At 32.4% G+C, this 72,089-nt stretch overlaps 6 protein-coding genes and 1 long non-coding RNA gene across 8 annotated transcripts; 1 reads left to right on the top strand and 6 right to left on the bottom strand.

Moving 5' to 3' along the window:
• Nucleotides 1-35,209: 35,209 nt before the first annotated feature.
• Nucleotides 35,210-38,078, bottom strand: LOC139863000 (uncharacterized). Of its 2 annotated transcripts, none has more exons than XR_011764358.1 (4): nucleotides 37,912-38,078; nucleotides 37,321-37,417; nucleotides 37,047-37,148; nucleotides 35,210-35,405 (listed from the first exon to the last, which is right to left on the bottom strand). It is a non-coding gene; the product is annotated as an uncharacterized lncRNA (long non-coding RNA). The 2 variants fall into 2 exon arrangements; XR_011764359.1 differs by having other exon boundaries at nucleotides 37,047-37,108.
• Nucleotides 38,079-43,354: 5,276 nt separating this feature from the next.
• Nucleotides 43,355-44,572, bottom strand: LOC139862028 (F-box/LRR-repeat protein At3g48880-like). The gene is made up of 2 exons (XM_071850575.1): nucleotides 44,217-44,572; nucleotides 43,355-43,919 (listed from the first exon to the last, which is right to left on the bottom strand). The coding sequence occupies exons 1-2, from the start codon at nucleotides 44,570-44,572 to the stop codon at nucleotides 43,355-43,357; spliced, it is 921 nt and encodes a 306-aa protein (XP_071706676.1).
• A 2,946-nt stretch (nucleotides 44,573-47,518) lies between these two features.
• On the top strand, nucleotides 47,519-48,856 carry LOC139862711 (large ribosomal subunit protein eL29z-like). Its single transcript, XM_071851335.1, has 3 exons — nucleotides 47,519-47,534; nucleotides 47,685-47,794; nucleotides 48,613-48,856. The coding sequence occupies exons 2-3, from the start codon at nucleotides 47,693-47,695 to the stop codon at nucleotides 48,691-48,693; spliced, it is 183 nt and encodes a 60-aa protein (XP_071707436.1). The 5' UTR covers nucleotides 47,519-47,534; nucleotides 47,685-47,692; the 3' UTR covers nucleotides 48,694-48,856.
• Nucleotides 48,857-53,310: 4,454 nt separating this feature from the next.
• On the bottom strand, nucleotides 53,311-55,215 carry LOC139862507 (large ribosomal subunit protein eL29z-like). The gene is made up of 3 exons (XM_071851120.1): nucleotides 55,121-55,215; nucleotides 54,858-54,967; nucleotides 53,311-53,581 (listed from the first exon to the last, which is right to left on the bottom strand). Exons 2-3 carry the CDS (start codon nucleotides 54,957-54,959, stop codon nucleotides 53,501-53,503), a joined length of 183 nt encoding a protein of 60 aa, XP_071707221.1. The 5' UTR covers nucleotides 54,960-54,967; nucleotides 55,121-55,215; the 3' UTR covers nucleotides 53,311-53,500.
• An 849-nt stretch (nucleotides 55,216-56,064) lies between these two features.
• LOC139862617 (remorin-like) lies at nucleotides 56,065-57,254 on the bottom strand. Its single transcript, XM_071851231.1, has 5 exons — nucleotides 57,035-57,254; nucleotides 56,854-56,904; nucleotides 56,662-56,749; nucleotides 56,451-56,532; nucleotides 56,065-56,315 (listed from the first exon to the last, which is right to left on the bottom strand). Exons 1-5 carry the CDS (start codon nucleotides 57,198-57,200, stop codon nucleotides 56,121-56,123), a joined length of 582 nt encoding a protein of 193 aa, XP_071707332.1. The 5' UTR covers nucleotides 57,201-57,254; the 3' UTR covers nucleotides 56,065-56,120.
• A 3,407-nt stretch (nucleotides 57,255-60,661) lies between these two features.
• On the bottom strand, nucleotides 60,662-62,741 carry LOC139861976 (transmembrane ascorbate ferrireductase 1). Its single transcript, XM_071850510.1, has 4 exons — nucleotides 62,528-62,741; nucleotides 61,612-61,660; nucleotides 61,335-61,534; nucleotides 60,662-61,257 (listed from the first exon to the last, which is right to left on the bottom strand). The coding sequence occupies exons 1-4, from the start codon at nucleotides 62,669-62,671 to the stop codon at nucleotides 60,955-60,957; spliced, it is 696 nt and encodes a 231-aa protein (XP_071706611.1). The 5' UTR covers nucleotides 62,672-62,741; the 3' UTR covers nucleotides 60,662-60,954.
• An 8,189-nt stretch (nucleotides 62,742-70,930) lies between these two features.
• LOC139864946 (actin-depolymerizing factor 7-like) lies at nucleotides 70,931-71,542 on the bottom strand. The gene is made up of 2 exons (XM_071853505.1): nucleotides 71,280-71,542; nucleotides 70,931-71,201 (listed from the first exon to the last, which is right to left on the bottom strand). The coding sequence occupies exons 1-2, from the start codon at nucleotides 71,519-71,521 to the stop codon at nucleotides 71,051-71,053; spliced, it is 393 nt and encodes a 130-aa protein (XP_071709606.1). The 5' UTR covers nucleotides 71,522-71,542; the 3' UTR covers nucleotides 70,931-71,050.
• Nucleotides 71,543-72,089: the final 547 nt, after the last annotated feature.

Genomic DNA, 72,089 nt, shown 5'->3' with positions numbered 1-72,089 from the left:
GTTTGCTGAATGATAAATGGTGCACATCATTTGTTCATTCCGTCTTGTTGTTATTTCACATATATTTTGCATCTTGTCGTCAAAATTACTTGCTTTTGCTGAACTTAATGCCAGTCTTTGAAAATGCGTTGTTTTACCCTGTTGTGTACATAAGATAAACTGCAAACATATATACATATTTTTGAAGTTTGGTATATTACCCCACATTCAAAAAATTATTAAAATCTAAGAATAAAAGTTAGATAATTATAAAAATGATTACAATATTAACAAAAATATTAAATGTATCAATAATTACAAATTACAAAATAAAAAAAAAATAAGTAAACTAAGGATGATATTAGTACCAATAGGGGTTCCAGGCATAACCATAAGTGCTATAGAATGCTTCGGCAGGGTCATACGTAGGATATGGTAGCTGCATCTCTATAGACCAAGGAGGGAAGATGGGTTTCGGTGTAGGAATATAGTTTCTACCTATATGTTGGCAATGAGCTATGATTTGGTTCTGATGAACTTGCCAATCTTCAAATGCTCTCTGTCTAGCATTTTCGTATTCCTGAGAAGCTATAAACCTATGCATTTCTTGCATCTCATTCCCCCCTCCTACATTACCTTGTTGCTGGTTTCTCTCCACCTGTGGATGTCTACCATGGTATCGTACTGCGGCGTTATTTCGCCTCTTCAAAACTTTCGCACCATGGTATACATTTAAACCTATAGTATCGCGGGGTTCCGGCTCTTCTAGTAATAATCCCCCCCGACTTATATCCACACCGAGATATTCACCAATCAAAGTAATAAAAATACCACCTCCTATTATGCTATGTGGTCGCATCCCCCGAACCATAGCTGATAAATAATAACCCACACAATATGGTATACTTACAGCGCTTTGTGGGTCTCGAATACACATATGGTAAAACAAATCCTGTTCATTTACTTTTTCCTTGTTTTTACCCCTTTGTGTAATCGAATTAGCTAAAAACCTATGTATCACTCTTAATTCGGCTCTATCTATATCCAAATAAGAGTAATTTCCCCCTTTGAAATGGTGATGGCTTGTCATTTGACTCCACACACCGTGTGTATCAAAATTCTCATCTATCTTTCTACCGTTTAGTATCAATCCTCTACAATCGGCAGACGCTAACTCCTCAGGCGTATATATACGTAAAGCCTGAGCCATGTCCAGTAAAGACATGTGGCGCATCGAACCGCCTAACAAAAATCTAATAAAAGAACGATCGGTTAAACTAGCTACCCGATCATTCAACTCTATACTACATAACAATTCTTCACACCATACTTTATATACAGGTCTACGTATGGTGAATAAACATATCCAGTCATTAAAAGAAGAATTACCATACCTCTGTACAAGTAATTCCCTAATTGGCCCGGCCAATTCTACAGCTTCTAAGGGTCCCTATTCTATGACCCTCGGTACCTCAACAACCTTAGAATGAAGAGTATGCAAACCCCGTTGATATTTTGGATAATCTATCCAAAGTCTGTCAAATCTCAGGTTCGGGTGCAACTCTTCCAAGTGCATATCAGAAAAGGTCATGATTGGATGAGGTATATCCTGCTTGTAGTAGTTATCCACCTCCTGTTGTTCCAAATTCTCAGCAGGAGCATTGCGGGCTTGGGATGAAGATTCACCCCTTTCATTCTGCAAAACACATCAAACACAATTTTTGTGCATCCAAATATGCATTAGTGTCAGCAAAATCATCAATCAAAATAATTACAATGACATTATCAATTTATATCAAACTTAAGCTTATTTTCACATTTTTATCAAATCTACACTTTTTCAAATAAGCATATACGAAAATGTTCGCCAAGTTCATAAGCATTCAACTCAAATAACATGTCAAAATAATCATTACCAGCAATTAAACTAGTCTCAAATGGCATTATCTTTCAAAAATCAAGTTCATGAATTTTAGACTTGAAAAAGTCCATTTTAATTTAGCAACAATTCATGACAAAAATCGGCCATAACCTGTTTATATCAAAAAGTCCCAAATTGTTCAAGAACACAAACCTTAGATTCCTAAAAATTTGAAGTTTAAGGCTTCTAATCATGTTAAACAGCATCAATCTAGGTTATACAAGCATAATACATAAACAATTTAAGCTTAATTACACTAAAAAGCATCAAAATCAAATTGGGGACAAAATTGCTCAAGAACATCAAATTTCGAATTAAATGGTGTTTAGGTGTAGAAATTTACCGTTTTTCTTGAGTAATTCTTAGATAGCATCCTTCTCAACATGATTTTAGCAAAAAAATTTGTGATTAACGGTTAAAAATTGTGATTTTGGGGGGTTTTTTCGTGTTTTTCGGGTGCAGTTTTTCGAGCTGTATTTTTGGGTTGAGGAGTATGAAACTGATCAGTTTGCAGCTCTTATTTTTTTTTCTGTAATCCGGCTCCTCCGCGAGTCGCGGGGATTAACCCTCCAAACTCCGCGAGTAACGGAGTTTGGTATTTTTTTTTTTTTTTTATTTTTATAATCATTAACTTATTAAAACAATTAAGTACTTAATTTTAAAATTTTGTTTCCCTTGTTATTTAGGACGAGGTCGTTTCGGATCGATGTCCTAGTCCGTCCTTCGACAAAATTTTAAAATTTGTCTTTTTGTAGCGATTGTTTTAAAAGCTAAGATTTTTGGGTTTTTTCAATGTTTTTTGCCATACTTTAATTCAATAAGATTAAAAATAATGATAATAAAAGTTCTCGTCCCTCCCTCGGGTAAAGCAATTTCGGTTCAAAGACCTAGTCTTCAACTTACGACGAATTTTAAAAATCATATTCTTAACTTAATGAGATAAAGTAAATTTTTGTTTTTAAATTCACACAACTTAAATATAAAATTCAAAATTAAAATTAAAAATTCACACCAAACTTAAAATTTAAAATGCATAAAATTAAGAATTCATATTTTAAAAATTAAAAATTCACACCAAACTTAATTTAAAAATTTATAAATTCATATCAAACTTATATTAATTTTTCAAATATTTACAATTTTAAATATATTGTTTTTACAAAGTTTACAATATTAATTTAAGATTTAAATATTAATTTTAAAAATATGGTAAAAATAAAATTAAAAATCTTTTTGTCTTTTTATCCCACTTTAATCAATCAAATATTATCAAAAATATGCGCCCCTCTTTTCGGTAAAGTAATTTCGGTTCCAAGACCTAATTTAACTCATGACGAATTTTTGAAATATTTTGGGTTGATTGTTTAAAGATATTTATACCTTAAGAATAAACGTTAAATTTCGCAGTGATGTAATAAATTTTTGAATGATATCAATAATTTCGGTCGCCAAACCTAATTTTATTCAATACCAATTTAATACTTTTTAGCGAACAAATTAGCGTTTATTATCAAAAGGTTAAAAATAAAAATAAAAATAAAAACTGTACAGACATACCTGTGAAATAGATTTCTTAGTTATATGATCTATCCCATTCATAAGATAGTCGGTTTAATTGGTTTTCCATGGCTACATAGGCGTAACCTCGAGCATTCAGTGTCTTTTCTTCTAAACATATGAACGGTCCGTCTCTGCATAAAGTAACAAATTCGGTATTTGAATATGTTTGATTATTTGAACATTTACCTCCATGTGACCATTTTCCGCATTTGTGACATCTTTCTAGGTGTCGTGCTCTTCTTTTTGCTGCGGATTTTGATTTTCCTTTACCAAATTGTAACTTATTATCTTCGCATCTGGATTCTTTTCTAACTCCGTCCATTCTTTCTCTGATTACTGATACTATTTCACTCGGTAGTATGTCATTATTTCTTTTAGTGATCAAAGCGTGTAGCATTAGACCATGGTTTAGTTCACAGGCAGTCTTCATTTCGTAAAAACCTAAAAAATATAAAAATTCAGAATGGGGGGAGAAGACTAGTTCTTTAGGGTCTGCTAGGGAAAGACCATTTGGGTTCCATTTTCGAGAACTACACGAAAACAGACAATCTAACTCTAACAGAAATACATATTATCCTTTAAAGACTTGATTCTCCCCACACTTAGTTAGTTGTGGTATCGAAATTGTGATTAACTTCGTTGTCGACTTCCATCGGACCATGTATGTAATGTTTAACTCTGTGACCATTAACTTTAAATTCAATCCCATTTGAATTTATTAATTCTATCGTTCCGTATGGAAAAACTCTTTTGACTATGAATGGTCCAGACCATCTTGATTTCAATTTTCCAGGAAATAGCTTGAATCGTGAATTGAAAAGAAGAACTCTGTCTCCTTCTTTAAATTCTTTTGAACTTCTGATTCTTTTATCATGCCATTTCTTCGTTCTTTCTTTATAGATTAACGAATTTTCGTATGCTTCATGTCTTAATTCTTCTAATTCATTTAGTTGACTTAATCGTAGACGTCCAGCTTCATGTAAATCAAGATTACATGTCTTCAAAGCCCAAAATGCTTTGTGTTCAATTTCTACTGGAAGATGACATGCTTTTCCATAAACAAGTCTAAAAGGTGTGGTTCCAATTGGAGTTTTGTAGGCTGTTCTAAAAGCCCAGAGTGCATCCTCCAATTTAATGGACCATTCCTTCGGATTTGATCCTACGGTTTTCTCTAGAATACGTTTTAAAGCTCGGTTGGTATTTTCAACTTGTCCACTTGTTTGTGGATGATATGCGGTGGAGATTTTATGAGTTACTCCATATCTTTTAAGAACTTTCTCAAGTTGATTATTACAGAAATGAGTACCCCGATCACTTATTAAAGCTTTCGGTGTTCCAAACCTTGCAAAAAGACGTTTTAAAAAGTTGACTACAACTCGTGCATCGTTAGTTGGGAGAGCTTGTGCTTCCGCCCATTTAGATACATAATCAATGGCTACGAGTATATATAGATTATTATGAGATTTTGGAAATGGACCCATAAAGTCAATACCCCAAATGTCAAATACTTCACATACTTGGATGACATTTTGTGGCATTTCATCACGTTGACTTATTTTTCCGGCCCTTTGACATGCATCACAGGATTTGCAAAGAAGGTGTGCGTCTTTGTAAATTGTAGGCCAATAGAATCCAGCTTCATAAACTTTTCTTGCTGTTAGTTGAGGCCCATAATGCCCTCCTGTTGGTCCTGTGTGACAATGGTTTAAAATTTTACTAGCTTCATCTCCAAATACACATCGGCGTATTATTCCATCGGGACAACTTTTAAACAGATGTGGATCTTCCCAGAAATAGTGTTTTATATCACTGAAGAATTTTTTTCGTCTTTGGTACGATAATCCTTTTTCAAGGAATCCACAAACTAAGTAGTTTGCATAGTCTGCAAACCATGGGATTTCTTTATAATCTATCTTCAATAGATATTCATCAGGAAAGTTGTCTTGTATGGCCGATTCATTTAGAACTTCTAACTCAGGATTTTCAAGACGAGAAAGATGATCAGCGGCGAGATTTTCTGCTCCTCTTTTATCTCGGATTTCAATATCAAACTCTTGTAAGAGTAAGATCCAACGGATTAATCTTGGTTTAGCATCTTGTTTTGAAAATAGGTATCTAAGAGCAGAATGGTCGGTATAGACCACCGTTTTTGCTAGAACGAGATATGATCGAAATTTGTCAAAAGCAAAGACAATAGCAAGGAGTTCTTTTTCAGTAGTTGTATAGTTTGTTTGTGCTCCTTGTAACGTCTTACTAGCATAATATATAGGTTGAAATCATTTTTCAATCCTTTGTCCTAAAACGGCTCCCATTGCAAAATCACTTGCATCGCACATTAGTTCAAATGGTAGATTCCAATTTGGTGTTATCATGATCGGTGCATTAGTGAGTTTTTCTTTAAGAATATTAAAAGATTTGATGCACTCATCTGAAAAGATGAATGGAGCATCCTTTTCTAGGAGTTTATTCATAGGAGTGGCAATTTTAGAAAAATCTTTTATGAAACGTCGGTAAAAACCGGCATGCCCTAGAAAACTCCTAACTCCTCTAATATTGGTGGGATGTGGAAGTTTAGCAATTACATCTACTTTAGCTCTATCCACTTCAATTCCTTCTTTTGAAATTTTATGTCCAAGAACGATGCCTTCTTTAACCATAAAATGGCATTTCTCCCAATTAAGTACTAGATTTGATTTTTCGCATCTAATTAGCATTCGTTCCAGATTAACTAGACATGATTTAAATGTATCACCGAAGACTGAAAAGTCATCCATGAATACTTCCATGCATTCTTCTATCATGTCGTGAAAAATCGCCATCATACACCTTTGAAAGGTTGCAGGGGCGTTACAAAGTCCAAATGGCATGCGTTTGTAAGCAAAAGTACCATAAGGGCACGTGAATGTGGTTTTCTCTTGGTCCTCGGGTGCTATTGGAATTTGAAAATATCCGGAAAATCCATCTAGAAAACAATAGTAACTATTTCCGGCTAATCTTTCCAACATTTGATCAATGAAAGGTAAGGGAAAGTGATCTTTTCTGGTGGCGTCATTCAATTTTCTGTAATCAATACACACACGCCATCCTGTTACAGTCCTAGTAGGAATAAGCTCATTTTTCTCATTTGTAATGACAGTCATGCCACCCTTCTTAGGTACGCATTAAACTGGGCTTACCCATGGACTATCAGAAATTGGATATATCAAACCTGCATCTAGCAGTTTAATAATCTCTTTCTTAACTACATCTTGCATATTAGGATTTAGTCTTCGTTGGCGTTGCACATACGTTTTATGACCTTCTTCCATAAGGATTTTATGTGTGCAATACGAAGGACTTATTCCTTTAATATCATGAATCTTCCATGCAATGGCTGGTTTATGAGCTTTCAACACAGAAATGAGTTGTGATTTCTCATTTTCAGTAAGAGAAGACGATATTATTACAGGTAATTCAGATTCACCATGTAAATAAGCGTATTCCAAATGGTTTGGAAGTGGCTTTAACTCTAATTTCGGAGGTTCTTTCTATCGATGATTTATATCGATATCTGTCTTCTTCTTTTAGCATTTGAATTTCTTCTGTTGTTGGTTCATATCCATTAGCTATAAGTGTAGCTAACATTTCAGCTTCATCAATTGGTTCATTACCTTCTCCTAAAGAACATTCTCCTGTTCCTTGTAATTCTGGAAATTCTTCTAATAATTCTGCATGTGCATCTATAGTTTGAATATAATAACATGTATCGTCTGCAGATTGTGGTTGTTGCATTGCTCTATCAACTGAAAAGGTAACACTCTCATCCTCTATACTTAGGGTCAGTTTCTTACCGAACACGTCTATCATTGCTTTAGCCGTGTTTAAGAATGGTCTTCCTAATATGAGAGGAACTTGAGAATCTTCTTCCATGTCCAGAACAACAAAATCTACTGGAAATACTAAAGTACCAACTTTAACTAGCATGTTCTCCATTATCCCTCTAGGATATTTTATTGATCTATCGGCTAGTTGTATGCTTATTCTGGTTGGTTTCAATTCTCCAAGGTCTAGTTTAGTGTATAGTGAATACGGCATTAGATTTATACTAGCACTTAAGTCTGCCAATGCTTCTTTTGAACTAAGACTACCCAGAAAACATGGAATTGTGAAACTTCCTGGATCAGATAATTTTTCTGGTATCTTATTCAACAGCACTGCTGAACAATTAGCATTCATAGTAACAGCCGAGAGTTCTTCCATTTTCTTTCTATTTGAGATTAGATCTTTCAGGAATTTAGCATATCTTGGCATTCCTGAAATCACATCAATGAAAGGAAGATTTACATTTATCTGTTTAAACATATCCAAAAATTTGGATTGCTCGGCTTCAAGTTTTTCTTTCTTCATTTTACTCGGGTAAGGAAGTGGTGGTTGGTATGGTTTAACATAAGGTTTATCCTTAACTGTGTTATCTTCATTAACCTTTTCAACTACCGGTTCTTTTTCCTTATCTTGATCAGGTTGTGGTTCTTGTGGAGTAGGAATAGCTTCATCAGAAGTTACAGGTATTTCAGGTGGTTTAAGTGTTGTACCACTTCTTGTGGTAATGGCTTTAGCTGTTTCATTCCTGGGGTTAGCATTTGTATCACTAGGTAGACTTCCCGGTTTTCTTTCACCTATTAACCTTGCTAGGTTACTTACTTCTTGTTCCAGATTTTGAATAGAAGCTTGTTGATTTCTAAATGCTTGAGCATTTTGTTCATTAGTTTGTTTTTGAGATGTGAAAAACTGCGTTTGAGTTTCAACTAGCTTCGTCATCATATCTTCTAAATTCGGCTTTTTATCATCGGTTTGTTGTGGTGGTTTGTTTTGAAAATTCGGTCTTTGCTGATTGTAAGTATTATTGGATACTGGTTGATTGCTAGGACCTTGTTGGTTGTTGTATGGAATATTTCGGTTATAATTCTGGTTTTGATTGTAAATCGGTCTTGGCGGTTGATAATTATTCTGATAATTATTTCCAGGCCTTTGGTTTATGTATGAAATATTCTCTCTTTGTTCCATTGTTAATTCAATACTGAGACAATCTTTTGTCAAATGTGGTCCTCCACACTGCTCACAACTAATTCGTATTGAGTGAATATCTTTAGTCATCTTTTCCATTCGTCTCTCCACAGCATCTATCTTTGCGGAAATGGAATCCAAGTCATGGCTAGAATCGGCTCTAGCTGCTTTAGATGATCTAATGATATCTTTTTCTTGGTGCCACTCATGTGAGTGGGAAGCAGTGTTATCAATAATTTTGTAAGCATCAGTTTCGGTTTTCTTCATAATAGAACCACCAGCTGCTATATCTATGTCTTTTCTTGTAGTGATGTCGCATCCTTGGTAGAATATTTGTACTATTTGACAGGTGTCTAAACCATGTTGCGGACATCCTCTTAACAACTTTCCATATCTTGTCCACGCCTCATATAGAGTTTCATTTGGTTTCTGTGTGAACGTAACAATTTCTGCTTGAAGTCTTACGGCTTTAGATGCAGGAAAGAATTGTTTAAGAAATTTGTCAACTAAAACGTCCCATGTATCAATCGCCCCTTCAGGTAACGATTCCAACCAATCTTTGGCTTCTCCCTTTAAAGTCCAGGGAAATAACATGAGATATATCTGTTCATCCTCCACTTCTCGTATTTTAAATAGTGTGCAGATCCTATTAAAGGTACGTAGATGTTCATTTGGATCTTCCTTCGGCGCACCACTAAATTGGCATTAATTAGTCACCATGTGTAAAATTTGTCCTTTGATTTCATAATCTGGTGCATTAATGTCTGGATGAGTAATTGCGTGACCTTGGCCAGTGCGTTTAGCTCTCATTCAGTCTTCCATACTTAAAGGTTCCAGATTCTCCATAATTGAATTTGTTGAATCGGTATCACTAGATGATTCTGATTTAATAGTTCGTTCCTCAACAATCTCTGTTTGAATGATTGGTGGTTCCGGAGGAAAGTTTAATGGTTCAGGATCTACGAACCGTTCCTGAATATTTTCCGGATTCTCAATTGTGAGGTTTGGTTCAAAAAATGGATTATCGGAAATTTGAACTGAAGTACTTGGTTGACTGGATGACGATTCTAAAGAAAAATCAACGGCGGTTATATTTGCTAAATGTCTTGATCTAGTTACAGGTGGTGAACGTACAAAAGGTGGTGAACGTCTTGCTCGGTGCATTCACTGAATATCCTATTAGTTTTAAAAAAAAAAAAAGAAAAATTATAATAAGTTATCCAATCAATAGACTTTTCTGATTTTGCCCACGTTTCGAATAGCCAAAAGATGCAACAGAGGGGCAGGATTCGTTTGGTCTCAATATAATTGAGGACTGTTTGGCTCCAATAACCCGGTCCACGTACAAATCCAACTATTACTACGAACCAGAAAATTTTGATGTCTATCAATTTAACCACTTAAAATAAATTTTCGTAATTTTAAGAAATTTAGATAAGAAGTAGAATAAAAATCTATGTCCTAAAACTAGAATAGCGAGAAATAAGAGAGAAAAAGAGTTCGTCGAAAAAGGTTGAAAAAGAAAAAAAATGGTTGAAAAATAAAAGGTGACGGAAAAATAAAAGAAACTTATAAAAACTTAAAAATAGTTGACTAACCTAACCTTATTACTACAACTAACTTAAAATTATAATCGTAAATTGAAATTACTAATTGGAATGATAATTGGTACATAGTAAAAGTCGTCTAAAAATATTAAAGCTTACAAGGAAAAACTAAATCCCAAATGGAAATAACTTAAAAAGAAACTAAAACTTAAAAAGGCGTCGCAAAATTCTAAAGCACCTAAATCTTAGTCTAAAGAAAAAGCACTTAAGGAATTCTACGGCAAAGCCTAAAAATCTAGGAGTAAAAATAACTATAGCAAAAACTAAGTTTAAAATTAAATATGAGAGAAAAATACAAATATTACGCTAAAACGATTAAAAAGGGACAAAATATAAAAATATACAAAAAGTTGTAAAAAGTACAATTTTTATAAAAATATTATTTTTATATTATTTATTTAATAAAACTACTAATTTTACAATTTAATAAAACTAATTAATACTAAATACATAAATTAAATAAAAAGTAAAAGTAAAAATAAAACTAATAATAATAATAATAATAATTAGGGTTAAATAATAATAATAATTAATTAAAACCCGTAATTAATGCTGAATTAGGGCTTCTGTCCGTGTGTCAGAAAGGCTCCGCGAGTCGCGGTATTTAATGCTTCAAACCCCGCGACTCGCGGGGTTCAGAAATTCAGTTGACAGATTTAATCTTCGACGCGTTTTTTCTTTATTTATTTATTTTTATTTTCTGTTTTCTATTTTTATTATTTATAAAAGATATTAAAATAAAACTTATATTTTTATAAACTAAACTAAAAATAAAGAAACTTATAAAACTTAAATATTTAAAAAAAAATACTAAAAAAAAATACTTATATTTTTGTTTTTCTTTTTATATTTTTGAATAATTAAAACGTATTTTTACAAAAACGAATTTTAATAAAAGTTAACTAAAAATTTTTTTTTTCTTTCTTTATATATTAGCGTTGCGCTTCCGGCGTTTAAGAGTGTCCCCGGCAGCGGCGCCAAAAATACTTGATGTCAAAGCAGAGGGGTATAAAATACTATTAATTTTAGCAGAAAACACTATTAAATACGATACAATTTTACACAAGATATTTATTTATTTATAGAATGGATATACTTAAACCTTGCTACAACACTTATAGGCAGTGTACCTAATCGTACAGTAGTGTAGTTTTTAGTAAGTCTGGTTCGTTCCACAGGGAAATCTTTAAACAAAGCTCAACGCTATATTAGTTTACTTTTATAAAAATACAAATATATATATAAGTAATATTATTATTATAAAGGGGGGTTTTTACCGTTTAATGACCGGTTTGTCGATTTTAAAACTTTAGTCGCAGTTAAAACCTAATGTAAAATATAAAATAAATACAAGACTTAAATTAAATCGTAAAGTAAATAACGATAATGAAATTGCGAATAATAAAAGTGCGATAAAATAAAATTGCGATAATTAAAAAGTACGATAATTAAAAGTGCGATTAAATAACAATAAATAAAAGTGCGATAATTAGAAGTGCAATTAAATATAAAATAAAGGAAATTAAATATGAAATAAAAGAATTATGCTTATTTAAACTTCCGTAATCATGATGTTTGACGTGTTGATTTTAGTTTTATGCCCATGGGTTAATTGTCCTTTGTCCTGGATTATTTAATATGTCCGTCTGGTTTTTGTCCATAACAGTCCATCAGTCATAAATATAAAGTGCGAGTGTCCTCGTCAAATTATCCTTATACTCGAAGTTAAATATTCCAACTAATTGGGGATTCGAATTGTAACAAGGTTTTAATACTTTGTTTAATGAATACACCAGGTTATCAACTGCGTGTAAACCAAGGTTTTACTATTTTGTTAGCAATTACACCAATTACCCTTGAATGTAATTTCACCCCTGTTTTAATTATTCTAGTGGCTATTAATCCATTCCCGTGTCCGGTTAAATGAACGATTATTCGTACATATAAATACCCCGCCCATCGTGTCCGATCGAGTGTATATGGTAATTTATAGGGACGCCCAATTATAAATCTTTATATTAACATTAACAAACTTTCATTTAGTTAAACAAATATAAAGCCCATTAATAGCTCATAGTCTAATTTCCACAAGTGTCGTTCTTTTGTCCAAACCCCAATTATGGTACAAAGCCCAATTACCCAATTTTAGTAATTAGCCCAACATCATGATTACTTCGTTTTAAATAAGCATAATAATAACTTAGCTACGAGACATTAATGTAAAAAGGTTGAACATAACTTACAATGATTTTAAAATAGCGTAGCGTTACACGGACAGAATTTCGACTTACACCCTTACAACATTCGCTAACATACCCTTATTATTAGAATTAAAATTAAAATTAAAATATAAATTATATATATATATATATAAATTTTACGTATGATAAGAGAAGAAAAAGATATTTAATTTTTGATCAGAATTCGGTTTGCTTTATAGGCAGAGTTGATTTTTGGGGCTCCGCGACTCGCGGCAAAATCCTCTTCAAACTCCGCGAGTCGCGGAGAATGTATTTACAGCTCACACCCTTGGAGTCTTTCTCTGCCGACGGTTTATAATATATATATATAATATATATATAATTAATATAATTAATTATATATTATATTATATTTATATACATAGTTAACTTGTAATTTTTAGTCCGTTGCGTCGAGCGTTAACAGTTGACTCTGGTCCCGGTTCCGAATTTTCGAACGTCCTTGCGTACAATTTAATATCTTGTACTTTACGTTTTGAATCTTGTACTCTTGTAATTTCGAGACGTTTCTTATCAATAATTGGAACCTTTTTGATTGTCTTTTGTACTTTTGAGCTTTTTGGTCGTTTACGTCTTCAATTCGTCGAATCTGTCTTTTGTCTTCACCTTTTATTATTTAAACGAATATCACTTGTAAATAGAACAATTGCAACTAAAAGCTTGTCTTTCTTGAGGAATAATGCTATGAAATATATGTTCGTTTTTAGCATTATCAATGTCATTGTTACTATAAAATATCATTATTATTATTATTTTAAATAGAATTATTATTTTAAAGATAATATTAAAAATTATCGTAAATATTAAAGTTATCATAATTAGAATTATCGTTTTATCATAATGTCATCTTAGTAATTATAAATATTGATATTTTTATAATAATAATTATTATTACAAAATAATACAACTTTTACTTACTATCATTATAGATATTATTTTATCAAATAAATATGTGATACAAACATATTTTACTACGTGTAATAACTTACTTTAATAATACCTATCATATTATCTTTATGATATTAAATGAACCCTATAAATTTTATTACTTAATATATATAAAAGTATATTTTATTATATAAATTTAATATAAAATTTTATTTATTAATAAATAAATTATATTATTTACTCTAATAAATCTTTTAAAAATATAAAACGATGATATTTAAACTATATATTAATCATATATAGATTTTTGGAAATTATTTTGAGTCAAATTTACTTTTGTTGACTTTTGCATATTAGTCTCGAGCATTAGGATTGTGGTACACTATGACTTGACCTAATTTGTTAGACAAATATTGACCAACACATAAATATATATAATTAATTTAGGTTCGTGAATCCGAGGCCAACCTTGCACTTGTTCAATGACGTTATATGTATTTTTACTACGAAATACAGTATGGTGAGTTTCATTTGCCTTTTTACCCTTTATATTTTTGGGACTGAGAATACATGCGCTTTTATAAATGTTTGACGAAATAGACACAAGTAATTGAAACTACATTCTATGGTTGAATTATCAAAATCGAATATGCCCCTTTTTATTAAAGTCTGGTAATCTAAGAATTAGGGAACATACACCCTAATTGACGCGAATCCTAAAGATAGATCTATTGGGCCTAACAAACCCCATCCAAAGTACCGGATGCTTTAGTACTTCGAAATTTATATCATATCCGAAGGAGGATCCCGGAATGATAGGGATATTCTTATATGTATCTAGTTAATGTCGGTTACCAGGTGTTCACCATATGAATGATTATTTTTGTCTCTATGCATGGGACGTATATTTATGAGAACTGGAAATGAAATTCTTGTGGTCTATTAAAATGATGGAAATAAATGATTATGATAAACTAATGAACTCACCAACCTTTTGGTTGACACTTTAAATCATGTTTATTCTCAGGTGTTAAAGAAATCTTCCGTTGTGCATTTGCTCATTTTAAAGATATTACTTGAAGTTTTTCATAGCATATTTTGAAGAACGTTGCATTCGAGTCATTGAGTTCATCAAAGATTATTATTAAATCAATTTATAGTTGGATAGTAGATATTATGAAATGGTATGCATGCCTGTCAATTTTCGATGTAAAGAAAGTTTGTCTTTTAAAAACGAATGCAATGTTTGTAAAATGTATCATATAGAGGTCAAATACCTCGCAATGTAATCAACTATTGTGAATCGTTTATAATGTATATGAACGGGTCCTTTCAGTTGGTATCAGAGCGGTGGTCTTAGCGAACCAGGTCCGTATTAGTGTGTCTAACTGATAAGTCGATATGATGCATTAGTGAGTCTGGACTTCGACTTTGTCTGCATGTCAAAAGTGTTGCTTATCATTTTGTGTCGAAAATTAACTACTTATCATCCTCAGGAAATTACCTGCTTATCATTTTTAGTCTAAGACACATCTTGGTGCATTGATTGCATGAATAGTGTATAGACAAAAATTCATATCTTAGCATATCTGCTAAATCATATCTTATCGTATCTGTTACTTTAAACTTTGCCTGACATATCCCGCAAAGTCCTCCGTAATCTACGAAATCTTTTGATCTATATATATATATATAATCTTTTGATCTATATATATATATATATATATATATATATATATATATATATATATATATATATATATATATATATTCTATGTAATTAGAATACCATCCGTTAGCCAAAATCATTTCATATCAAAAAAAATAGAAATCCTTTATCCAATCGTACGAAATGGAATTCGTCATCAGTTCAAGTCACTCAGATTCCGAAATGGAATCCCATTCAAGCTCCGAAAGTAGTGTGACCGGAATAGATCAACCAATCAGTCATCACCTATTCTGGATGAATTGGGGATGGGTTCGTAGCCTCCTCAATCATTGGAGATAAGAAGAAGGTGATACCTTCCATCCACCACATTGCCCTCTTGACGAACAACCTGAAGCACTTACCGGCGAACCTATCCGAAACACCATTTTCTCGCTCATTTCCAGAGTATCTCGTCATGATTATATATTACATCAAATTTTAGATTTTATTTATCCGCTCATCCGAACCGACAATCACCCCGGTGTAATAGAAGAAGTCAACGAGCTTCGTGCTCGGGTAGTGGCTTTGGAGAATATAGTGCAGAGATTACAAACACCAGCAGCAGCATCAGCAGCATAACCAGTACCACCATCATCAACGCCAACAGTACCATTACCACCTCCAACCACAACCGCGTCGTAAACCTCAACTTCACAATCTGTCCCACGAGAATCAACGTCATACGCACCATAGATACCAAGGAGTATCAACAACAATAACTGACGAAGTATTAATTCATAACTTTATTGGAGAAACATTCCGCGGTGATTATGTAATCTCTAAAGTCTTAGAGATTATCTAATCTATCCCTAACCATAAATCAGTTAAGCGAACCAAAATGATAGAAGGAAGAGTAGAAACCCTGACAAAAATGGTGTGTGATTAACAAGCTAAACTTGCTTTACCAACAGCATCAACAGTACCGTCAGCGTTACCAGCATCGTCAGTACAGTCAACATCCGAATCAACAACACCGATAACATCACAAACTCCGTCAGTTCAAGAATCACTGTGGACATCATTACGAATCAATAACGTGTATATTGTATCAACGAGTTATGAAAGATTAACTCATTCCCTCTAAAGAAATTATATGTATACTATATATATATATATTGAAATAAATCTTTCCGTGCTAAGCTATTGTGTGTGAATCTTAACTACTCGGTTAATTCATATTACAAATATGCAATAATGTACGTCCTTCGGCCGCAACTTAACCAGCATTAACTACAATCTCTGTCGCAATTCAACAAATTCCAATTCATAATAAATCAAGTATATATTTGATTTTACACTTTCATCATCGATGTACCCGAAACTTTTCAAATAACATCATTCGTACTTTGCGAAATTCACAAGAATTCCACGAACTGAACATCATACATCAACAAATAACGAAGTATTAATTCATAATTTCAATGTCATTAAAGAAATACTGCGTAAAAGTTATGTACTTTTTAAAACCTTTAGGGATTATTCAATTCTAGTTTCAACCGTAAATCAAATGAGTTTAATTTAACATTAACTCATTAAATCTATGTTACATCTGAAGAAAATATACATATATATATTTTCATAAAGACTGTAATAAAATTCTTTTGTACAAAATATTAATTGTGAATTTTTTTTAACGGGTAGGTAATACCCGAGAGATATATAAATTCACAATTAATATGTTACATTCTTCGAATCTGATTCAGCAAATCATCCATTATACTCCCTACTTTCACAACAATATACATTCTTTTATAGAAATCAAAACAACCATATTCATTCAAAATTTAATTACATATTCTGATTTTGAAATCTCAAAATTCAACTTGAGATATGCCCAAAATCATCACTCTTAGATCCTTACATCTTTCACAAGCTATATTTTGACTTCAAAACTGTGTTAGAACATCAAATGTATGTTAACGATTACAATCTATGTTCAAACCCTTTGAAAATTTCTGAAGACACTTCGAATGATGAGCAATCAAGATGATCTAACCACATGTTACCCACAGTTATGTACCCGAAAAACTCTTGAAACCAAAGTAAAAGTTTAAACAACGTATCCGCGTCAGATTCTTTGGCATTTATTAGTGAAAATAACTTTGCGACTCCTATTCAAAGTAGCCAGTTTTGTCACAGCTCCAGCAAGTCAACTTTGACTTTTCAGTCAGACTAACCTTATTATAACCTTGAGATATACATCATCGTTACCAGGGAACCTTTTACATTCCACCACATTATTAGCAGATGTACCAACAACTTCATTACCCTTTGACTTTAGCCTCTCCAAAAAGTCATTATAATTATTCATTGAAACCCCATCATTTACTCATTCGCATCTTGTAACGAGAATTGCCATACGAATCATTGGGAATTAGCAATCAGTATTTTGAAATCTCGCAGCATGTCTACGCCAACAGTTATATGTGTATATATAACGTCTATCTTCTGGACTTAATTTGAATGTGAAGTTTCTGAAAAACACTCCGAACTACGAATTGGTTTTCCGAAAATGGAAGAAAAAAAATGCTGATGAAGTAGCAAAAACTATAAACAACTTTAAACGGTAAAAGCTGGATGATAATGATGAAGTGTGCTGGCAAAGCACAGAAAAAGAGAAGTTTTGGAACTGGAAAACGGATTGAGCAAAGTAGGAAGGAGGATGTGGACAAATTACAAAGACTGAACCTGACTTCAAAGGATCCAAATGATTCAGTACCTGCTGAAGTCATTAACGAATACCTTGGTCCTGACTCTAAACCCCTGCGAACAATATTCTTCATCATCCTCTGATATTAGAAATTCTAAAATATCATCATATCTTTCATTATAAATATCCTCCGTATTTCTGAAGATATTTTCTTAATTTTTCTTATTTAAAATCATTTACCTCTTCGCGCTATCTGTATTACATCATAAAAGAAACTATTTTAGTTTCTAAATTCTGAAACATTCAAGTTTAAAATAGGAATATTTTGAAGTAGTGTTGGGAACTGAAGCATGAATTAGTATAATATAATGACACTTGATCAATGTGATTATATTACAGTAAGTCATGCTGAGTTTCTAAATGGAACATGATGATTCACAGATCATAACATCATCATGTGCCATGTTATACGACTCTTGTATTCTATTTAACCTCTAAAATATCAAGAAAATATTTCTTGATGATTCGGCCTTTTCCAAGGTATTCTAGTAATTTGACAAGTCAAGATCGTGCCATCACAATTTCCTTCCTAGAACATTAACAATGTTCATTCCGAAATTCATATCTGTGAATTCTGGACCATTACAATCGGTGCTTAATCGCAAGAAGAAGAAACGAAAGGACAAAACTCCGAAATAGAAAGTGGGGTATAAATTGCAGCAAATAAAAGAGAGCATTAACTGTGAATGATAATGATTATAGAAGACAGAAGCAGAGACTTTGAAATATAAGGGAACATATAAAGCCCAACGACAAACCAGAAATTATAAACCATATATATCGATGCATATAGCAATATAAAGACACGGGAGAACTAGAAACACTATAAACCCAAGAGTATATTAGAAGTAAATAGATTCTTCCGGCGGTAGATGAAAAAGAAGAATGACCGATATGAAAGTTAGAAGTATATCGAGAATCTGAACTGGATGGAGCATATTGATGAATACTTTAAAATATGAGTTGGGGGGAAAAGAATAGAAGGTGATGAAACATGACTAGGAACTTAGAAATCAACAGATTTAACTCACACAATGGCGGGACAAGTGAATCAAACCTTCTAGTGAATAGGTTAAGTTTTTTTGATTAATTTAGTCAAACCACAACTAAATCAAGTGTGATTATATCAACATCTAGAGCTATTATTCACCACCTGGGTGATTTGGACTGAGAGAGAATCGGAGGAGCTCACTAGATCTGAGTGTGTGTAACAAATGAGAGGCTTAACCTAAAATGAAGAACATAAGACTTTATATACCCCTGCTGTTGACTCACCCATACAATTCATTCATCACACGTACGAGTTGGCTTCATTAGCTGTACGGGTGATCACTCACTCGTGTCTTCTCATTTAGGTTGTAATTGTGACTTAGCTCAGCATCAACCGTGCGTATGAGCCTGTCAGCCGTACTAGTGAGGCTTCACTCGTACGTCTGACTAAGTCTAATATAGTCAAAAATCTAAATCTTGTTCCTGCAGTTCCTGTAACCACATACAAACACGGATAGGATAATAACGAGCAATCATGGTGGCCTGTAAACTGTTGTACCTGCAATGGATGTGGGTAGATGTCTAGGTACTTGCATAAAATGCATCAACAGAAGGTGTGAGTTGTAAGGAAACGAAGGAGGTGAATTTATAAGAAAATCTCCGACAGAACAATTAAAATGGATGATCGCATTTAAAGCGGATCCTAATTCCCTTGATTACCGGAGAGTCAAAACTTATTAAGAAGATTTTCTTCAAATCCCTTGAAATCTGGGAATCAATCATATCTAGGTCAAATGATAATATGAATCTACACTTACTCATTTCACTCTTCTATGTTAGCTTCATTCGTACTCTTATAAATGGATTGTTTATCCAAATTATTCGCTGATGATAAAACTCTAATTTTCAGCCCGTATGCATCATGAAAACATACTTATTATCATTCACTACCTTTCCACTCAAATTTTGGGACGAAATTTCTTTAACGGGTAGGTACTGTGACAACCCGAAAATTTCCAACCAAATTTAAACTTTAATCTTTATATGTTTCCGACACGACAAGCAATATTAGTTAAGTTAAATTTCAAGAATTTTAAACTATGTTCATACATTCATTCAACCTCGACCAAGTTCCAACGATTCACGAACCATTAAACAAATATGATTATATATGTATATGTGTATATATATTATAACTTGAAACGTAAACAAAATATTAGATTAAATACTTTATATGATTGTATCTGTTTCAAAATGTTTATCAATGGAATTAGAAGATAAGATCAAATGATTGAATTATCAAATATATTGAATTATGATTACAAGTCTCTGTTGAAAGGCCCACGTTGATTTGAGAAATCTTTCCATTTAACAATAATCGGAAAATGGTAAAGTGATTTATAAATAAGAACAAATTGTCAATCATTGAGAACTAGACAAAGGATAGTGGAAGATTGAATCTCATAAAGACTCGATTGATCTATTTAGTTTCAAACGTACAAAAACGTTTTCAGTTTAAAAAGAACTTTATTATTAAAACGTATATAACTTTTATAAATATCTAGAACCATTTTTGACAACTCATTACTTAACTAGTATGATAAAGATAACGATATTTATATTTTATTTTATTAAATATATATAACGATTTAAATTAATATTATATATATTTATACGCGTATTATACGTACATAGTTTTATACTTTTAATATACTTAAACTTTACCTTTACTTTATTTTTACTTTACTTTAACTTTAATAATTCACTTTAATAATTCATACTTTAATAATTCACTTTAATAATTCATACTTTAATAATTCACTTTAATAATTCATACTTTAATAATTCACTTTAATAATTCATACTTTAATAATTCAATTTAATAATTTACTTTAATAATTCAAAAATCTATTATAAATAGAATTCAATAGGTTTCATTATTTCATAGAAACTTGAAAATATTTTTCTCTAAACTCTCTCAATCGATTTACATATATATATTTACTCCGTATTATTTCAAGATATTATTAGTATACTGATGTGATAAAACCGACCTTTAAATTTTACAACAAAACTAACTAATAAATATTATCACACTACAGACAACTGGTCCCGATCGTGCAGTAATAGATACTGGTAAGTCAAGTTCGTTCTACAGGGAGAAACGTATTCAAGAATTTAATGACAATTAATTATATTAGAAAATGGGGTTTTAGTTGGTTTTTGGTTTTAGATGATTTAAATTAATAAAAGGTGAATTAATGTAGTATTTACTATTATAAATATTATGACTTGAAATAAATTAATATTAGTGTTAAAGTAATTAATTAAAAATTAAATTTAAATAAAACTGCTACAGTGCTCGTACTTATACTTATGCGTTCCGCGTAAATTAATACGCGTTCCGCGTATTGTTTTTAAAGTACGCGTTTCGTGTGATGTATACACGTTTCGCATAGGTTATAGTCCAGGTGACAAACAGTGCTAGTACAGATTTGAATATTTTGATAAATATTTATATTTTAGTGTGTAATAATAATAATAATACGTAAATAAAAATAATAATAATAATTTTACAATATGTATAAATGGGGGTGTTTACTTAAATGTGTCACCTCTAGATCCATGCATTGTTTTAAGTTTAAGCTCGTATTAAAATGTTTAGTATAAAACTTATATTTTACTTTCGAATAAATAATAAGTTTTGACTAACTAAATTAAATCTAATTTTCATTGGATTATATTTAGATAGTTACTAGTCCTTAAGTATTTAAATTGAGACCCAACCCAGTTTTGACCTTCGCCAAAACCCAAATCATAACGGTTTCCCTTTTTACAATTTCACTATTATATGACTAGTGATATTACCCAAACCACCGAACCTTACTTTTAATTTAGTGTTAGCAAATTAGTCATAAGTTCGTCTAGATCACTTTTAATGTTGAAGCTTAATTTATATAAATAAAAATAACTTTCGTTATTTTAATCTAACAAATTAAGTGACAGGGGTTAAATATACAAATACATAATAATGGTTCTTTTAATTAGGCTCAATGTTAAAAATACTAAAGTTACATTTTAATTTTTACAAATGATAACAATCCATTTCACTAGGGGCTCTACATCTAAGCAAACACTAGGGAAGTTTAGCTACTCATTATACTAGGGTAAACATAAAAATATAAATATACAAACATAATAATAATGATAAAAATTGATAACGATAATTTTAATGGAATCTACATCTAAGCGAACACTATTGGAATTTACTAACTAATCATGATAATGATACGGGAGTGAAAATAATAATACATAAACATAAACATAATAATAAGTAACAATTACAATAATAAAAATGAAAGTAACAAACTTACAAAAGGTCTTCAATTTAATGATTACAAATGGTAAAAAATGGAAATGAAAGCACCCTTGCACTCGCACAATAATACCCTTAATCACAAATAATACCACCCTTACAATATTTAAACTACCTAACTTGAACTTGAAAATTATTTTGGTATGGAACTAAAATGAAATAAATTGATACGGAGTAATATGGAAAAAAAATTGAGACAATAGGTTGTATAGTTTTATTGTGTATTGTTCTATCTAACTACTACTCCCTTTTTTTTCTGTAATGTACTCCGTATTCCTCTCTATATATTAGCCATGTAGTAGGCTTATGATCTGTTACTTTTAATTTAAAAATAGATAGCACATGTGTAAAGAGCCATGATCCAGCAAAAAAAAGTATGGTATATTATATTACAAAGAAGCCGTCCCATGTGCAGTTGAAATCTGAATCTGGTCTAAAACGTACGCGTTTCGCGTAGATATGTACGTGTTTCGCGTAAGGCTCCTTCTTGAAAGTTGTAGATTTTTGAGTTACGGTTGTATATTTTTGAGTTACGGACGTCTGGACACCTGATTCACCTTTTTTCGAGTCCGTATGATTTAGTTATGATTTTTTTCGTGCAGGCGCACAGATTTCGTGATTTCGATCATTTTAACTTGTAGTCTTGAGGCGCGATGTTGTACTCTTTTGTTGCTCATTATAAATCTTCATTTTATCTTCATTTTAATCTTTATATCATTGAAAATCCATAATAAAATTTCATTCGACGCTTTGGACATTTTAACTAATTACAAACCTGAAAACTACTCGAATACAATAAAATCATAACATTTGGGACTGATATTGCGATTAAAAATATGCATGAATTGAGCAATATCAAATTACCTCACACTTGAACGTTGCTTATCCTCAAGCAATAACAGTTTTTAATAGACTCGGGACACTACATATTTTTCCATATCAGTCATTCATCACACACACACCACACGAAATGAAAACACACGCTTTATGAAATAAATTGGAAACACTACACAATTTTTATTGAATCACACGCACACCACATGAAATGAAATTCTGACAACAGAAACAAACATGAAACTCGTGATTAAGGTTTAAAAATTTGGATCCTTAGGGAAAATTGGACCTTGTGAAAACGTTTTATGATTTTATAAAATGTCATCCTAGTTTTTACACTAGACACGTTTTCTGGTTTTAACCTCAAATTCCGGTTGAGGGTAACTGAAAACCGTAGTCTCAGTAGGCGGTTAGCAAGCTACTCGCCCCCATAATTGAAGTATCATGGAACTTGAAACCGAGTGTCCTAAAAATGGTTTTACACAATATAGTTCATAAAATAGCATAAGTTTTAGAAGAAACTTATATTGTGTCCAAATATCATCGGTGAACCATGAGTTTGTACACCTCAATCTATTAAGGCATATGTATGTTGACCGCTGTCAAACATAGATGCTTTTGATCTTTACGGAGATCATCCATCTGGGGATTAGATTCATTAGTCTTAAAAGCTAATTTGCATTGTGCCCCCCATTGTACGAGACAGATCCATCTCATGGTTAGGATAAGTCTGACCACCAAAAACCCTGTTTGATGCTGAGGTGAGGTGGATTTCCAGCCGATGATAGAGATGACTTTTAAAGATTTTTCGTCAACCTACAGCTGTTTTGGACTACATCTTCTAACATAAGTTAGCAAGTGTGTCATTTTGGAAGACTTCACTTCCTTAATGAGATATTCAGGTTTATACATTCCAAAGCAATGATATCTGCAATAAACTTCATAGAAACATGTGATTAATGGTTCTAAACATATGAGTTTATAAATTCCTTTATACTTGGTTTTCTTTTATATATTTTAATCAAATAAACTTATGTATTTTTATTGTATGGAGACAATAATTTCGGTTTTTGACACCTAATCTTTAATTGCTCGTAATTACCTTAAAATTTGATTAGTTATATTTGTTTAAAAATTGTAAAAATTTTTATAAAAACCACTAGATTATAAGTTCTCGAGAATTTATATACTATGTAATGCCCTCATTACATAAAATCAGATTAAATGTATAAATTTGAGAGGACAAAAAGTGTCAAGTGTTTAGAACTTCCTTTGTTAAGTAATTGGACAATGTAAAATGCTTATCGTATGAACATATCCAATCCTTTTTATCACAATAATACTTTCGTGTTTCGTTATGTCGATCTTATCATCGTAAGTACCTGTCAACAAAATATGTTAATCACACAAAAGATGGGGTTGTACTTTAATAGTACAAAAATTTTACCTCACACTTAAAACTTTTGTATATATATAAACAAACAAAAATATAATAAACTAAAAACACAATTATGAATAAAAGGCACACAAAAAATGATTTTTTCAACAAGTCATTTTCTCGACTCGACCCCACACTTTATTGCTTAGCGGGGTCAAATTTTTCTATATTTATCGGACGACATGTAAAATCAGTGGAGAAAGTTCCACGAATCAGAAGAGTGAGCCATTCATTTACATCTCGGGTAGTATATAACATATCAGATAAATCCTTTTTCAGTTGACTGAAAAAAATGACTCAACCCGAGAGTCAACGCACAACTCTTCTCTAAGTGCGGCTTGCAATAAAAATTTTATTCTCCTAGGTGGATCCTGCCCAAATGGATCATTTTTTAAGATATTCCAAATGTTAACCTCTTGAGGATATACGAATTCCACATGAGAAGGTGACTTCTCAAGTGGTTCTAATATATTAAACTTTTCATCCTCAATGTTTTCTAATGACTTCATCAATTCGACCTCCTCATTATCACAATTATACGCGAGTGGATTATTATAAACTGTAAAGATCTCGGGTGTAACACCCTCATTTTCCTCATCATTATACCAAAGCGGATTAGTATAACAGGAAAAGATCTCTGGCGTATGATTAAGTGGTTCTACCACTTCGACCTCGGAATCATAATGCTCATCATTTTTATTTCCATTTACCCCACGTTCATTTATGTTTTTCATAGAGATTTCATATTCTTTTAATTCAGGAGGGTTATGTGAATTAATTTTTACAATTTCAATTTGCACCTCATCCTCCTCATTAATTGTTTGGTCGTTTGAAACCTGTAAAATAGGGTTAGGATAATAAAATGGAGACTCAACTGATGAATCATCCGATTGTCTTTCCGAAAGAATAGTAAACAAACGATCCATTTCTCTTTTTAGATTTTGAATAGATGCTTGATTTTGTTGGCATTGTTGATTTAGTAATTCCCTAGTTTCGGTTTGACTTTCAATAAAACTCATCATAATATTTTGAAATTTATACGAGAAATTTTCTTCATTTTGAGTTTGTTGAAAATTTTGTGGTATTTGGTCAGAAGATTGGTATTGTTGATAATTTTGTGAAGAGTCGTAATAAGGTTGGTTTAGATAATAAAAATCTGGATTCGAGTTATTTTCTTGATATTCATTCCATATATAGTTCATGGGTTCATAACTCTCCATTTGATCCACGGAAATATGATAATCACATTCCCAAGTCAAATGGTAACCTCCACAATTTTCACAAATATATGTAGTTTCAACCCTATTAAACATAGATGAATCGCACCAATTATCATCAAAACTTGTTTGAGTGTATTGATTAAATTGTTGGGCATTAAAAAGATTTTCCATGGTCATATTCTCAAAATCATCCATATTACAGTATGACTGGAACCTAGTTGAAATTTAAAAAGAACAAAGAGAAAAATAAAACAAAACTTTCGTAGGAAAATAAATTCCGACGAAAGGATCAAATAACTAAAAGTAATTAAATTCCTGAATGAACAATTTTTCCCCGGCAGCGGCGCCAAAAAGTTGATGTGATAGAACCGACCTTTAAATTTTACAACAAAACTAACTAATAAATATTATCACACTACAGACAACTGGTCCCGATCGTGCAGTAATAGATACTGGTAAGTCAAGTTCGTTCCACAGGGAGAAACGTATTCAAGAATTTAATGACAATTAATTATACTAGAAAATGGGGTTTTAGTTGGCTTTTGGTTTTGGATGATTTAAATTAATAAAAGGTGAATTAATGTAGTATTTACTATTATAAATATTATGACTTGAAATAAATTAATATTAGTGTTAAAGTAATTAATTAAAAATTAAATTTAAATAAAACTTCTACAGTGCTCGTACTTATACTTACGCGTTCCGCGTAAATTAATACGCGTTCCGCGTATTGTTTTTAAAGTACGCGTTTCGTGTGATGTATACACGTTTCGCGTAGGTTATAGTTCAGGTGACAAACAGTGCTGGTACAGATTTGAATATTTTGATAAATATTTATATTTTAGTGTGTAATAATAATAATAATACGTAAATAAAAATAATAATAATAATTTTACAATATGTATAAATGGGGGTGTTTACTTAAATGTGTCACCTCTAGATCCATGCATTATTTTAAGTTTAAGCTCGTATTAAAATGTTTAGTATAAAACTTATATTTTCCTTTCGAATAAATAATAAGTTTTGACTAACTAAATTAAATCTAATTTTCATTGGATTATATTTAGATAGTTACTAGTCCTTAAGTATTTAAATTGAGACCCAACCCAGTTTTGACCTTCGCCAAAACCCAAATCATAATGGTTTCTCTTTTTACAATTTCACTATTATATGACTAGTGATATTACCCAAACCACCGAACCTTACTTTTAATTTAGTGTTAGTAAATTAGTCATAAGTTCGTCTAGATCACTTTTAATGTTGAAGCTTACTTTATATAAATAAAAATAACTTTCGTTATTTTAATCTAACAAATTAAGTGACAGGGGTTAAATATACAAATACATAATAATGGTTCTTTTAATTAGGCTCAATGTTAAAAATACTAAAGTTACATTTTAATTTTTACAAATGATAACAATCAATTTCACTAGGGGCTCTACATCTAAGCAAACACTAGGGAAGTTTAGCTACTCATTATACTAGGGTAAACATAAAAATATAAATATACAAACATAATAATAATGATAAAAATTGATAACGATAATTTTAATGGAATCTACATCTAAGCGAACACTATTCGAATTTACTAACTAATCATGATAATGATACGGGAGTGAAAATAATAATACATAAACATAAACATAATAATAAGTAACAATTACAATAATAAAAATGAAAGTAACAAACTTACAAAAGGTCTTCAATTTAATGATTACAAATGGTAAAAAATAGAAATGAAAGCACCCTTGCACTCGCACAATAATACCCTTAATCACAAATAATACCACCCTTATAATATTTAAACTACCTAACTTAAAGTTGAAAATTATTTTGGTATGGAACTAAAATGAAATAAATTGATACGGAGTAATATGGAAAAAAAATTGAGACAGTAGGTTGTATAGTTTTATTGTGTATTGTTCTATCTAACTACTACTCCCTCTCTTTTTTTCTGTAATGTACTCCGTATTCCTCTCTATATATTAGCCATGTAGTAGGCTTATGATCTGTTACTTTTAATTTAAAAATAGATAGCACATGTGTAAAGAGCCATGATCCAGCAAAAAAAAGTATGGTATATTATATTACAAAGAAGCCGTCCCATGTGCAGTTGAAATCTGAATCTGGTCTAAAACGTACGCGTTTCGCGTAGATATGTACGTGTTTCGCGTAAGGCTCCTTCTTGAAAGTTGTAGATTTTTGAGTTACGGTTGTATATTTTTGAGTTACGGACGTCTGGACACCTGATTCACCTTTTTTCGAGTCCGTATGATTTAGTTATGATTTTTTTCGTGCAGGCGCACAGATTTCGTGATTTCGATCATTTTAACTTGTAGTCTTGAGGCGCGATGTTGTACTATTTTGTTGCTCATTATAAATCTTCATTTTATCTTCATTTTAATCTTTATATCATTGAAAATCCATAATAAAATTTCATTCGACGCTTTGGACATTTTAACTAATTACAAACCTGAAAACTACTCGAATACAATAAAATCATAACATTTGGGACTGATATTGCGACTAAAAATATGCATGAATTGAGCAATATCATATACATAAAATATTACGACGGAGTGCTGTCCGAGTGATTTCGAAATTGTTTTTCGAGTAGGATAGGATTAAGGAAATTATGAGTTATAGCTATGGAGGTGATTGAGTATGGTTCATGGGTATGCTCGTGAGGTCAATATAGTGTTTATCATTTTCGTTGCGTCTACGTACCTTTCCTGCAATATTGAATCTCAATATTGATATGTGAGTACTCATAATTTAACTTTTACATACTAATAGTGTATCCCTGACTAGTGCTCGAGTATTTAGGATTATGCATGCTTGTACTTTTGATATTGCCCTTAGACAGGTTAGGTTGAATCTTGAATTAGTTACACTTGCGGTTGAGATAAGGTATAAGATATGCATGTCCTTGGAAAGCTAGCAAAAAATTAAGAACTTTTCCTTTAGATATCGAATGGTTTCGATGAATGGATTAGAAGTTATAATCAATTGAATTTTCGATATTTTTATTAAAAATGATTATTATTATCATCGTTTTTATCGTCGTTCTAGTTTTATCTTATTATTATCATTATTATTTTCTTTATCAATAAAAGGGATTTATCATTAAAAATTGTTATTTTTTTTATTATTACTATCGTTATTATCGTTAAAGTTATAATTAGTATTATTATTATTATCCAATTATTATTATTATTATTATTATTATTATTATTATTATCATTATTAATATATATATCATTATTTAAAATGGTTATTGTTAATATTATTATTATTATTACTATATTATCATTAAGATAATTATTAGTATTATCGTTAATAATGTTATAGTAACTATCATTATTAATATTAGTGTAATTAAAACAAATATTTGTAACACCTAATTATTTTGATTACTATTATTATCATTATTATGAACACGATATAAAAGACGATTAAAAGCTATTAAACGAAATGATTAGGAAATAATGAGTAAGAGTATCATGATGAAATTAAAATATTATAAGATATTGATTTAGATAAAATTATCGTTCTTATTATTTTTATCATTACTATTATTATTAAAAGTATCGTTAGTATTAAAACTATCATTTTAACAAAAATTATCATTTTAATAGAAATGTCATTGTTACTATAAAATATCATTATTATTATTATTTTAAATAGAATTATTATTTTAAAGATAATATTAAAAATTATCGTAAATATTAAAGTTATCATAATTAGAATTATCGTTTTATCATAATGTCATCTTAGTAATTATAAATATTGATATTTTTATAATAATAATTATTATTACAAAATAATACAACTTTTACTTACTATCATTATAGATATTATTTTATCAAATAAATATGTGATACAAACATATTTTACTACGTGTAATAACTTACTTTAATAATACCTATCATATTATCTTTATGATATTAAATGAACCCTATAAATTTTATTACTTAATATATATAAAAGTATATTTTATTATATAAATTTAATATAAAATTTTATTTATTAATAAATAAATTATATTATTTACTCTAATAAATCTTTTAAAAATGTAAAACGACGATATTTAAACTATATATTAATCATATATATATTTTTGGAAATTATTTTGAGTCAAATTTACTTTTGTTGACTTTTGCATATTAGTCTCGAGCATTAGGATTGTGGTACACTATGACTTGACCTAATTTGTTAGACAAATATTGACCAACACATAAATATATATAATTAATTTAGGTTCGTGAATCCGAGGCCAACCTTGCACTTGTTCAATGATGTTATATGTATTTTTACTACGAAATACAGTATGGTGAGTTTCATTTGCCTTTTTACCCTTTATATTTTTGGGACTGAGAATACATGCGCTTTTATAAATGTTTGACGAAATAGACACAAGTAATTGAAACTACATTCTATGGTTGAATTATCAAAATCGAATATGCCCCTTTTTATTAAAGTCTGGTAATCTAAGAATTAGAGAACAGACACCCTAATTGACGCGAATCCTAAAGATATATCTATTGGGCCTAACAAACCCCATCCAAAGTACAGGATGCTTTAGTACTTCGAAATTTATATCATGTCCGAAGGAGGATCCCGGAATGATAGGGGATATTCTTATATGTATCTAGTTAATGTCGGTTACCAGGTGTTCACCATATGAATGATTATTTTTGTCTCTATGCATGGGACGTATATTTATGAGAACTGGAAATGAAATTCTTGTGGTCTATTAAAATGATGGCAATAAATGATTATGATAAACTAATGAACTCACCAACCTTTTGGTTGACACTTTAAAGCATGTTTATTCTCAGGTGTTAAAGAAATCTTCCGCTGTGCATTTGCTCATTTTAAAGATATTACTTGGAGTTTTTCATAGCATATTTCGAAGAACGTTGCATTCGAGTCATTGAGTTCATCAAAGATTATTATTAAATCAATTTATAGTTGGATAGTAGATATTATGAAATGGTATGCATGCCTGTCAATTTTCGATGTAAAGAAAGTTTGTCTTTTAAAAACGAATGCAATGTTTGTAAAATGTATCATATAGAGGTCAAATACCTCGCAATGTAATCAACTATTGTGAATCGTTTATAATGTATATGAACGGGTCCTTTCAGTTGTGTTTAAAAGAAATGGACATCTAAAGACTCAGATATATACAGATGCTAGCTGGGCTGGAGAAAAAGGAGATAGAAGATCCACATCAGGATTCTTCACACTTGTCAGAGGTAATCTAGTTGCGTGGAGAAGTAAGAAACAAAAGGTCGTCTCACTTTCAAGCGCACAATCAGAATTCAGAGGAATAGCTAAAGGAGTGGCTGAAGCCTTATGGATCAAGAAATTGTTAACAGAAATCGGGTTTCCACCAGAAGAAGCTATTCAAATCATGTGTGATAATGAAGCATCAATTGCCATATCAGAGAATCCAGTTCAACACGATCGAACTAAACGTCAGATCAATTGAGGTGGACAGACACTTTATCAGAGAAAAATTAGATGCAGAAATAATTTCGCTCCCATACGTCAGATCAGAAGACCAATTGGCTGACATTCTAACAAAGTCAGTAAATGGAAGGCTCTTTAGCGAAGTTCTTGGCAAGTTGAATATCGGGAACCCTACTATTCAACTTGAGGGAGAGTGTTAAAGAATAAAACAGCAACCTTACCTTTGGGTAATTCAACTTTGGATCAGAGAAAAGATAATCTCATAATTTCCAAGTATAGAAGGTCACAAAAGCACATAAGTAGCAGCAAAGTCAGCTGTCCAGAACAGAAGTCAACAGGCCATTTCTGAAGTCAAACGGCTCTATTAACAAGTAGACTTCCTTTTATGTAAAAGTGGTTCCAAAGTCACTTTGGATCCATACTTAAATTAGAAGTGTCTTTTAGGTATTCTCGTGTATATAAACACAATCAAACACACTTGTAAATCACTTCATCTGTTTGAAATAACAGATACATTATCATAATCATATTAACAATCATTTTAATCATTTGAAAACAATTTGAGAGATTATGTGAAAGAACTCATGAGATGCAACCCAAAGTGTTTAGAAGGATATATATATATATATATATATATATATATATATATATATATATATATATATATATATATATATATATATATGTTCGAGGCCATTAAAAATGGGGTTTAGAGCAATAGAAAGGGAATTTATTGGTGTTGGTGGAGCTTTCATGAAAGCTCCTGCTACAGGACAATTGTTGACAGTAGTTGGAATTGACTCCAATAATGGCATCTACCCAGTTACATGGTTTAACAAGAGAACACTAGTTCATAGACTTGGTTTCTAGAATACTTAGGAGCAGATCTGAATCTACATGAAAGATCAAACTTCACTTTTATAAGTGACAGAAAAAAAAGTAAGCTTTTTCTCTATCAATTAATCACATATTTTATACAAACATTATTATATTTGATGGCTGAGTTTCAATGGTGACAAGGTCTTATACATGTAGTGTATAAAGTGTTTCCATGTGTTGCGCTCAACACAGGTCCTGTTTGAGGCACATTCATGAGAACATGGAAAAGATATGGAATGGAAAAGCCTACAAACAACATATGTGGTCTTGTGCAACTGCTACAACTGTTCCAAATTTTGAAAGAGAAATGGCTTTGTTGAAAGAATTCAATGTTGACTGTTACAAATACTTAGCAGATATTCCACCTCAAAATTGGGCAAGAAGCCACTTTACAAGTACTGATCAAATTTATATTTAATAATTTCAATTATAAATTGTTAAATTATTGTGTTGTCTTATGCTACTGTCATTAAATTATACAGGCATAGCAATTTCGGCAGTTTCAAATGTTTTGTTGAACAACATGTGTGAAGTGTTAAAAAAACGGTTAGTGGATGCCAGAGATAAACCAATGATCTCTTATCTAGAATATGTTAGGGAATATTTGATCAATAAGATTGTTAGGTTACTCCCTATCGTAACTAAACTATTCATCCTCTTAACCTTCCACATCAGCGCCACATCAACACCAATATTCTATAACTAACCCATAACTAAACACTCCCTATAATGGCTAAAAAAATACTCCTCTTAATATACAATGTACAAGCAATAAAGCATCAAGTCCAAACAATAAAAAGCCATTGGGACCCACAATTACTATAACCAACCTTCATACTTCCGTTAAATCCATGGTGGAAGCGGGTAACTAAAGCGGGTAACTAGCTCGTGCCTATAGTTCATACGGGTAATGACGGGTAATGAGCGGGTAACGGACGGGTAACTAACTATAGGGGGTGGTCTTAATGTGCTAAAAGTGGTGTCAAAGAGTACTGGTCTATTAATTCCTACTACAACTAAGATATTTGAAAAGATTAGAAAGGATGCAAACAAGTACTCTGTGCTTTGGAACGGTGGTAACTTATACCAAGTTACTGGACCAAAAATCAATGTGTAGTGGACAACTGCAAAACTTATGCATGTAGAAGGTGGGAAATAACTCGGGTGCCCTATGTCCATGTTGTTACATCATTATGGAACAAGAGTTTAAATTCTGAAGAAGAGGTGCATCTTGAGCATCGGGTACACAGTGTGTATTGATTAGATACAGCAGACTTATGCCTGCCAAATCAGTCCAATCAATGGAAGATCAAAGTGGTCCAAGTCAATTGACCCTACAACTATAATTCGACCCAAAAGATTGCAAGTGCTGGGAGACCGATGAAAAATAGAAGGAAGGGCACTGAAGAAAATGAAAGCATTTCTACCGTGTCCGGTTCAAACGAAGATCAGAATGGTTCAATGACTCTGCCCCCAGCACTAAATGTGGCCTCAGATGCAATTTTTTGAACCTTGGATCGAGAACCTTGATTAGGTTTTAATGCACGGATTAGCTGAGGCCACTGAACATAGGAAACATGTTTGTCCTCATGTTTACGCTCCCCAAATTGAAGAAACAATTGATTAAATGATTGATGTCACATCCAATTTATGTGCTTATAAGGCACTACATCAAAACTCTGGTTGAATGTTTATTATTACACACACCAATTACCTTAAACCTATGTATATGTTTTTTTATTCATGTAAAAAATATATAGGTGCGCCTCTCTAGGTTATCGCGATGACCCTTTTGCCCTTGTTATGTTATCATTTTCAGTATTTACATAACTCTCCTAATCCACTTTCAATTCCAGATTTTTAACCTACTTCTCTCCTCCAAGTCAAATAAATATTCAAAATAATGAATCTCTATATTTAACACACACAAAAAAACATGTTCTTGTAATTAGCTTGAAAGGCCTTGCAGCAGTTAAAAGTGCAGATTATTATTCTCGACAAAAGGAAATGTTTTGTACTAATTCTGAGCGCTGATTGTACTTTTACATTTGTAACCTTACAGTTTGGATAGTGAGATGTTCAATCTAATTTTAAATTGTATCTCTATTTATGCTAATATGCTTGTGTATTGTGTCTTCCTTTTTAACTTAGCAAATTTGGAGGATTTGGTTTTGTCATCATCTATGTGTTTACCGTCTACCCAATTTTACTTGAGTTTTATTGTTAAAAATAATTCACTACAATTCTGGTATTAGAAAACGGCTCAGGCTAATACACTAGTGTCAGCTTCTCATAGAAAGATAAACATCCATAACTACTGTGGAGTATTGACGAAAGCAATTCAGAGTTGGAAACCTTCCCAAGTGATACGCAGCAGAATAACACTATCTGGAACCGATAATAATGGTCAGTTTAAGAACTATATGCTAGTTATATTTTTCATTGTTGCCTGCAACTAATATTACTGTTATGACATTTATCACCTAAAACTAATCTTTCAACATCTATGTATGACGCACCAACTGTGCTTAAGCTAGAGAATAACAAATTGAGGGAAGAATTGCACAGTTGCAATATGACCATGAACTACACACAAAACACAATGCTCATTTTTTAGACGCTCGCACGTTGTTGCCAATTGATACATGATGCACATAATATACTTTGGAGGAATGGGCAAAAAGTATGTAAGTCGTCACCTAAACAACACTTTTGGACTATATTTACTACCGAAACACTAGCTTGAGCTTGTTTTCACCTATTGCTCAATCGCCCAACCCACCCATTTGCAACTTATAATGTAGATTTTATCATCCACGAGTCAGAGAGTGTGACACTGAAAAAGTTCACATAGCTGATACACAGCAGCACGGGTCACAATGTGCACGCAAGAGGCAAGGTCTTAAGATCGTCATGGATCAAGATCTTCATGAAAGATCGTACCAAACACTGGCACTTTATGACTCAATGCTGGAACCAGTTTTCTATAGGAGCCAAGGCAATAGCTCAAAACCTGGTTCACAATCTCAAAGATAATGACCTAAAGAAAAATACCAGTTGATAGAATCATCCATGTGTCCTGTTTTTTATATCAATTATAAAGAACGCACAATAAGGTAGTTAAGAGTGGTTGCACAGATGTTCAAGATATGGCTCATGCATTTTGATGCCATATTTGTAGATATGTAGATGTTTTAATTGTAACTTCGGGATTCATGTTAACATAATTAACGGTTTTGGCCTAAAGAAAAGACCCAAAATGCAAGCCATATGTGAAACTAACACATGCATTACGCATATAAAATTGAGCCTGCATCTAATGAAAATCAATCTAGATTTGCAATTAACTACAACCATTAAAAACAAAAAAAGGTCACCCAAAACATAATGAACATAGTACATTACAATTAGCATCCAGTTATATCCTTTCTAGGAAAAACACATTTAAACTAAACCCTCTTAGTAACAGAATTCAAACAAAAATATGATTCTTCCTCTGCACCCCCACCAGACCTGCCAATGATATCACATATGCATTAATGTTATATATTTTTACAAACTATAGTGCGTGAGGCATGTTTAGAGCAGTTGTAACTTCAAATTTACATTGAAAAAACACAATTATTATGGTTATCATAATCAAAATAACCAGATCTGAAAAACATATAATATGTTACCATAAAATACATGTTATCCAGTTCTAAAACAATACACAATCATGAATCAATCTTTAGCTTTAAACAGTTAACTGTCCATTTAGATAGCATATTTAACTCTAACATCCAATCTTTGAAGTCAAAATAACAACATTTACGACTACACAAAGAAACTCATTGTGACCCCAAAAAATTAAAAGGTTACACATCGACCCCAAACTTCCTGTTTAATTTAACATGGTAATATTTTGGCAATGAATTGTTACTTTCATCAAAGCTATAAAAGTTTACCTAATGTGAATCCATAACAGTATATCAATAAAACCAGAATAGATAGATACAACCTAAGGTGATCAATATGCTACTAGAATTGGAAAGATACAAGAAAAGAATAGATGGATAACCTAAAAGCAACATATGCGGAAACAATAATTAGTTAACCTAAAAGCAACATATGCGGAAACATTAATTAGTTAGCAAATAACTTAATGAAACATCTTATGATGGTTAATAATGACTAGTAATAGCATTTATTTAGAAATGTTCCCTAAAAGTTAAAAAAAATAGATAATTGAAGAAAAAATATCAATTGCTTGTTCCGGCTAAACTCATCCCACTTGTGAAAATCAAAAATCATGCCGGTTACCCACAGCATCACCAATGACAATCATTTGAAGTGGCTTCAAATGATTGTCATTGGTAATGCGGTGGGTAACCGTCATGATTGCTTAGTCCTCACAAGTCGAATGGATTTAGCATAACAACCAATTGATATTTTCTCTCCAATTGACAATTTCTTTAACTTTTAGGTTAACATTTCTTGATTAATACTATTACTAGTCATTATCAACCATCAAAATAGGTTTCATTAAGTTATTTGATAACTAATTAATGTTTCTGTGTATGTTGCTTTTAAGTTATCTATTTATTGTTCATTTTCGTATGTTATCAATTCTAGTAGTGAATTTATCACCCAAGGTTGTATCTATCTATTCTTGTTTTTTGATATATTGTTATGGATTAACAAGGTAAACTTTTATAGCTTAATGAAATTAACAACTCATTGCCAAAATATTACACGAAGAATCAAACAGGTAGTTAAGACTTCGTTTAGGGTCAGTGAGTTTTTGGGCCATAATAAATTTCTGTGTGTAATCGTAAATTTTGTTATTATAACTCATAGATTGGATGCATTAGAGTTAGATATGCTATTTAAATGGATAGTGAGCTGTTTAAAGCTAAAAATCGATTCATGATTGTGTATTGTTTTAGAATTTAATAATATGTTTTTATGACAACATATTAATTGCTTGTTTTTTTTCTTCAGATATGCTTATTTTAATTATGATAACCATGATAATCGTGTTTTTTCAATATAAATTTACAGTTACAACCGCTCTAATCATGCATCACCGACTATAGTTTGTAAAATATATAACATTAATACATATGTGATATCATTGGCATGAGAAAGGGAAATGGGTATAAAAGGCCTAACCTAACGTTCGCTAAATCCGCGCCAACATAACAAATAGCGATAATCTGGCCAAAACGTACAGACTGCAAAAACCATCAAATACCGCAGGCAGCCACTGTTAAGCTACCGGTAAAGATAGATGATCAACAAACCGACAACCAACAATTTGATGAGATCGAAAATCCAAATATGTGTCAAATAGGGTGCACAATTTGATATAAGGGAACAAACTAAAGAAATATTATAAACTCCAAGACATACACAAGTATATTTGTATTGTAAAAGTCAAGTATACCTGCACATGACCAGTATCTCCCCAAGATGCACATATATGAGGTTTTTGAGTCATTGCACAAATCGTATTCACTCAAACTTCATGAAAAACCTCGTAGCTGTAATAGGATATAAAAGATAAGGAAAACAACAACAAAAAAGTATACAATGCAATTAACTAAAACTGTTGCAGAATTATGTCTATATTACTTAAAAAACATAGACCTTGTTCCGAGAAGAAAAGAAAAAAGGTAATTCAAATCAATAAAGACTTTAACATTGGCAAGCCCAGTTGGATAACTAAAGCAGACCATACATAACAATAATCGTGACATCAGTCCAAACACAAATGTGTTCATAGTTACAATCTGAAATGATAATACTTCTTTAAGAGAGACGCACATGTGTACCAAATAACCTCGCCAAATTTCTAAATAAAACTTGCAAAATTTGTGACTGTACTTGCAACTAATGGTGAGACTTAAATTATACTACATGATTGATAACTTATTTAGAATCATTTAATTCAGTTTATGATAAAGCAAGCAACTTTATACTATTAAAAAATTTATAAATCATTAGCGGCATAAAGTAATAAACCGAATAATCAAACCTTAAACAAGGCCAGCCAATGTGGAAGGCGTGAAGTGAATTATAAGCAGAAGGATCACACTGCAATTCTTCACCTTCTTCTAAAGCATCAACACCTGGTTGCCATACTTTTGCTGGAATTGATGGTATTGCACTTGATGATGATGATGATGAACTTTACCCTTCTTTTTTTTTGAGCCCTAATTTGTTAAAACAACATAAATACTTAACATTTAAAACGAAATATTAATTTACCAAAACCAATTAACAATTAATATCGGTATAAGATAGTAGCAGAAGAATTAAGTTTGATTAGGGATTAACCTTGTTCCTCCGCTTAGCTTTCTTTGGCTTTATTGTTAACCGACCGATTCTGTTTTAGATTATGGGAAAAACTGGTAAAAAAAAAAAAAGTGAAGACTAGATAGATGACCTCGATGAAAATACAGGGTTTTAAGAATTTAGGAATTTATATACAAGTTAAGCTGCTGCTCAGGGATCGGTTTTAGGGTTTCTTACTTTCTTTTGTGAACCGGAAACAGGCCGTTGATAGGTCCGACCCACACCAATACATGGGCCTCATCTTACTACCAAATATTTCTTCTTTTTTTTCAAAAATAAGTTAAATTAAAATTAAAACAATGAAGGATAATGTGATAACTGATGCAGATTTCACAATCTGGTTGAATCGTCCAACAATCACTATGTCAAAACACAAAACTTAAAAAGAACTAAAACAATATTAAAAACAAACACAACTAATAATTAAAAACCACTAAAGCCCCAAACCATGAATCTTCTTTGAAGTGACCAATATAACATTATAAGTAGTTACAGTAAACCCGATTGAAGGTGAACAGTGTTATACTCCCAGTGATTTTACTTCCTTCAAAATACGGGACACGAAAATGAGTTGAAAAGGTTTCCTCTGAATATGTGTTATACGATGAAAAGTTAATGGGTCATCCACATAGTCTCGTCATTAACTCTAACATTGTTGGTCTATAAAAATTTACCTTGAGTTAAATTAAAAATCAAAAATAAGCTAAGAAATATTTTGTATACATACACATGAGAGCAGTGGCGATTCTAGGATCAAAATCCAATGGGGTCCTAAAAAATTATTCGATGACTTACTTGCACAAATATTGAATGTCTCGGGTCAAATGGGGTCGGGTTAAAGCGGGCCGGGTTAAATCGGGTTACACCCAAAATACAAACATAAAATTTGATAATATTTACAATATATAAGGTTGTTCATATTTTTTACTATTGATATTACAACGGTCATCATACAAAAGGATATCATTTGTACAAAAATGGAATTGATATTTACACAAATATTAACCCCTATACAAAAATATCATATATTCAATCCACTAAATACTAAAAGTAAGTTTTTACTTTTGTCAACGAGATTTTAAACGATAAAATACATCAATAATTGCATCATTGTTAATACCATCTAACACATGCATATTTCTCAATATATGCAAGTAAACAATCATTCATAAATTGAGGTATCTTAACATGTTAATAATAATTGTCAACTTCATAACCAAAAGACAATATTATCAATACATCAGTACCAAAAATTTACTATGCGAAAAACCAATTTTATTAATTACATAAGTACCAAAGAAATAGGAAATTGGATAATAACAACAATAAAAATAAAACTCAATCCCACAAAAGTAGGGTATGAGGGAGGTAAAATGTAGACAATCTTTCACTTATCCTATAAAGACAAGTTATTTTTCTACCCAGAGTGAAACACCCCAAGAGTAGTAAAAGTCATGAAAATGTTAGAATAAAATTTCTGTGGATTTTAAAACTTGCCTAAAATTTAATTTAGGCTCTAAGCGGTAGTTAAGTCGTCAATAAATCGACGTTTGTTGTTAACTCAATTAATACAATCAATTGAAAATATGATAAGGCTAAGTTTATTTTTGTTATTTTTTTGTTTCAATATTTGAATGGCCCATACCATAAAATTATAAGTGGACTAATTTCAAATATTTTAGTAGTCCAAACTATCAATATTTAAAATCTAAAAATATATGGGGTCCCATTATTATATTTAGCGGTATCCAATACCAAAAAAATATTTTTTTTGAAAAATTTCGAAACCCTAGTAGTGTCACATGACCCCGTAGTATTATACATACACTCGCCACTGCATGAGAGTAAAGAAATATATTTAGAAAGCCCAATACACTTTAAGTGAACTGAGTGACTCGGGTGACAGAAGCGTAGTCATGTACATCTCAATGGAGGATTAAAAGATTGTCCATGATGCTCATTTTTTGATAAATATTCAGAAAACTCACGGGAAAACAGTCTCATCCACTGTTCGGAAATATTATGTCACGAATTTCGTCTATAGTACTATGTATCAAACGTCAACCATTTTTAAGAACAACTTGTATTAAGACCCGTTAGCAAGAAGCTAGAAACGGGCTAAAAAACCAACTTACAATGGCATCATTTGACAATCGTTCCTATTAATGGAGAATTTACCTTTAACTTTAACCTTATGAAAAAAAAAGTCACAAATATTATCAAACATACAACTTCTCTTCGTTGGAGCACTACCGAAAATTAAATTGTTTCTGAACCGTTAAATGCTTCAACAAGGCCGCAACAATAGCCATCAGTTTGAACTTCTTCGACCTAGGAGCAACCCGATCCTCAGACCACATGTACCAATCGATCCAAGAGTGAAAAACCAATAGATTGTAGTCTACCCAAATATGAATTCTAGACCAAAGCTAAACAGCCAATTTGCACGAAAACAACATAATGCTCAGTCGTCTATGATGCATATTAACACGTCTGGCACCTAGTAGAAGTAACCTTGATTCCTCTCGTGGATAAGTTGAACTATGTAGGAAGCCTATCCATAACCAATCTCCACAAGAAAATATTCACTTTGTGGGGAAGACGTTGGACCATGAAAAACTAATCTTCAAAGACAAAAGAAAATTGTTATCTAAAAAGGCTCTCATGTCCTTCACCGAAAACTCCGAGGCCATGTCAAAATCGTAGCTCCAAAAATTCGGCCAAGACGCAAGTCGAACCTCTCCCAACATCGACTTAATAGAAACCCAACTTTTAATCCAAACGCCAACCAACTTAAAAGAATCCAATAGAACGTTTCAACTCTCAAACCAATTTTTTTAGGACAAGCAACGCTCAAGTGTAGGATACTTGATACCGGCTAAAAAGTCATGTTTTCGACCCCGAAATCACCCTCATTTTATCCGATTAATTTATATTTGAGTCTAACTTATGTTTTTGTTTACCCATTACGTAGATTTATTGATGACAGAGGTGATGCAAGAAGAATCGGCCAAAAAGGCCTTAAAACGGAGAAAATTGAGGAATAACCGTAAATGACCAAGAAACACAGTTACGATCTCGAGATCAAGGCAGATAAACCACAGAAACGAGATCCTAGTTTACAAATCGGGACTGGTTGTTATTGAAGAAATCGAAACAAACCAGGAGAGCCCGGGACCGGTAAACTCATACGAAGTCCAAAAATATCGATTACTTACTCCATGCTTCACAATCTTGGAAGAATACAAAAAGGCAACAAAAACTCACAACTTTTTCACCAAGTCAGGTCTTGTTCCTTTAATCAAATTTTTCACACCTTCAACAATATCCCACTATAAGACTTTGAGCAAACTCTTCACTACTCAACAATCTACCACTTAAAGATGTAGAACAAACCTCGAACATCGATCTCCATTCCAATTATACGTTGAACCACCCAAATACCACCAATCAAATATGGGACGCGCAAACGCAACATCGCTGGAAGATTAGACATTCAATACAAGGTCTTCAACATTACTTTTCGGAACTAGCCTCAAATATCAATGTTATTTAAACACCCATGACAACTCCCGATCTCCTCTCCGCTACGATTTTTGATATCGTCAGACAAACCATCCGGGAAAGGCCGCTCTTCCATACCGCAGGGAAGAAAGTCTTTAGACATCAAAACTACTAAGCTTCAACCCGATCTTCAATTAATAACTTGGGAAATCACGGTTTATTTCACCATCATCTTCTTACACTCTAAAATTAATTAAAGTATACTGGACTTCAATACATGATTTTTTCATGAGATAACACCGCCTCACCGATCACTTTAAACCTGTCCAATCCTGTCAAACCCATCCCAACGATCACTCGTACATAAATCCGTCTATTTTTAATTTTTCTTTTCATCATTCAGAAAATCCCAGATGACAACCCCTTGAAATCTACCACCTATGAACTTTTCTGCTTTCACGCTGGTACACTGACTCACCTCATAGTGGCAGCTTTGTTTGATTCTAGGTGATATTGTTGAAGATGTGAAGAACTTGATCAAAGGAACAAGGATTGACTTAGTAAACATGTCGTGAGCCATGGAGTCGGGTACGCGGACTGATTGGGAGAGTAGAAGGAGAATTGAAAAGTATGGTCAAAGTCTTACTAACAATGTAGGTTTCCAATAATGGTGTCGACTCGTGGAGCTGGATGCACAACGATAATGGTCTATTTTTCATGAGACCTAATTTCCACTCTAACAAATGTAAGGTCGTATATGCAAACCTGCTAAATTAGTACCACTAGTATCACAATTGCATTATTGATTCCCGTAACAAAAATGTTTATGTTGCTTAGGTAGATATCAACATCAGATAGAGAATGAAATTGCAATACTTGATTGTTAGAGTGCTCCCAATGGTTGGGTCTTGAGTCCTGCCCAGACTAGCCCTTGGCAGCAACTAGTTCAGGGGCTAGTCCAGGTCCCTTAGCCCTCCTTCTCGTGATTCTTTGAAATATTTGTGGACGGATGTAAATGTATATATTACTTGTACCATTAGCATTAAAGTTTGTAAACTCTTTAGTTAAATAATTTAAATGGGTCCCAATTTATATGAGGGAGTACGTCATTGCAGGTAGTGTTTAGTCCAGGGTTAGTCCTAGGAAAGAAGTAGTGATGTGGCGCTGATGTGGCAGCTAGTCCAGGGGAGGAAGTATGTCTTGATTGTGAGCACTCTTATAGTCCAATCATACATAGCTTCTCGGGGTGTGATGAGCACTCGACTCGTACATTTTTTGAGTCCGCTTAAACGGAATCGGCTCAAAGTAACAAGGATATTTAACAAGTCAAAAAAGAAGAAAGAGACTAAACAAATGTCAATAAAACAATAATTGGCCCAAAGTAACAAAGATATTAAACAAGTTAACAAAGATAAAGGAAACTAAACAAACTGTCAAGAGCGGCAAATAGCTAGTATGCAGGTTTGCTATGAACATCAAATATACTACGTTATACATCCTTCTTTGTTGGAAACTTGGCTTTCAACCTAAACACGCCCTTTATTCTCTCTTTCTTCCACATAGTACATACAATTTAAAATCTTTCCTAACTGTACTTCCATATTCTTGATTTAAAATTTTCAAACTGCAAGAGACTTTACCTCATCCTCCTTCCACAAACCTTGTTCAATCCTGCACCACCTCATAATTCCTTTATCGGCCTTTGTTCTCTGACACTCAGTGCACATATCATCCCTGCATGTGATGAAGTTACGCAAACGAGAACCCTTCTCCATAATCTCATCATCAAGCTTTTCGACCACTTTTAAGCTACTAGTACTAGGAGCTGTAGGACCTTCTACAATATAGCAATGAGCTATGTTTAGCACCTGTAGATTATCTAAGCGATTTAGAATAAGTAGCAATGCATCCATGTGTAGTCTCGAACAACGAAGGCTTAAAACTTTGAGGTTAGGAACACAGCGTATGAGCGTCTTCACGAATGCGATGTCACACGGGCCAATAATTTTAAGTTGAGAAAATTTCTTGCAGTTTATGGAGATTTGTTTCATGAGATATGTTGGATTTGGTACGGTTGCAATAGCAAGAGATTCAAGATCCTTCCACATCGTAATAGAGTTGCGTATCCCCGTTACAGTTATTCGGTCCCATGAAGGTAACACCAAGCGTTTCAGATTTGGGCTCCTGCATTCACAATTAATGATATATACCTAGTGAGCTTTTATTCTCCCCTAATAATTAAGGTGGTAACGTTGACCCATTCTAATAAAGGTGGCAACTTTGACCCATTTACTTATGAATTAGTTTATTCGATCACTTAAGTTACTTTACTTATGTATATATCCGACATGTACAAAAGTATAGCTTAATTAATTAATAGGATAAGGGAAAAGAGAGAAGGATATATATATATATATATATATATATATATATATATATATATATATATATATATATATATATATATATATATATATATACCTTTCAGCAATGTATGTTAACTGAGCATCATTGACATACGAATAGTAATGGAAAATCAAAGTTGTAACGCATTGACGGCTGAGATTCAGAGAAATCTTGAGAAGTTTTGTGAGTTGTTTATCAGATGATTTAGCCACGTACACATGAGGTTTGTTATTGATATATGTGTAGTTGGATTTAAACAATGATAAATCAAGTGTTCTCCATAAATATGGATCACAAACAGCATTACGCCATGAGGGACAGATATGACCCAAACCAGAAGTCAACTCAAATATGTCAAACTTGTTAAATACATTCACCAGGATGTCGTTATTATTTGGATCCTCCCACTTATTGGTATCCTCCTCTTCCATTCTTGAGTTTATCGCCTCACCAACTCACCTGTTAATGCAGACGAGAATGATGTAGAGACAAACCTATTACGGACTATTAATTAAAAGAGAGGGGTCATCGAATGGCCTACAAGGCTATATTATTTTATAATGAAACAAAGATAACTTGGGAAAGAAATAGGACTCCTAAAAAAATATAATAGAATAATAGATTTTTCTTTAAAAAAAAGAATAAATAATAGTATTCAACATAACAAGATACTCCATTCAATAATCAAATAACCAATTACGGAGTATTTCGTTTTGAATTTTGCTAAATGTATCCCGGTAACACTTAAGCTTTCCTTTTATAATTTAATTCCATTATTAAATAGTACTATACTATCATTAATAAAGCAATTAATTTACGAAGAATCTTCATCCATTATATATTAAGAAATTGTAATGTAACCGACACATACTATTAAATCGGTAAAAAAAAAAATCTGTTATCTTTACGTTTTAGAGTACCAGTGTAAATCAAGTGAATGAGTAACATCCTTAGTTAAGCTTTAGAGTTTATAACAGTATGTTATGTTGCATCCATATTTTTATACAATATACACGCGTCACGTATTATATGAATGCGTCGTGTTTTACTCGGTTGCATCCATCCATTTTTCACGATTACATCCATCAGTATTACACGATTCCATCCGTCTGTTTTATTTGTTTGCATTCGTCCGCTTTATTCGTTTTCATTCTGATTTTACTCGGTTGCATCTGTGCGTTTCACACGATTGTATCCTTCCGTTTAACTTGATTATATCCTGATTTTACTCGATCTCATCCTTGTTTTACTCGGTTTCATCCATTCGTTTTACAACATCTAATTTAATAAGTTTTACTCGATTGCATCCTGTTCATATATGTTCTTACTCATATTTAAATAATAACGTCTTGTTTATGGCAATACAATTTACACATGACTTCGAGACCTAATGTGAACAACGGGATGCAATCATGCAATTGAGTAAAATGTATATTAGAGATGTAACACTAACGCATACATACAAATACAAATACAAAGTTTACAATATAACAAAAGAATTTTTACCAATTAAATAGTATGGAGTTTAGGTGTCGGTTACACCTTAAGTTTCTTAATATCAAATGAATGATGATTCTTGCTTTATTAATTTATTAATGTAGTACTATTTAATAATGGAATCAAATTACAGAAGGAAAACTTAGTGAAGATTCCAGAATTATATTTAGCAAAATCGGTAGTTTTTACATCAATTATGAATTACGATGATGTATGATGGTGATAGTGGTGATTCTAGAATTATAAATCAATTTAGTCCCAATTTTTTTTTTACATTATTAGTTATATTTGAATGTTATTTTAGTGATAGTTAACCTTCAAAAAAGCTACAAATTCGAAACATATGAAGTCTAAGGAGTTAAATTTAGTGTTGTTGTATACAATATAAAAGTAATACCATAGAATTGAAATACATATGGGGTTATTCAATTAAATCTAGTGGTGCCCTATACAATTTAAACGGTGTTTTCTACTAAATATAACTTTTTGTCTTATATAATATTTGTAGAATTTATATAAATAAATTAAGTTTTATATGTATTTTCATTTGATATAATTTTTATTTTTATTAAGTATTATATAAAAGAAAAAGAACTTATTTATAGTTAAAGTTATAAAATATAACTCATAACTATTAAATTGAGTATTTGGGAAGTAGAATCATTATCATTAGTGGCGAATCTAGCTATGTATCGGTGGTGTCACGGGTACCACTAGTTTGAAAATTTTTAGTAGAAAATACCGTTTAAATTGTATAAGACACCACTAGAGTTAATTTTTTTTATAACTTTAACTGTAAATAAGTTCTTTTTATATTATATAATACTTAATAAACATAAAAATTATATCAAATGAAAATACATATAAAACTTAATTTATTCATATAAATTCTACAGATATTATATAACACAAGAAGTTGTATTTTAAATTGAGACGGATGAAGTATATAGATTGTATACTTAATTTTTAATTTTAATTTTAATTTAAATTTATAATTTATAATTTTAATTTAAATTTAAATTTATACACTTATATTAATACTTTATATTTATATTTAAATTTAAATTTAAATTTTTATATATGTTTGTATTTATATTTATATTTATATTTATTATATTTATATTTATATTTATCTTTTGGGATTATCATCAAAAAACCCATTTTTTGAACTTGTTTGCGTGAGAGCCCATAAAAAAAAGTTTGACAATTTGCCCTCGCAAGATGTCTCTTGCTCCCTTGCGCCTTGCGTCCTTGCGACCTTAGTCACACTTGAGAGCAAGGAGCAAGGTGCCTCTTGCTCTCTTGCTTCCAGGTAGAAGCAAGGACGCAAGGTGCCTCTTGCTCCCTTGCTTCCACCTGGGAGCAAGGTGCCTCTTGCTCCCTTGCTCCTAGGTGGAAGCAAGGGAGTAAGATGCACATTGCGTCCTTGCTTTCACCTGGGAGCAAGGGAGCAAGAGACACCTTGCGTCCTTGCTTTCACCTGGGAGTCCTTGATTCCACCTGGGAGCAAGGGAGCAAGAGGCACCTTGCTCCTTGCTCTCAAGTGTGACTAAGGTCGCAAGGATGCAAGGCGCAAGGGAGCAAGAGGCATCTTGCTCCTTGCAAGGGCAAATTGTCAAACTTTTTTTTTATGGGCTCTCACGCAAACAAGTTTAAAAAAATAGGCTTTTTGGTGATAATCCCTTATCTTTTAGCTCCGTAGACATAGGTCTTAGCCCATATATATCCAACTACTCATTCAAGGCTCTATAAAACTAATATGCTGAGCCCAATCCATAAGGCCCGCTAAGAAAAATGCCAACTAGGGGTTTTTAAAACAAACAAAGATCATCCCATTTCATTCGTTTCTGTGTATCTTTTCAAACCCTAATAGCAGCAGCAGCAGCAAAACAAAAGGTGTGTATCTGACTTATTTCTTACAGATCTATATCTATATATTAAAATATTAAATATGTAGACGTGTATATTAACGTTGTACGGTTTGATATATTATAATTGATTGATAGTCTGTTTATTTATATAAATTTTTTTGTGTGGTAAAAATAGAGGAAGAGATGGCGAAATCGAAGAATCACACAGCGCATAATCAGTCACACAAGGCTCACAGGAATGGTATCAAGAAACCTAGGAAGCACAGACACACTTCCACCAAAGGAGTATGATTTTTTTCGTCCTTTATATGAAATTGTTACGGTTTTGTTTCTGATTGTTTGTTATAAGGTTTATATATTTTTTTGTGGTAAATGGTATTTTGCTCTAATATAAGGTTGCTGCCTGTTAATTAGCTATTTTAGAGCTCTTTCATGCTATTAGTTTTGATACACACAAGGAAATTGTTTACATTATTAGCTTATTCACACTAATTAAAGTTTTTGTAAAGTTCAATATAATACTAAGATAATAACTCAAAGCGTTCGTTAGATAGCAGCAACTCTTTGCTGTCAATAGTCTTAAGGTTGTTTAATTTTTTGGTCCTTCATTTGCGCCAAGATGTTTTTAGACGCTGTGTTTGGTATTTTAATTGTTTGAGTGATTTGTGGTTTTCATTGTTGCAATGGATTGAGAAGGATGGTAGTTGTTGGATGTTGGTTGGATCTACTCAAACAGATTGCTAATATCTGTTATTTTTAACTCAAGTTAGATCTTTGGATCTGTTATATTTAATATCTGTTATTCACCAAAAAAAATGACTACTTAGTACTTTTGTTTAAAATGGAATTAAATTCTTAAAAACTAAGTTATCTGTTGCTAATTGCATATTGTGTTCTTGTAATACAATAAGGATACAAAATGAGGGATCTTTTATATGTAAAGTTTAAGTTATGCATGTAATAAATATACACCTCTCCAAACGTCAATTTAATTTATATATTGTTGCTTAAATTCGTCAAGCTTTATATTTCTCCCATTGTTGAAGGTGAATGAAATGTGTGTTTGAAGTTCTTTGTATTAAACTTACTATTTTTAAATGTAGATGGACCCCAAGTTCTTGAGGAACCAGAGGTATGCTAGGAAGCACAACAAGCAAGGTGGTGAATCTGCTGTTGAAGAATAGATGAATGTTATAGTGTTTGGTTGTCATCTTTTATTTGAGTTTATGAAATCAATTACAACTATCATGTTGGATCATTTGACTTTTGAATCAAGCTTGAATTCTATATGATGTTCTTTTGAATCTAGTTTAAATTCTATATGATGTTATGGTTGTTATTTTGCTATTTCAACTATACTATCAATGAATGAAACTTGTGTCATCATATCTTTTCTAAAAGATGTTAGTTTTGTGGTAACATGTTGTTGTCGTTTATATAACTCACACCCTTGATCTGTATGTGGTCATGTAAACATTGTTTAATTGGTTGTCAAAGCCGAATTGCCTCTGGTATTAAGCTGCTTTTGTTGCAGTGGGATCAAGTTGAAATGTCAAATATTTAGAATATCTACAGGGTATAAGTTGTGTATAATCAGGTGCTTAAGATGTAGAGTATATATATGGGAAAACTGGAGAATAACATTAAACATGTAGTTAATCCAATTCTTTAGTTGCATATGTAATCTGCATTAGGTTCAGAGTATTTTTTTTTCTTTTCCCCTTTATTTACAAAATATTTTTAAGGTGATAATCCTTGTAGCTCTTATCCGGCACGGACATTAGCAAAGATGCTTTGGTCTTTAGCCCTAGAGGGCACGAACATTAGCAAAGATGCTTTGGCACGGACATTAGCAAAGATGCTTTGGTCTTTAGCCCTAGAGGGCACGAACATTAGCAAAGATGCTTTGGTCTGCCCTCACTCGCCCTCACGTTTCTGTTCCTCAATTTTTTTTTTTTTTTTTTTTTTTTTTTTTTTTTTTCTTTTCAGATAACGTAATCAAGGGCGAATATTTATGGTTTATTGTGTTGTACTTTTGGCTGGAACACTTTAAATTGATAAATTTAGTTAATTAGGTGGTTTATGTGTTGGCAAGGAATTATCAGTGTTCATATTTTGGGGATGAAGTGGAGAGAAAATAATGATGTGTCGCTGATGTGACCTCAACGACACTCAATCCCAATCCCAATGACGAAGTATGTCATGGATGCAGTGGCGAATCTATATATATGCCCATGGACTCACGGGACACCACTAGTTTGAAATTTTTTATTATAAAGTACTCTTCAAGTTGTATGAAACACCACTAAATTTAATTATAAGACAGACGTATATTTTTAGAATTTATAGTTTTGTAGTTAAACAACCACTATAGTCTAGAAAATTTTATAGGACACTATTTTTTTTTTTTTTGAACGACGATTTTTTGGCATCAGTAGATTTAACGACCCTCCTCATTTGCACGTAATACACACGTTCGGGCAGAAACCCGAACCCGATCGACGGTATCCGGGTACACATCCATTCGGGCAGTGTTCCGAGTAGAGGTCAGTGAACGAATCCGTTAAAACCTTCCTATAGGGTCAATATATACAACCTATATGTTGGGAAATTACGGTCTCACTAATTCCCACCACCCAGCCCAACAATAATAGTAAAGAAATAAAAACAATACACAACACAAGATTTAACGTGGAAACTCCAAAACAGGAGAAAAACCACCGGCCCCCAAAGAGAGAAATACACTATATCACAAATTGTTACAATGATATAGACGACTCTCTTAAGCCAACTACACTCTCCAAAAATATTTAACTAATACAACTCTCAAATAAGGGTAAGAAAGAAAGAAATAATCAAATACTTAAAGTGTATTGATTGGTGCGATTTGGAATGAAGACTTAGCCCCTCTTATATAACCAAGTCACTCACCCCTCACATCTTCCTCCCACCAATGTGGGATAAACATATCTTCTACTAGCCAAAATAAACCAACAAATCTCCACCTTTTGGATAGAAGAAGATAACCATGCTTCCACATTGCAAGGATAACCGATGTAGACGCTTCCTCGACTACAACTTCAAGATCCTCATCTTCATACCGTTGACATTATCTCCCAAGAGACAAAACTTGCATCTTCATCGAACATTGTCTAAACCGACAATCATTGTCATCACAGACAATCATAACTCTTAACAAGAATTATCATACTCCACCATTAAGAGTATATCACTTAGAATATCACATTCCAAGCATTTCACCTCGGCACATGTTGTTGAACAACCAGCTGAAACTTTATGGTGCAACTTCCCTGTTTGGCTTTCCCGAAAGTCCCATCAGCTACAACATCAGTTTCCACCACACAGCCTGCATCAACGCCAAACCAATGCCCATGTGTAATTGTGGAACCGCTAACGAACATCCCTTTCCACGGTGGCGCGGACACACCATGAGGATGACGTGACTTCAGAGGAATTCTTCACTCTCCGTAACAACGGAGACAATGTTAGCGTCTTTGGAGCCATTTGCCGGATTAGCTCCACCGGGACAATTAACCCTTACATGTCCAGTCTTCCCGCACTTCCAGCATGTCAGATTCTTTCTAGAGTTTCTCTTCTGCCTATCCGAACACAACAGTACCGTAGCTTCTGATGACGAGACTCCGTTACCTTCCAATCTTTTCTCCTCGGATAGGAGCTTGCTAGTAACATCTTCAAACTTCAACGTTTCTTTCCCGTACATTAGAATAGGTTTCATGTGCTCATAGGACGATGATAAAGATAATATCAACCTCAAAGCTTTATCTTCATCATCCGTTATAACTCCAATAGCCTCCAGTTCCGAAACAATACCGTTAAGAATACTTAGATGATCTGAAATCTTTGAACCCCCATCCATACGCAGAGTATGAAATTGTTCTTTAAGACACAACCGATTTGAGATGCCCTTGCCCTGGTACAACTGCTCTAGTTTAACCCAAAGCTCCTTTGCCGTTGATAACCCGTGCACATTTGCAAGCACGTTCTTTGCAAGACACAAACGAATCGCACTTGCTGCCCTCAAATCCATATCATCTCATTCTTCTTCATCAAACTTACTGCTAGAATCACTGCCAGGAACAAGGGTGGGTTTACCCTTCAAAGCCTTGTGTAAACCGGACTGAATCAACACATCCTTGACTTGAACCTGCCATAAGCCAAAATTGATCCTCCCATCAAATTTCTCTACATCAAACCTCATTGGACTGAACTTCGACATTGTATCCGTATCCTATAAACAACACTTTCTCTGATTTTGCTCACGTTTCGAATAGCCAAAAGATGTAGCAGGTAGTCAGGACCCTTTAAATCGAAAATCCACAACTCGCCACTAACAAATCCAACTATTACTACGAATCAGAAAAATTATTGTCTAACCAGATACCCTATACGATCGATAGAACTCGTTTCTGATGTGGACGATCCACTCCCGTGGCAACCACAGAGCATACTCCGACTCCTATAACCGAGACCCTCGTCAAACCTGACGCTCTGATACCAGTTGTTGGGAAATTACGGTCTCACTAATTTCCACCACCCAGCCCAACAATAATAGTAAAGAAATAAAAACAATACACAACACAAGATTTAACGTGGAAACTCCAAAACAGGAGAAAAACCACCGGCTCCCAAAGAGAGAAATACACTATATCACAAATTGTTACAATGATATAGACGACTCTCTTAAGCCAACTACACTCTCCAAAAATATTTAACTAATACAACTCTCAAACAAGGGTAAGAAAGAAAGAAATAACCAAATACTTAAAGTGTATTGATTGGTGCGATTTAGAATGAAGACTTAGCCCCTCTTATATAACCAAGTCACTCACCCCTCACATCTTCCTCCCACCAATGTGGGATAAACATATCTTCTACTAGCCAAAATAAACCAACACTATAGGACACTATTATTTTTAACTACATGACATCATATAATTTTTAAATCTATAGTTTTTTTTTTTTTCTAAGTAAACAATCACTTAGTAGCATTCAAATATAATTAGTAGTAGAAAAAAAAAAAAAAAAATTCAGGATCCTTTTAGATTTTGATTATGAAATCGCCACTGCATGGACGTGAGTGATCTTAAACCGTCTAGGCATTTTACCTTCTTAAGCGGATGTAACGTTCAGAATTCTAACTGATGCACTTCAGTGCGAATGACACCCTTAAATTTTAGGGCCCGTCACATAGGGAATGATCAGTGGAGGTATGTCATAGGCATATACGGAAGAGTTCAGTGAGTTTATTTTATTTTTTATTTTTTTTACAAACATTAAGAGTTCTAGTCAAGCTACCTGAAATTCTATGCAAAAATGATTAAAAAATGTTCAGAAAGTTATATACTCCTTAGCAAACTGAAATTGAAAAAATGATTCGAAAGTTGGAAGACAAGACTATAATCCGATCAAATGATAAGTGCACTATAACAACTGCTGCGTAATCTCAAATTTATGAACGATCTTGTACCATATTATTGGCTGTATTTTAGAACCTTTATACGAATCTACCATTCATTGATCAATATTTAGGACTCCATGAAAAAAAAGACAGTTGTAATTGTATTATTGGCTGTATTTTAGAACCTTTATATAAATCTATCTTTCATTGATCAACATTTAGGACAGTTGGTATAAAAATGCAGTAGTGATTTACAACTAAGTTTCTCTAGTTCTTGTTTTTTTAACTGATAAGCCCCTGACACATACATGAATGACACAGTAATTAGCACAAAATTAACTTCGGAAGACAAATAAAGTAATAATCTTCAAAAGTTTAAGGAATGATTTGAAACTGAAGAAATATTATAGCATTGTCAAAAACACAGAATGATCATCATATAGAATCTAAACTAGATTTAGAAGTCACATGATGCCAACCGCATGAGTTCTTAATGAATTCAATTTTGCAGAATAAAAAGATGATAAAATAAAACACCACACAATAGCCCTCTATTCTTCAACAGCAGATTCACCACCCTGCTTATTGTGCTTCCTTGCATACCTCTGGTTTCTCAAAAACTTGGGGTCCATCTACATTACAAACAATACCGAATTACAAAAAAAAAAAAAAATTGAAACACATTTTCAATAAAAAGATCAAACACACATAACTACAAACCTCAAGAATGGAAAAAGAACGTAACTTGATAAAGTTACACAGCTAGAGTATTTTAGTTAAACATTTACACTTGAATAGAAAAGACCCGTCATTTTGTAGCCATATTAGAAATGTAAATGAGACACATGAGCTACACAGATCGGCTCAAAAAATATTCAAATTGACTCGGTACAAGTCAAGTCCAGCTTGAGCAGCTCAAGTAGACTTTCATGTCCAGTTTGAGCAACTCGAGTTGAGCATTAAAAACTCGGGTCGGGAAGTTCGTGAGCCTAATCGTGCATTATATTATAATTTTACCCTTCATTTACCGTACAATAACATAATTACCATATTTTAGAAAATACTTTGAGTCAAGTTAAGCTTGACAGTATCGAGTCGTTGAATATATATATTTTTTTTGAACGACAATTTTGACATCGAATACTTTCATTTGTCACCCACGTACACGTTCGGGCGGAAACCCGAACCGCTAGCCAGGGGACATCGAACCACAATCCATACGGCAAAGCATGTGGTCGAGCTTTTATCCCATCGAGCGGGCAGGTAAAACCTCCTTTTAAGGTCAATATATATCACCACTATTAGTGTTCAATTGGTTTGAAGAAATCAGAGGCATCCCTAAGGATCGAACCCATGACCTCTCCCTATCCCATGACTCAAGAACATGGGGTGAACCGTTGGGCTATGCCCGCAAGTTCAAAAGAAATACTTGATATTTAGACCTCCAAAGTAACGATTAATTGGTCAACTGAAACTTCAAAAGAAATACTTGATTGAGTTTGAGTCAAGTTTGAGAGCTTCGAGTTACTTAATCAAGATGAGCTAAGACTCGATTACACCCTTACCCGTATAACATAACCACGACATTATATTAAACTTTTGTGCCACAACTCATATTCACATTCACAGTATTCAACAAGTTGTTTTAATAAGTATACTTCATATAATTTCATAGTTTGATCTGAAATGTAGGTCTAATATCAAAAACAGACATGTGCTTTTCTGAAAGTAGTTAGCTAACAAATATAAAGCGAGTGAATTAATAACATAAATAAGAGCAAATAGCATTTCACATTGATTCATACAGATAATAAGTAAATTCGATAACCTTCGCTAAAAAATCAGTATTTAACCTTAATAATTTCATTATATAAGTAAGAAAAAAAAAAAAAAAAAAAAAAAACTTACTCCTTTGGTGGAAGTGTGTCTGTGCTTCCTAGGCTTCTTGATACCGTTCCTGTGAGCCTTATGTGACTGATTATGCGCTGTGTGATTCTTCGATTTCGCCATCTCTTTCTCTGTTTTCACCCAAAAAAAATCACATTAATTATTAATTATAAACCATTAAATTACAATTATACATAACAATACAACGTGTGTGTATCTGTATATACTTTTCTTCCATGATATAGATATTCAAAAATCGATTGTAGAATTAGAGGGATACAAACCTTCAGCTAAGCTTCTTCTGATTAGGGCGACGCACAGAAACGAAGAAAATGGGTGGTTTTTGTTTGTTTATGAAACCCTAATTTGCATATTTCATGAAACGGGCCTTATGCATTGGGCTAACGAAAGAAAGTAAGGTGTATTGGGCTTTAACTATAAAGGATGAGAGTATTTTTTGAGCTTAAAGAATACTCGGTATAATCTATAAATATTGGCGATTCTAGAATTATAAGTCAATAGGTTTTCGAAATTTTTTTCGACTACCAATTATATTTAAATGTTATTTTAATGATAGTTTCCCTTAAAATACTACAAATTCTACAAATATATCGGTTTCGAGTAGTTTAATTTAGTAGTGTCATTTTACACTTTAAAAGAAAAACTATAAATTTGAAAATTTTATGGGGTCCTCCATTTAAATTTAGTGGTGTCCTATACAATATAAAGGCTATTTCTACTAAAAATTTTCAGAATAGTAGTGTCCCGTGACCTCACGGTATATACATAGATTTGTCATTGACTATAAAGGTCCAAATGTTTAGGCTGTTTGTTTCCGTTTAGTGCGGTTTGTTTTTGTACTAGATTTCCGATGATTTAATTTGTAACTGATTGGACTTCGGATCCGTTATTTATATTACTATTTTTCACCCGTAAAAAAGTAACGCAATTGGTCCTCGAAGTTTGAACATATTGCAAGACAGTCGTATATTGGTTTTGACGAGGTTAGTCACGATGATACTTTTGGAACTGGTACCTACTTGTACCTCAGGATCCGATAACAGATATCTAAAAGTTCATTGAATAACATTGTCACTTACAGTACGAACTTTTTTTTTCTTTCTAATAAATGATGCTAGTATACATATATACATATACATATGCACACAAAATAATGAAACGTAACAATAACAATAGCAATCATACATGATAAGAATTTAAGCACACAAGAAGAAATAAATGGAATCAAAAGATAAAAGATAAGAGTAACTTGAATGACTAGTTCTAAAACCATCCAAGAAGTTTCTTTGGCGTTTCGCCAGTAGCTCGACACTTGGCAGCCACTTCTTCTGCCTTTAGAATCTCTTCTCCGCATTTGGCTTCCGTTAACGCTCTCTTTTCTTCTGCTTTTTTGTGAATTGAAACAATTTTGTTCTTCATCTTTTCTACATACTTGGCCTTCTTCTTCTCTAGATCCTCCTGTTTATCAATAACAAAGCCTAATTAGTTCCCTTTCATTATTGATTTTTGTTTATCTATTTAAATAAAAGCGTCTAGTATCATGTATTGATCAAACAAACTTGAACTATTGTGCAAGCAAATAGAAGACATTACCTCAAGCTTCTTCAACTCGGCCTCTAGTTCGGCTTTCTTGCTGTTTTCCCATGCTTGAATGGAAGTTATCTTCTGTTGAGCTCTGTCAATCATTTAACATCAGTTTTTTATACACAAATCTAGTAATTTGGGCACCCCTAAAATATTATATATATATATATTTTTATTTCATGATAAATAAAATTAAAGATTAAAGAAGTTGTGTTGTTACTTGTTCTCAGCTTTAGACTTCTCACTTTCTTCCCATGCTTTAATAAGTGCTTCTTTCTTCTCTGTTGCTACTTTAGCAAGTACATCATCTAAACCAAACAACCAATTTAATCTTCTCTAATCATCGCATATATATACGAAAAATCATCTACAGTTACAAATAATGTAATAATTCAAGTTTTGCTTATATTACCTCTGTTGATAGAACCCTCTTTAGGTTTCTCATCGCAATCTTGTGTTGGATCTGTCATTTTAACAATAAGTTTAGTCCACAATAAAATCTTGCATACCATAACTCTAACGAAACATTATCAACTTCAAAAAGTTTTTAAAAAACCAAAATAAAGGATATAAGAGATAACAAATTAGCTTACTTTCGACGACGACAAGTGCTTTAGTATCATCAGCAGGTTTTTCTTCGGGTTCACATGGTGGTTCGACTGGGACGATGGCTTTCGTTTCCTCCTTCACGACCACGGCTGGGGTCTCCGTTGGGCATTCCGTTTCTACTTCAATTTTCTTGGCCTCTTCAGCTGCCATATCTTTGTTCAAACTTAAAGACTAGAAGAATGGTATGGAATAAAGAATTAAGGAAAGAAATTGAAAGATTCAAATGTGGTTGGAAAAGAAAAAAGAGTATGATAGTTATATATATTGTTGGATTTATATATTTATATTATGAATATGAATGAATTGAGCTGTCAAACCCTACCATTAACAGACTGTTGCTTTATTTTGTTTTTCATAAATTTTCTGTTCAAACTAAAGATTATTTTTCATAAAGAAGGCCAATAGCCGTTGGTTGTTCTAAAAGCATTACACTTTTACTTGCTTTCTCCTTTTTCCTTCTAACTTCATTTTAATAATTTAATAATAATAATAATCCTAAACTTGTATCACTAAATCGTTTATTCAGACTTATAATGGTAACTCGTCTGACAAAACTTTCATATGAAATTCTACCTTTCGTCATTATTGATTTCGATGTACTTCGTATATCTCATGTGATATTCAAGGGTTAATTATTAACATATTAATATACGAAATATGCTGAAGTTCACATTAACAAAATAAAAGACTTAATGTAGTATTGGTCCCTTTTGGAGTTCAAAAGGAAATAAGTTCAAAGTACATTCGAGTTTGAAAATTCGAATTATATCACAAAGTCCACCAAAATAATCTAAGCTCTGTTTCTTGAACATTAATCATTTAATTAATAATTGTAACCTTTTATGCAATATTTATCAGGCTTCAAAATAAAAATGGTAAATGGAGAAGGTTTCTCCTATTAAACCATATAAATCCCATATTCTTTAGTTTTAGGATGTACAAATAATAGTTATTGGTGTAACAAGGAATTTGCTGTAAAGCAGCTAGACTAGGCAATACAGATATCATCACCCCTGGCCAAAGTTTGGTTGGTGAGTTGTCTATGCTTATAATAAACATAAACACTACTTCTATTACATGTTATGAGAATTAAACTTTGACCAGCCCACACTTTAATATTAAAAACATTTTTAATCATAATTAGTGTTTATTTTTTAAGTTAATAAACCACAATAATGATTGCAATTTGTCATTTTAAGCATCATTTAAATGGCGTGTAATCATAACTTGAAGAAAACAGTTGAATAAAAGATATATATTATATGGTATACCAACGAATAAACTGTTATTTCAGGAAAACACAGACATGCAGATTCTTTTGAAAATGATTAAATGCAAGACGAAACATATAAATTATTTGGCAGTTTTCATTTTCAACCCTGAATTTCTTTGTTTCGCAAATTGCACTCCCACGTTACAAATACAAATACGATAGCACAAGTAATGAAATCAACTTGCAGTATGAGTTCATGGTCAGGAACATCATTGATCATTGTTCATGAAAATTGAAACATACACAACTGTTTTGTGTCAATATTGACAAAAGGCAAGGCACATCATAAAAGATTGCATTGTGGCAAAGTATAATGGATGAGGGGTTTTATTGACATGAATATGTAAAAAAGATTCTGTTGCGGAAATTGCAAGGCAATGGTCAACCTGGACAGGCAAGAGTTTGGCATTTGGCACTCTGTTTATTTTCTCACAGTTGGCAGTTTGGCACACTTTCTAAAAGTCAGAAATAGTATCTTATTGATGACGTAGGGTTTGGCCCAATTAGGGTCTACGCAATTAACTTGGGCCCCAAGTCAAGTAACCCTAATTCCCATCTATAAATATGGGGCAAAACCTACATCAAGTTCACAATCTCCCAATCGCATACAACTCTTACTCTCTCAATGAAAGCACACCTCATACGGTCATTCGATCACACCGCAACTCCTCCACCACCGCAAGTCCGCAGCGCATACGGCAGTTATCGCCGGATCTTCTCCACGATCGTCTTCACGATCGCAACACTAGGGTTTTTTCCTACGGGTCTTGTAGGGTTTTTCTCCCTTTGCCGTCGATAGGTTCCGACTATCGACCGGCGGGCAATTCGTTGGTCACCCTCCCGAGATCATCATCTCGGGTACGGGTTATTCACAGTAACCGGACCGGAGATCAACGACGTTGACGCCTAAAAAAACCCTTTCGCATTGATGTCCGTGTGTATGTTTTCCCTTGGAAAAAATATGCATGAACATTTGGCGCCCACCGTGGGGCACGATGCATTATGTCTCGTGTTTCTACCGTCTATCATTCGGTTTGAGAAGGTTTGTCTTTTCTTATTGAGCTTTTAATTCGTTATATGCGGTTTAAGTACATGAATATTTAGCGCAGATGTTCGCGCGCTTGCGCAACTGTCCACGCGCTTTTGTCCAGGTTACGCACACTTTGCGCACAGTTGTCCACGACTTTAGACGCAATTTTCATGCGGTTTTACGCATGGTAGTTCACGCGGTTTCCCTGCGCACTCTGCATGCGGTTCTTTGCGCATCTGTTCGCGGGTTTACGCACAGTTGTTTGCGCAGGCTCCTGTGAACTTATTTTCCGCAGCATAATGAGAAGTTCGATACGATACTTGACAAAAATATCATACCGAACTTGGGGGACTTGATGACGTAGGGTTTGGCCCAATTAGGGCCTACGCAATTAACTTGGGCCCCAAGTCAAGTAACCCTAATTCCCATCTATAAATATGGGGCAAAACCTACATCAAGTTCACAATCTCCCAATCGCATACAACTCTTACTCTTTCAATGAAAGCACACCTCATACGGTCATTCGATCACACCGCAACTCCTCCACCACCGCAAGTCCGCAACGCATACGGCAGTTATCGCCGGATCTTCTCCACGATCGTCTTCACGATCGCAACACTAGGGTTTTTTCCTACGGGTCTTGTAGGGTTTTTCTCGGCAATTCGTTGGTCACCCTCCCGAGATCATCATCTCGGGTACGGGTTATTCACGGTAACCGGACCGGAGATCAACGACGTTGACGCCTAAAAAACCCCTTTCGCATTGATGTCCGTGTGTATGTTTTCCCTTGGAAAAAATATGCATGAACACTTATATTGATATATAAATTTGCTTAACAATCTAGGATGACAAGCTGTTTAATTAAAGATTATATTTATCTATGTTGGAAAAAGATTATTTGCTAAGATCAAAACCTTTAACATTATACTATACACTATTGCAACCCAACTTCTAGAGTATGTTATTTGCAACAAAAACTGTAACAATACCCTCTGGGCCAATATGCATAACATCCAAACCAAGAGCTAAAGGTTTACAAGATGGTTTACATTCTCAAGTATATTCTATAATCTATAGCAAAATTCCATAATGAAGCTTTTTAAGTTTCCACAATCCATGGTTAATAATGTTGAATAATCAAATTTACACAAGGTAATGTGAATAATTATACTACATTTTTAGACATAAAAGATACATAGGAAGGCTAATGGAACATTAAAGCCACCTATAAGTTAGATCTACTATTATTGTCACAACATATCTTTGAGTGCTCAGTCAAGGATCACTTTTTTTTTTGTGGCAAAAATATAAACAAATTTTCGTTAAAGAAGGAACAAATCATCAAAACGTTAAAAGCTCAAAGGATGACAACTGAAACCAACACCAAGGATCACTTAAACAGTACATGACACTCTGCCTTTGATTGGCAGGAAACTTGAACCTGTGTAGTATACAATTATCTTTCTAATACACACATGATACATAAGTTTATAAATGCATATCGTTAAATACATTCATACACCGATTACATGTTCAATAAATACAGAAACCAAGGTGACCTGGAACCACAGATACCATTAATCTACACATACAGATATATCTTATATAGCCGAATAACTGTGATGGTGGTCTTCAGCAGGAGAGCGCGAAAGTGCAGTCAGCAGTACAAACGTACCATATAGAATTGCAACAATGGCAGTGAAATTAACAAGAAACGCTTCAGAACCGTACTTTTCGATGCCCGAACTCTCCAAAAACGTTAGCTTTTCAAGAAACCCGAGTGCTGAATTTGCAACAACCAAGATGTAGATAAACATCCCAAACAATGCGTGCCATGGAACCGACTCTCTTCTAAGGTCATCGGTCCCACCGGGGTAAAAAAATATCACAAACCCGTAAATCCACTGCATACACATTTCAGATATTAGTCACATATTATAATAAATCAGGTTGCAAAAAGTAGTATGAAACGATGAATTACCTGAACGCCATAAAGAACAATAATCCCAATACCAAGCCATGAATGTAAACTGTAAAGGTTTGCGATACCACTTTCATTGTGATTTTTGAACGCCATGTAGATTCCAATAATACCAAGTATTAAGGCAATAGCGTGTAAAATAAGATGAATAAGCTTCTTCTCAGCCTTTTGAAAAGGAAGAGCTTTATAGCTTATAATGGCTGCACGTTTGAAGAAATACGTATATGTAAGTATGTATGTGTATGTATCTATCAATAATCGCATATAACAATGTTACCTTCACCACCCATAATAACCAAACCAATGAGCATTAATACCGGATGGACCTGGTAGATAAATAAATAGCATAAAAAGAACATAAGATGTAAGTGACATAGTCTAAGACATTAACAAATTAAAATTTCAGACAGACAACGCTCAAAAAGTTTGAAACTTTTCTTTTTTAGTCCATTGCAGAAAATGAAAGTAACATAAACACAAACAAAGAAACATAATCATTTATCGATAAATAAACAAATAAAAACACATTTAACGAGTTGTGCAAACTGAACTATGCAGCATATGAACCAGACTAGTCTTATTTGTCCATTGCAGAGAACGTAAGTAAAGTAGCAAACTTCAGAATCTAGTTTAAGTAACAACAAAGAAACAAGAACAATTTTAAATTACTAAATGAAGCAAAGAGCACGAAGAGTGCAGCAAATGATCTACAGGCTGCATAGTTACACCAATATAAGTTTCTTATTCGAAGACAATCGTCTACGCTTGAATACGCAATCCAGATGCAATAAATTTCGATACACATGGTTAGCATAACCAGAAATCTCTATTTTTTTAGCCATTTTAAGAGCAACACATGAGCTTTAAATATCAAGGTATAGTTCTCTCACCAGTAAGGTCCTACTTAACAATCTATAAGTCCATTTTGTACTATCTATCTCATCAAATAAAAGGGAACATGTGCAAATTAAGGTCTCAAATCAATTAACAAAAGTCAACGATTTAAGTAACATGACATGTATACCATAAACCATGAGAAATTGAGAAGCAATTAAAACCCTAATATTCACACTAATTGTTCCAACGATAGGTACTAAAACTAATCAAAATCCAATAGATGATTTAGATTAGTAAACAAACTGAACCTAACATAAAAACAGAAATAATAAACAGGATAAAAAAGAAGGGCTTACATTGAAAATAAGATTTTTGTTGGATGATTCCCACGCTAAACCGCCTCTAAAATAGATGTTCCAAACGAGAACCATCACCGCACCGGTGATACCAAGCACGTGCACCACATACGAAAGGTGCACTGCGTTCATCTGCAAACCCATAATTGTAATCTTCTTGTTCAAGCTTCTTTTGTTAGTTGTTGTTAATTTAAATGGTCGTTGATTGGATAATAAAAGAGAGATATATTTTGGAATTTATTTTCCATCATGTAGCGTTGTCTCTTCTAGATGATCCAATCCTCATCCATTGGATCAAAGATTGAGAGTTGACCGTTGGATTGGTGTGAATAGCCACGTGGACATTTGGTAGTAGGTAGAAGATGGATCTACGTGGACCGATGCAATATCATCATCGTGTAACCTTTTCTGCCGATCTCCTTTTTGATGCTTTTTTTGTTTTAACGAAAAAAGGGGAAACATTTTGTAACCAAAATTAATTACGAAGCTTATATGATATTTTAATGAGAAATAGTTACATACACATATATTTTATCAAAAAATATATACAAATTAATTAATATTGACAAGAAAAATATTTTAATGTAATTTGGTCCGAACATTTATGATTCAAATTGGATATTGGATATTCTCTATAAATTTTTAATAACCCCAAATAGGGATGAGATCGGTTCCGGAACCGTACTGAACCGTACCGGAACCCAATTTTACCGGTACCAAAATTGAGTAAAATGGAGAACCGAAACCGTACCGAAATTTCAATACAGTACCGGTTTCGGTACCGGTACGGAACCGGTATATTTCGGTTTTTTACCCACTTGTACCGCAATTTTTTGACAATGATGTAGATAATACGAGTTACGTGGTATGATTCATTTGCAAGTTTGATATTTACCTGTTTGGTAAAAATGATGAAAATGTAATACTTAATGTACATATCAATTGCACCAGTGTGATTCTTTTGAAAGTTTGATGACGATCATGAGTCTGAAAATTTGGTATTTATGCGTTTGGTACCAAACAATGTTGATTTATTCGACGAGGATCATATATATATATATATATATATATATATATATATATATATATATATATATATATATATATAGGGTAACATTCCCATGAGAATGTTCTCACAAATATATAAAATGAGAACATGGGCATATAAGTAATTTTAACATCCTACATTTTAGGCATTAGACTCTCATCGGTATTTTCCTTTCAAGTGCAATGTGAATGCATCTACTAAATTCGTAACTCTAACATGGATGTTGTACATCAATAATTATCATATTAATTTTTAGATATTTAAATGTTAATACATTATTAATACATTACATTAATAGGGATGCAATAAAATGTAATACTTTTGTAGAAGTCCATGGATGTAATATTTATATATGACGTAGGCACATCCTTTTTATCGACGATTTACATATGTATATTTCAAAATTAAGGATGCATCCCCTATTATTTCCTTAGCTATAAGTATGAATTTTTTCATCCTAAAACCAAATCTAATATTCCAATTGACGTGATAATGGATGAATGGATGCGTCTATAACTAGAGAAGACGTGCATGTTAGTGGGGAAAATATTCGAGTGTTTAAGTGATACATATTGTGGAACTACAAATAATTGTATCCAAATTTATGGATGCTTCATAACACATACTCAATATCGTCATCAATTGCCGCCATTTCATATACTAAAATGTGTTCATGTAAGCATCGATTAAAGATGAAGAGATCCAGGTACACTTGAATATAATTAGTAGATGCATTAGTAGTGAAAACTAACAATATTTCTACGTTCTGATTTTGGAATGCATGAAAAAATTGTAGATAAATATACCTACGTAAAAGATGAGAGAAATATTATATTAAGGATGTCATCCTCTCTAAATTATTGTCATCGTCGTTGATTTATTAAAAGTAATAGTAACAAAAATAAAAATAAAAAATGAATAAATGAATTGAATGATAAATAGATTATGTGGGAGAAATTAATGGAAGTCGCATGAATTGCAGGATTAATAACCGAAAGGAGTGGAACACGTGTGGCATCAAATTACAATTATGTCCTTTTAAGATTAATTAATTATATAAATGCTTAAAAGAATTACAGCCATTGATTTGATTATTGGATGGTCCAGAAGTGTTCTCACAAAAGATATAAATGAGAACGTTCTCATTTGAACGCTCCTTATATATATATATATATATATATATATATATATATATATATATATATATATATTGGTAGGATCAAGAGGGAAGTAACCATTCGGGGGGAAGCGGGGGAAGCAAATTTTTTTTTTCGTTTTTTAAAAAAACTTTGTTCACGAACATTATAGATGAGATGAAAATATGAATATTTAGTAGAGACACTTTGTGATAAATGTTTTTATTTTGGCGTGAAAATGCTCGAAGAAGTAATATATAACAATTATCCTATTTTTCGAGCGTATTTTGAGGTTTTAGTTATTGGGGTTTAGATATTAGGGTTTAGATATTAGGGTTTATAGGGTTTAGATATTAGGGTTTAGAAATTTAGGGTTTAAGGTTTAGATTTAGGGTTTAGATTTAGGATTTAGATTGAGTTTTTAACACGAACGGTTTAGAGTTTAGGGTTTAGGGTTTAGGGTTTGGTGTTTTGGGTTTATGGAATAAACCCAAAACACCAAACCCTAAACTCTAAACTCTAAACTCTAAATCGGACTAAATTTTACTTCACAAAACATGAAGAAAAAAAAAACGTTCATATTCTTCACGAACAATATTATCTTGAATGTTATTTTTGTCGATCGTTTTCCCGCCTAAATAATAACATTCATCACGAAGTGTCTCTTCTAAATGTTCATATTTTCGTGTGATCTTGATGCCGGAAAAAAAATTAAAAAAAACGAAAAAAAAATTTTTTGCTTCCCCCGATCGGTTACTTCCCCATTGATCCTGCCCATATATATATATATATATATATATATATATATATATATATATATATATATATATATATATATATATATATATATATATATATATATATATATATATATATATATATAGGGGCAGGATCAATGGGGAAGTAACCAATCGGGGGGAAGCGGGGGAAGCAAAACTTTTTTTTTCGTTTTTTTTTTAATTTTTTTTTCCGGCATTAAGATCACACGAAAATATGAACATTTAGAAGAGACACTTCGTGATAAATGTTATTATTTAGGCGGGAAAACGATCGACAAAAATAACATTCAAGATAATATTGTTCGTGAAGAATGTTAACGTTTTTTTCCCCCATGTTTTGTGAAGTAAAATTTAGCCCGATTTAGAGTTTAGGGTTTAGGGTTTGGTGTTTTGGGTTTATTCCATAAACCCAAAACACCAAACCCTAAACTCTAAACCGTTCGTGAAAAACTCAATATAAATCCTAAATCTAAACCCTAAATCTAAACCCTAAATCTAAACCGTAAACCCTAAATTTCTAAACCCTAATATATAAACCCTATAAACCCTAATATCTAAACCCTAATATCTAAAACCTCAACATACGCTCGAAAAACACGATAATTGTTATATATTAGTTCTTCGAGCGTTTTCCCGCCAAAATAAAAACATTTATCACAAAGTGTCTTTATTAAATGTTCATATTTTCATCTAATCTATAATGTTCGTGAACAAAGTTTTTTCAAAAAATGAAGAAAAAAAAGATTTTGCTTCCCCCCGCTTTCCCCCGATTGGTTACTTCCCTCTTGATCCTACCACTATAATATATATATATATATATATATATATATATATATATATATATATATATATATATATATATATATATATATATATATATATATATATATATATATATATATATATATATATATATATATATATATATATATATCACATTAACACACTTCTTATCAGAATAAATGCATACATTATTTGTTTATAAAAAAATGTCCAGCAAAAATTCATGTAAACATATATAGGAGTTTCATGCGTGGGATAAAGACACTCGTATTATTTATAATTCTAGTTGTATTAAAGGCAAAGCTTAATTGGTAAACTAGATCTTTACGGAGTATATAAGTTATATGATATGGGCCTATTATAAAGAATAAAATCTGAAATTTTAAATTTCGGTACCAAATACCGATTTCCCGAAAAAAAATACCGGAACCGTACTGTACCGTACCGAAATCGAAAACGTCTGATTCCTGGAATCGAAATCGATACCGAATCCCTTTCGGTTCGATTTTCGGTACCGATATCGGTTCGGTATCGATTCGGTTTCGGTACCGGTATCGGTACCGAATCCCCAACATAATTCTATTCTATTAACAATCATAAACTTCAATTTGTGTATTTTATATTTTGAAAGATAAATTCCCACATACCGCTACACAAATTAAGCACTAAATATATACACAAGTCGTCCTAAGTATGCATTGAATCCTAAACATCTTGATTAAAAAGACAACATCGATACCACTGAGTCAATGAGCTTTTTGGTTCTAAGTACTTGTGCATTACAACCTCAATTCCGAAAATAAGTCTTCAAAAATTTAGTTAGACCTAAGAAGTATAATAAATATCAATTTTATTTTTAATTTTTTAATGTATGTTTGAATTAATTTATTTTGAATATGAGTGATTAAGAGTAATATGAGGATAAATTGAAAAATTTAATGATTTTTAATAGTTATTTTTTTAACTAGGCAATTGTGACGATCGCTCTAAATCCACTTGGACGAACACGTCATTCATCGATTTCATTGCGAGGTATTTGACCTCTATATGATACGTTTTGTAAACATTGCATTCTTTTGAAAAGGCACACCATAAATGAATATTTAAATCAAAAGTTTTCGACATCTGATGATTTCTACGTATAGACAATCACCGTAATATAATAATTTACAATAATACTTCCGTTGACAATGCAGTCAAAATAAGATACATGGTGATGATTTGGTGAATGCAACGTTTACTTGAAAAATATGCCATGTATGACTCCATGCACATAGCTTGTCTAACATATAAGCAAACAGCGAAAGACTTCTAGGGAACCTGAGAATAAACATGCTAACAAGTGTCAACACAAAGGTTGGTGAGTTCATAGTTTTAATGTTGCGCATAATCTATATATAAAGGTGGATCACAAGATTTCAGTTGTTCAATCCAGAAACGTTTATCAAAATATTCTACGAAATTGAGCACCCTGGTAACTAAACTTAACGTATATATAATTTGTACCCTTTGTATAATCATTTTAATAATACACGCAAACCAACGTGTATGCTTCTCAAATAGCATACGTCCGTTAAAAGGCTAGTGCTCTAGCTCGGACGGGGATATCAAGCCTTATGGATCCATATACTACTACTCGCGCCCACCAGTTCTTATAACTGGCAGTTACTAGTTACCAAAGCTAAGGGATTTTCGGTTTAAACTCAGTGTAGAATTTAGTATGTACTTGTATCTATTGCGTTTAAAATAAATTGCATGTATTCTCAGCCCAAAAATATAGATTGCAAAAGCAATTAAAAAGGGAGCAAATGAAACTCACCTTAGCAGCATATAAAGTCGTTCACCAAAATGTGATCGAAACTCGGATTACCAAATAACCGTAGATCTCAACATATCAATATTGAGATTCAATATTGTAGAAAAGTACGTAGACGTAACGGAGATGATAACACTAGGTTTGACTTGCAAATAATACCCATGAATATTACCCATAACCTCCATAGCTATAACCCATAATTTTCTTAGTTTTATCCCGCTCATAAAACAATTTTGAAAGTGATACGCTCATGACCTCGTCGTAGTATTTTATGTATAATACTAATTAATAATATTACTACTAATAATATTAAGATTAATAATAATATTAATCTTAATAATAATAATAATAATAATAATAATAATAATAATAATAATAATAATAATAATAATAATAATAATAATAATAATTAAATAAATAAATAATTACTTACGGAGTAATTTAAATCAAAACAGAGGCAGATATCTCGAGCTTTTATAGGTGTGGCCTGTCCAGGACTGCCATGCGATCGCATGGCTTCCTAGCCCATTTTCCATGCGATCGCATGGGGTGGGTTTCCAGCTCACATTGTTTTTGTAATCTAGCTTGTCGACATATTTATTTAATATATATATATATATATATATATAATATATTTAATTTATATAATTAATTATATATTATATTAAATTTACATGCATAGTTGACTTGTAATTTTCGTTCGTACGTCGTCACTCGACTTATGTCCCGGTTCCGGTTTTTCGAACGTCCTATCGTATACTGAGAAAACTTGTACTTTACGTTTCGTGAATCGTACATTTGTCAAAATATAGTCTTAAATCATCCATAAACTATACCACTCGAGGTATAACTTATACATTTGAGTGTTTTGGTCATTTACTTCTATAAATCATCGTCTCGCTATTTGTTAATATATATATATATATATATATATATATATATATATATATATATATATATATATATATATATATATATATATATATATATATATATATATATATATATAATACATACATTTTCATTTTGAAATAGTATTTTACTGTAGCAAATTCACTGTAGCAAAGTCAATTTCACTGTAGTAAATAGTGATTTTCGAAAACACTGTAGCATTTTGGGTACTGTAGCAATTTGAAAATACTGTAGCAAATTAGTGTTTTACTGGTTCATCTTAAACGCTTTAGTTAACTTATCTAAATATCAATCGAATCAATAAACGAATGTTACTATCGTTTACTAAATAACTTGAAATTATATATATGTATATATCTTTTTAATATACATAAATAAGTTTTTAAATACACATTGGAAGTTATTTATAAATAAATTTTAATAATAAATATTTCAACTTATCATATATATTCAAATAGATATTTAAACCAATAAGTTTAATGTACGGTATCAAACAATTAATACATTGTTACCTTTTCAAGTTATAGTATATATGTATCTATTTACATATAATTGTTCGCGAATCGTCGAAAACAACCGAAGGGTATTTAAATATATAAAAGTAGTTCAAAAATTTTGAGATTCAACTTCATAGACTTTGCTTATCGTGTCGGAAACGTTAAATCATTTAAAGATAAAGTTTAAATTTGGTCAAAAATTTCCGGATTGTCACAGCAATTATTTTTGCAAAAGTCGACCGCGATAACTGACGCAATTGCTAGGAGATTTCCCGGATCGTCTTGGCCAAAGTCAATCAAAGATTTGGTCAACGTGGCCTAATTCGGTCGAGACGGTCAAAATTGGCCATAGTCAAAAAGTTATGCAGTTATACTTTTTTATTATTAGGTGTTTGTTCACAAATATACAATCGTTCTTTTATGAATATTAAGTACTCATTTGTCCTCGTTCTTTTTTATTCTTCTTTTAACGATACAATTAGTTTCTTCCTTCTATTCACGATGCAAATAAGGTATACCTATAAATCGTCCTTGCCTGTAACTTTGACTTGACAGACTCACTCAATTGAACCCAAACGCAAAGGAGGACCACAAGCTCGGGGCTCGATGAAAGAGAAAGTCTCGGCATTAAAAAAAAGTGGTTACCTGTAAATAAAAATTCATTTTTCTACGCCTAATAATGCCACCACCACCTTTTACCATGTGTTCAACTTCAAAATTCCAAAATGAGGAGTTGAATATTAGGGAGTATGTGAATTTTCAAGTGAAAAAAGAGATTGGTCGAGTGGTCTCAGTTCTCGATCTTCTTTTTGATGATGTATTAGTTTTACCATAGCTCATTTCTACATGTTAAGTATCTACTCCATTCAGTATTACTCTGATGTTTGACTAAATGAAATTCAAAAGAAATCAAAACTGAAATAGAGAAATATACTAGCCTACAAAGATATTACCACAAAAGAATAAGATGGACAAAGAAGTTAAAAAATGGAAACTTTTGTGTTTAGTAGGTTTTTAGCGACGGCGATATGTCTATCGCCGCTAACACCAAACGTTGCCATTCTAACTATTCTAGTACTAGTAGTTGTAAGCCTTGTGAAGACGATAATGAGTTGTCAGATGTGATAGCACGTGCTTTACACGGTGAAAATCAGTAACTAGCGCCGGAGAGAATCACAAACCAATAGCGATAGTGACAGAATCTATAGAAGTGCGAATTCAGTTGGATTATCGAATAATCTCACTCACGTTCTGGTAACTCAAAGGAGTCTAATTCAAGGCATAATATGACTGATATATTCAAGGCATGATATAAATGCATAGACTGATGAATGCCAGTAAAATTAAAAAAATAAAAAAAGAAGAAAAAAATGAGGATATAAAGGCACAGTAATGTTGAATTACACTACAATAATGAGTACTTTTTCTTGTAGAAAAATTGAACATAAATTAAGAACAGGTATAAAAATATTCTTAATATACTATAATTAATCAATTAAGGAAGGTTCATCAAACCAATTAAGCTCTTTTAATTTGTAGAAGAGAAAATTCTTTAGATAGCTCGTGCTTTAATAATGTCGAAGCTCATCTCACTAGGGTCGGTTGCTTGCAGTTCGACCTGGATCCCATCCAATTCTCTCTTGAATCTGTCTTTCGAGCTCGCGTACACCATCTTCATTCTCACCTTTGATGTATCTGGTGACCTGCAGAAATAAATAATTACTCCATTATTGTTGTTTTAATACAAACATATGTTGTAATGTCATTGTACGTATGGATACCATGCAATGAAGAATATCTTGCTTTTCTGACAGTTTTCGTCGGTAGTAAAGTCAAAGTCAAAGACGGCGTAACGACATTCATTAATTGGAAGAGAGTTTGTGAAATCCTCGTAGGTTTTGTCTGGCCCGCCGATCTTGTCAACAATTACTTGTTGATCCTCGATTTTGTAGGTGATATAGCGGTAGTTTCTTCTCGCTTTTAACTCCAGAAATCTTAACTTACATTCATCGTCCACAGCCATTCCAGACGCCGCGTTTGCCTAATCCACAAATCATTACAATAGAAAAACACAAAACACAAGGCAACACATCCATCACATGTGCACATAATTGGATTATGATCAAATAAATAAATATATATATTTATATATAATAAATATCATAATAAAATTCAGAAAAACATTATAAAGAGATGCATACCATATTTGGTGGTGTATTTGGAGATTTAGGTGAAGAACAGAAATGCAAAAGGAGGATGAAAGGGTGAAAACTAGGTATTAATTATTAAGATCCTTCTAATCTGGAAAAACAATCAAACTTCTTCCCAATAAAATGTGGTGAAAGTAGAGATTTTGATGGTTCACCATTCATTATTTCACTCATTATTATTTATATTGTAATTGTAATTACAATTATATTAAAAGAAATTCACTCCCTTTATTGTAACATCATTATTAAAACTTGCATCTATTGAACACGTTATTAAGAAAGCATGGTTTATAAAAAGTTATCTTATTTCCAGATAATCTAACTGATTCTGTATATCATGTCTGCAAAATTGTATGATTCAACACCTATAATGGGAGGGAG

This window comes from Rutidosis leptorrhynchoides, chromosome 8 (assembly GCF_046630445.1).
Source record: "Rutidosis leptorrhynchoides isolate AG116_Rl617_1_P2 chromosome 8, CSIRO_AGI_Rlap_v1, whole genome shotgun sequence".
Classification (NCBI taxonomy): domain Eukaryota; kingdom Viridiplantae; phylum Streptophyta; class Magnoliopsida; order Asterales; family Asteraceae; genus Rutidosis; species Rutidosis leptorrhynchoides.
Note: the sequence above shows the minus strand (reverse complement) of the source record. Positions and strands in the feature narration are given on the sequence as shown.

Coding starts and splice junctions, on each gene's coding strand:
- LOC139862507 (XM_071851120.1), bottom strand. CDS start 54,959: ATGGCGAAATCGAAGAATCACACAGCGCATAATCAGTCACATAAGGCT. Junction 53,582..54,857: donor GACACACTTCCACCAAAGGA/GTAAGTTTTTTT, acceptor TTTGTAATGTAG/ATGGACCCCAAGTTTTTGAG.
- LOC139864946 (XM_071853505.1), bottom strand. CDS start 71,521: ATGGCTGTGGACGATGAATGTAAGTTAAGATTTCTGGAGTTAAAAGCG. Junction 71,202..71,279: donor AAGATATTCTTCATTGCATG/GTATCCATACGT, acceptor TTATTTCTGCAG/GTCACCAGATACATCAAAGG.
- LOC139862028 (XM_071850575.1), bottom strand. CDS start 44,572: ATGGAAGAGGAGGATACCAATAAGTGGGAGGATCCAAATAATAACGAC. Junction 43,920..44,216: donor TTAACATACATTGCTGAAAG/GTATATATATAT, acceptor TTGTGAATGCAG/GAGCCCAAATCTGAAACGCT.
- LOC139862617 (XM_071851231.1), bottom strand. CDS start 57,200: ATGGCAGCTGAAGAGGCCAAGAAAATTGAAGTAGAAACGGAATGCCCA. Junction 56,750..56,853: donor AGAGGGTTCTATCAACAGAG/GTAATATAAGCA, acceptor TGTTTGGTTTAG/ATGATGTACTTGCTAAAGTA. Junction 56,316..56,450: donor CCGAGTTGAAGAAGCTTGAG/GTAATGTCTTCT, acceptor ATTGATAAACAG/GAGGATCTAGAGAAGAAGAA.
- LOC139861976 (XM_071850510.1), bottom strand. CDS start 62,671: ATGGGTTTGCAGATGAACGCAGTGCACCTTTCGTATGTGGTGCACGTG. Junction 61,535..61,611: donor GGTTATTATGGGTGGTGAAG/GTAACATTGTTA, acceptor TCAAACGTGCAG/CCATTATAAGCTATAAAGCT. Junction 61,258..61,334: donor TTGTTCTTTATGGCGTTCAG/GTAATTCATCGT, acceptor ATGTGTATGCAG/TGGATTTACGGGTTTGTGAT.
- LOC139862711 (XM_071851335.1), top strand. CDS start 47,693: ATGGCGAAATCGAAGAATCACACAGCGCATAATCAGTCACACAAGGCT. Junction 47,795..48,612: donor GACACACTTCCACCAAAGGA/GTATGATTTTTT, acceptor TTTTAAATGTAG/ATGGACCCCAAGTTCTTGAG.